Source organism: Camellia sinensis, chromosome 10, assembly GCF_055761805.1.
Source record: "Camellia sinensis isolate YWXY chromosome 10, ASM5576180v1, whole genome shotgun sequence".
Classification (NCBI taxonomy): Eukaryota; Viridiplantae; Streptophyta; class Magnoliopsida; order Ericales; family Theaceae; genus Camellia; species Camellia sinensis.
The window spans coordinates 59,621,635-59,693,723 of NC_138970.1; the positions used below are offsets into that span (position 1 = coordinate 59,621,635).

At 35.7% G+C, this 72,089-nt stretch overlaps 1 protein-coding gene across 1 annotated transcript; it reads left to right on the forward strand.

Moving 5' to 3' along the window:
• Positions 1 to 30,185: 30,185 nt before the first annotated feature.
• Positions 30,186 to 32,854, forward strand: LOC114292388 (ABC transporter G family member 20). The gene has a single exon (XM_028236338.2). It carries the CDS (start codon positions 30,445 to 30,447, stop codon positions 32,635 to 32,637), a length of 2,193 nt encoding a protein of 730 aa, XP_028092139.2. The 5' UTR covers positions 30,186 to 30,444; the 3' UTR covers positions 32,638 to 32,854.
• Positions 32,855 to 72,089: the final 39,235 nt, after the last annotated feature.

Below are 72,089 nucleotides of genomic sequence, written 5' to 3' on the forward strand. Positions count from 1 at the left end.
GGACTGAGTGATAGTCGGAGGTGTTGGGGATTGGATCTATCGACGGAGCAGAGGAGGAGATTGGAAAGATTAGCGGCGGAGGTAGGAGGAGAAGAGAGGGAACTGGAGGAGGAGGTGGTTAGGGTTCAGGCGAGGATGGCGGCGCTGGTGGTGGTGGAGGCGGCGAGGACGGCGGTGAACAGAGATGCGAATCACGTGGAATTAGTGATCGGAAGGCTGAGATCGGCCATGGAGGAGCTTGTGGAGTGTGATGATAATCTGAGAGTGAAGACAACGATGATGGTAATGGGGATTTTGAATGACAGATCCGAATTGCCAAACGTGGATGAGGAAATGTATCCCACAAAATCCGTCCACACACACATCCCATATATACAGTTGTAGAGAAAAAACAAAATAGGGTTAAATCCGTCCACACACACATCACATAAATTTAAAACGGGACTTGATTGTTCACAAAACATATCAAACAGGACTTGTTAATCCAAAAGAATGAACGTAGGACCAGATGGAGTAATAGACTGGTAAATAGGACTTTCTGATAATTTCCCCTTAAAAAAAATAGTAGACTTTTTTGGCTTAGTTTGGCCTTTTCAATTTCCTTTTAGAATTTTTCAATTTTTATTTTTTATTGTTTTGGATTTGTCTACACAAGATAGACTAAAAATAAGAAAATTTTAACATAATTTTGTAAAAAAGTCACGAAAGATAAAAAAAAAAATTAAATTTTAAAAAAATATGTAACTTTTTAGGGTGCTACCCAATATCCTATTTTTTTGACTGGAACTATTTATACAATATAAATATAAATTGGCCAGGCATTGATATTTTTATAATTGATTTATATCTTGTATGACAAATTAGAGGGTCTGTTTTTTTTTTTTTTTGGTCAACGGAGATTAGTTGAGTTCGTAAGTGTTAGGTTTTTATTCTTGATAATTCCGTTTGACAAAACTCCTTTTCAGTTGTAATTGTATTCGATTTTTTATTTCACTGAAACTATGTGTTTTAGATACGAATCCAACTTGAATTGTGCCTTACAGAGATGTTTCAGGAGTTAATTCTTTCATGTTTGCCACTTCGCTGACTATGATGCGAATCCAAGGCAGCGCCCATGCGGGGTCGAGAGGCAGCGCCCCCAAAGCAAAAAGCAAAATTGCAGTCGAAGTTATTTGTCCGCTCGAGTAGCTATTTCTGCACTCAAGCAGAGATCGCGACCTTTCAGATGTTTCACTCACCTGCAAAGTACTAGGAATTGTTTTTTTTTCCGTTCGAGCGGTCATTCCTGCGCTCGAGCGTAGATCGCGGATCTATTTTCTATAAATATATGTTTCAGTCCGATTTTAGGGTATGACTTCCCGATCATCTTCTTGGGTATTACGGTTTTTATCTAGAGCTTCTTTGCTTGTTTATTCTTGCGCTCGAGCGGAGATCGCGAATTTGTTTTCTATAAATATATGTTTCAGTCCGATTTCATGGTATGGCTTCTAGATCTTCTTCTTGGATATTAGGGTTTTTATCTATAGCTTCTTTGCTTGTTTTCCTTTGATATTTGTTGTAGCTCGACTTTTTCGCGCCCCTTTTTCGGAAAACGAATAAGCCGTACAATATCGGACTCTCGCGGTTCTGAATCTGATCTCACAAATGCAATGCGAAATAGATAAACACCAAAGAGTCCCAATCCGACAAATCTTTTGAAAAATAGATTTTGAATCAAATTGCCAAAAATAGACTGTTTTGTCAGATACAGAGTCGCCATCTAAATATTTTTGGGAAATTTAGAAAACCCATGACTTGTGCCAAATGACACGTATCCGTTATCACCAAGATTGTCTCGGCTAGGAAACTTAGGTACTAATCATGATATGACTTTTATCTACATTATATGTCCTTGTTCCGGTTTATTAGGCTAGCATTATGTGATGCGCACACACAAGTATAAACTAACTTGCAAGAATTGGAACATTTCAATTTATGTTTGTTTTGAAAATTGTTTCGAAATATGTACCACTTGAAAAAGTGATCGCATATGAATATTACTCAAATTATTCCAATTCAAGCAATTAGCTTTCATCTATAGGCATTCAAGCAATTTATCACTCAAGCATTTAGCCTCACGGCAAGCATGCTACACATGGCAACATCAACATGTGATATGCTAAAGCGAGTAAAAGCTCACCTAGTACTCCAAGCCAAAAGAGAAACTAATTAGAAAAATGCATGATTCCTAACTATACGATATGACTAATGCAACACACGCGATATGTAATTTACTAGGCTCGGTTACTAATGTGGCATATGAATCAATTAAATAGCATGCGGTCTAAGCACGTATTCAAAAAAGTATTTAAATAACAATGCGAGTTAGAATGATGAACCGAACCTCAGTGCATGCGATACAAATAGATGCAAACATGGAGAATGCAAAATAAAACATGATGTCCCTAAACTAACCATCATAAGCTAGTAGATAAAAAGGAGAAAGACGTGAGGTTGGAAGACATACACATTATTACAACATTTGCGCTCTCACAAAGGAGAGTCCAAATGAACTAACTAGCTAACTAGCTAATTTAAGCTAAACTAATTATTATAAAACAAATTAAATTAGCTAAACTACTTAACTAATTATTACAGACTGAATGAACTAATTAATTAACTAATCTAGCTAACTAATCTAACTAATTAAAATAATTGCAACACAAAGCGAATTAGCTATTCTAACTAATTAAGTACAAAGCCACTAGTTTAATCACAACACTAATATATTACAACACAGATCCCAAGGAACAATTGAGGGCTTATGCATGAATGCGGTTTTCACTCCAAAAAAGCCACTGTTTCTGCTGCTGAATGCCTCTGTTACACAGTAGGACACTGGCACTGATTTCCATCTCCAGATCAACTCTGCTCTACTAGGGGAGCACACTGTTGGATTTTGCATTGGTGGCTGGCAGAGGGCTTGCCGCCCACTGATGACGGCGTACCGGCCACTGGTAGAACTTCCTTGCTGCAACAGAGAGCGAATAGAGCGGAGACAGGGTATTCTCAAGGGTTTATTTGCACAATTTACCCCTCCTTCTCATTTGAACAGCTTAAAGGAGTTGTAAACTTGGTTCACAAACCATCAATCTATGTAATTTCATTGCATGATGGCCTATGAACCAAAGTGTGCAAGTTCAATAAATACAATAAAACGAGATTCTCAAAACCACCTCTCTATCATGAAAGATCAAGGGAACTAGTTAACAATGAATCTTTAACCGTTTTCATCACTAATGAGTATGAAACGACTCAAGACTCAAAGGTTCAATTAACGTCCGATTGAACTCAAACAAGCTATTATCTTGCACCTTTTTTAGCCTCAATTTTATTACTTCATTTTAGTTTACCAACCATTCTTTAATCAATTGAGTCCAAAGGGTGAATTTAAGTCCTCTAATGGAAAGAGGGCTCAAACCAAGAGTTGTTTTAGGCATGAAAGAGACATCATACCGTTGGTAATGAATCCCCAAAAGGGATTAACCATTAAGTATGACATCTCAATCTCACGCTTAAACAAACAAGTAGTTTCAAACCACTTTCAAAGCAAAACAAAAGCCAAGAAATGAGAGAGGTTGCAGAGGTGATTAAGAGTGATCACAAGTATAGAAAGCCAAAAATAAATGCAATCAACTCAAATAAGATAGTGTCTAATGCCTAAAACACCAAACTCATGAGGACAATTACACTACAAGCATGCAAAACAAAGCTCAATTGCAACAAACACGTAGAAACAATATAAAAATAGTCCTAAAATATGCTGAAATTAAGCCAAAAATAGCTAAATTAATAAGCTAAAACATGGATCATGCTAGGCTAGTAAACAAGACACAAGGAGGGGAGGCTAACCCCTCCAATTTTGGACTTCAAAACATGATTTTAGCCACTGAATTAGCTCTGAAAATCAGTTTTTAAAAGCTCAAAAAATGATAGTGTAAAGGCGGGAAACACAAGGGTAAATGCCTTAAGAGTAAGGTGTAAAGAAGGGTGAGCCACCCCTCAACCTTTATTGGCCTTAAAACCCAAGTTTCAACCAAAAAAATACAGAGTTTTTACATCCCAAAATAGTTAGAAAGTAGCAAGAAAAAGAGTAGATATAACAAGTAAAGAGGCAAAGCTTTATACCTCTTGAAGAGAAAAATCAATTCTAGGCAACAAAACAAGACCAACACACCCTCAAGAGCTCAAACAAGGCTCAAAATTACCTCAACTCAAAGATGGAAAGGTTTGGTTAAGAGTGTATAGGCAAAGGTGAAGAGTATATAGGCAAAGGCTAAGAAATTTGCAAGAGAGAAAGAGAATTGTAGAGAGAGGAAAAATTTTGCTCCAAAATTTTTCTAACCCCAAAGCAAAAAAGGAGGCTCTCTATATATAGACAAACATGCAATTCCCATAAAAACATCTAGCCATACACGTGGGAGCAGATGCATGTATTTGTGCAAACAGCTGGCACAGCTGTCACAAAATATCTGCAAAACACATTGGTAGCCGGCCGGCCATCACTGTGGCCAGCAGGCCACATGAGTGGCCGACAACCAAAAGTGATGGCCGGCAACCCATGGAGGTGGTTGGCAAGCCACCAGAGGTTGCAGGCTTGAAAACCTAAGGTTTTGGTTCAAAACAAAGCAACATGGATGTAGAGTTTAAAAGGCTCAAAGCTGTGACATTCCGCTGAGGACTTCGAGCACTTGACAAGTATATGCACTTATCATTTGGTGTATAACCGATGACGCCCAAGTCATAAGGGCCGTTAAAAATGGGGTGTCTACATCTGTGAGAGATTAATCATGAATTGAGTGGATCATATCAAAGGGTTTGTTTATTTTATTTATTCAATACAAAAGAGAGAGTTTTTCTTCGGTGGATTCTGGAGAATTTGGACCTAAAGCTTTGGCGGATTCTGGAGTGGCTTATCGTTATGGATTCGACATCGACGTTGTGGATTCAACGTTGGGCAAGACAATTCTGAGATGAAGAATGCAGTGGAAGAGGCATATAGGGGTCGGTTCAATTCGAGCATGGATTCACTAGATAATTGAGAGTACACTTGTGTAATTCCTTTTGTCTTCTTAGTGGATTGTTTTATAGCCCGTGATTTTTTATCACAATTGGAGGTGTTGCAATTGTGGTTTTTCCACATTAAAATCGTTGTATCGATTTGTCTTAATTGTTTGATTGAGATTGTTAGTTACTATTTAAAATTGATACATAATCACAAATCAATATTTAGGGGATTTTTAGATTTTTCAGTAAAGATCGGACTTTTCACCTTCAAAGCTTAGATTTGATTCCCGTTGGCAACAGTTCTCCTTGGTAGCCAATTTATAAGTCCAATGTAAGTCATCGTTGAGACCTGTGGCTTGCCCTGGCCCTAGACTGGGATAGCCTTCCCTCACTTAAACTTTTTCTTACCAAAAAAAAAAAAAAAAGAGGGTCTATTTTTTAAATTGTATTTGTCATTCATTTTTTCAAAAGAAATTTGAACTAATCAATTAGTTGTCAATATCTGATCAATTTAATTTTTTGCTTCAATGCTCAGCTTGACAACCTTACAAATTGAATAGTTTGGATCATCTTAATGGGCCCAAGAGTGGACCCACATCCATGGAATTGGACCTTCTGGTCCAAAAATTAGACTTGAGGTAAGCTAGATTTTTTCTTTATCATATGAGGTATCATCACTATTTTGGCTTAATGAATTCCATTGCTTATATCTGTTATACATATAATGATGACACACCATATGATAAGATAATGTGATTATAGAATTATTGTTGAAAATTTTTAAATTCCTGAGATATTTATTTGTGGTTATGTTTTAATTTTAAACAATGAATAATAATTACAATCAAACAATCAAAGACAAATCGACACAACGATTTAACATGAAAAACCAATTCTAAGCAACAAAACAAGACCAACACACCCTCAAGAGCTCAAATAAGGCTCAAAGTTACTCAGCTCAAAGATTGAGAGGCTTGGTTAAGAGTGTATAGGCAAAGGTAAAGAGTATATAGGAAAAAGCTAAGAAATTTGCGAGCGAGCGAGCGAGAGAGAGAGAGAGAGAGGAAAAATTTTGCATCAAAATTTTTCTAACCCCAAAGCAAAAAGGGAGGCTCTCTATATATAGACAAACATGCAATTCCCTAAAAAACATTCAGCCATACACGTGGGAGCAGATGCATGCATCTGTGCAAACAGCTAGCACAACTGTCACAAAATATCTACAAAACACATTGGTGGCTGGCCGGCAGCCCATAGAGGTGGCTGGCAGGCCACCAGAGGTTGCCGTCTTGAAAACCTAAGGTTTTGGTTCAAAACAAAGCAATAGGGATGTAGGGTTTGAAATGCTCAAAGCTGTGGCATTTCGCTGAGGACTTCGAACACTTGACAAGCATATACACTCACCATTGGGTGTGCAAGCGATGAGGTCCAAGTTGGAAAGGCTGTCAAAAATGGGGTGTTTACAGTTGTCTCTCTTTGACAGAACTCGAAGTCATGAAATGACGTGAGTGAATGTCAAATCCCGACGACGACCCATTTTGACGAGGCTGTAAGACTTAAACAAACAATCAAGACAGAAATACATGGTTGCGCCTGCAGGCTGCCTACGTCTCCCTTTGCAAGGAATCAAGCCAGCGTATTTCTGAGGCAAGATGCAAAACGATATGCACAATGCAACAAAATAATGCAAATGATATACAATGTAATGAAATAATCAAACCACAAGCAGTGAAAAACCACACAAATACCATAAAGAGATGGAGATGCAAAATCAAACTACGTTTTATATAGAAAAGAAGTGGGCACAGTCGAACGACGCCTAACATAGACTAGGTGCATACATCCTCAATACTAGCTTCAGTGCAACATGGATGCTTACACATAACAGAACCATATTTCAACGTGAATGGGGTGCGAGCACATGCAAAACTATGTTTTTCATAGAAAGAGAACAAGTAATTGGGTTGGATGATATAAGTGAGGAATGATCTACTGAAGAAAGATGATGATCCTAAATGCTGAATGCAACAAGACAAAGTACGATGCAGTGGATGCAATGGATGGAATGAATAAAAGGCATAGACCGAACTACGTCTTGCCTAGAAAAGGCATGGACACAAAACAAAGCGTCCTGAGATAAATTCCAAATACACTGAAATCGTGTAAGGAAAGGAACACTCCAACCACGCTGAAATCGTGAGAAGAGGTCCTAAGAAAAGCCCTCAGGGTACAACAACCCTAAACGTTGCTCAGCGTAAAAGGATAAATGATACAAGATAACACAAGATGCAAATAAATGCAATAAGTGCAATGATATGATACATGTTACAAGCAATGTAGTGCATGATGTTTAGGGAATACAATAAACAAGCAAAGCGGTGCTTCAGAAAGCACCTCATGGTGTGAGTGGCGATAAACCACTCTACTCTGACAGGGATCTCCCTCTTGTGTTCTTCGAACTCTTATTTTCAACTCACAGTTCAAAGGCCCTTAAATGCTGACAAGGGGTAACCTCTACATGTAGAAGCCACAGATACTGCTTTTCTTCCTGATCATATTCACAACTTTTCCTATTCTCCAACAGGGTAACAGACTAGGTTGGTTCAGTATCCAAAATTGAGGCACACATATGCTATCTTAATCTATAGAGCTGCCATACAGATTTCAAGCCGGGGATACACCCCTGGGTATTTAAAACAGACTTTGGTCTCAGAAATTCCAAACCTTTGTATTCTAGGCATTGCCATTCGAACTCTAATTTCCACCATCGCAATTGGTCTCCTAGGAACTCATTGCAAACACAACCAAGACGCCTTTGATGGCGAATGGTGTTCAGAGAGAGCACTTTAATTGCCATTTTGACTTGAAGCAGGCTTGAGCTTGAACTTGAAGGTATACTCATACTCCGAAGAAACAACAAAGGCCTAAAAAAGTGCCTTTAGATCATCTTAATGGGCCCAAGAGTGGACCCACAACTGTGAAACTGGACTTTCTAGTCCAAAAATTAGACTTGATGTAAGCTAGATTTTTTCTTTATCATATGAGGTACCATCACTATTTTGGCTTAATGAATCTCATTGCTTATATCTGTTATACATATAATGATGACACACCATATGATAAGATAATGTGATATAGAATTATTGTTGAAAATTTTAAAATTCCTGAGATATTGATTTGTGATTATGTTTTAAGTTTAAACAATGAATAATAATTCTAATCAAACAATCAAAGACAAATCGACACAACGATTTAACGTGAAAAAACTACAACTGAAGTGCCTCTGATTGTCACGAGCCAAAGCCACAAAATAATCCAGTAAGAAGACAAAAAAGGAATTACACAAGTGTACCCTTAATTACCTAGCCAATCCACGGCCGAATTGAACCGATCCCAATGTGCCTCTTCCACCACCTTTTTCACCTCGAAATTGTCTTGCTCAATGTTGAATCCATAACGCCGATGTCGAATCCATGACGATAAGCGACTCTGGAATCCGCCAAAGTTTCATGCCTAAATTCCCCGGAATCCACCAAAGAATAACTCTCTCTTTTGTGAACGAAATAATAAGAACAACCCTTGATGTTTGATAATCTGTAGTTCATTGATCAATCGATCACCTTCTATACACCCCGAAAACTCATACAAAACAGCCTCCCATAGAAAACGCTTTGTCTTTTCTTTTTCTCTAAAATTTTGGACGGTTTAAACCTTAAAAACAACGAACAACTCACTTTATTGAAAACAGGATCGCGAAAACCGCTCGAACTCACACTTTACTGCTCAAGCAGTGTGAATAAAGGCGGTGCAAAACATATAGGCTAACCGCTTGAACTCAATTTTCACCGCTCGAGCGGTAAAACTTGTTTCTTAGAAGTTCAGATACTCTGCAAAAGTACTGGATGATGCCATTCACCGCTCGAGCACACAAATCACCACTTGAGTAGTCAAACAAATTTGGCTTTCGGGGCGTTGCCCCTCGACATAGCTAGCAAAGTGGCAAACATGGAAGCCTCAAGATCACAAACTCCTCTTCATAAGCACAATTTGAGTTAGATTCGCATCTAAACACTCACATCCTCACTGAAACATAAAAGCGAATAAAATTACAACTAAAAGGGATTTTGTCAAATGGGATTACCAATTACAAAAACTTAAAAATCTCTCTCTTTGGCAATTCCATGACAAAACACACCTAATAAAGAAAATCCTAAACACCCTAACCCATTACAGCCAACCAAGATGTTATTAATGCCACGATCTGCAAAACAACTATTAGTAACACAAGGGTATATGAAAGTAAACAAGATTATCTTGAAGCATGAATAGATGGAAATTTTAAGAACATGCAGCCACACTAAAAAAAACTCTCAAAATAGCTCCCCCTCAAAATTCTTCCCTTTTTGTTTTGAATGGTCAAAAGAAGAACAGTCAAGTCAAGCAGGAGGATAAACCACACAAGTAAGGACAGGATGATGTAATAATTAATAGCATGCGAGAAATAAACAATAAATAAACAGTGCATAGCAACAGAAAAACCATCTAATACTAATCTCCCTTACAAAACCAATCAATATAAGTCCATGCTAAAAGAACTCCCCTACAATGATTAACCAAACTCCCCCTCACTAAAAGCAATCACAAGCACCAAAAACAACGAACAAAAAGGAAAAAACAAAAAACAATATGGTGGAGCAAGTAAGGAATTTCAAATTTGTACCTTAAAACACACAAGAATATCCAAGAAACACAATTACTTGAAAACACAATGTGCACAACCTCCAGAAGATTCTTCATGAAAGAATGTGATGCAACATGTGAAAAACATAAATCCCATGATAAAAGTTTGTATGTGGCTCTTGGAATTCGACAAACATAAGATTCAAATCGTAGTAGTGATCTAATGGCTGATGTAGGCCGAAAAGTACCACATTGAGATCACTTAAGTTACATTTATTATCTTTGAATTTTGTTTATTTGGTGGAGATAATGTGTTTTGTGCACTTGTACAGATTTGGCAAGCAACATGCAAATTCAAGCAAAAAGTGGCCCAAAAGTAGGTTCTCCATGCGAGTAGTGAAAATTCCGAGCCTGCCACCTCACCGCACGTGCAGCCAAGCTCCACATTACGTGCAGCCTACCACCACTCGAGCGGCCCACCTAGGGTTCGAAAATATTTCAGAGAAAATGAAGAGAGAGGCTAGGGTTTGGAAAAAAAGAACTTAAAGGTTGAAGAATGTCTCCCATAGTGGCTTCTTTTCCATTTACCTTTTCTCACTCCAGTGGCTAAGCTCCTATTTCTAGGGTTTTGATGAAACCCTAACCAAGTAAATTGGGTTTTCTTTTTGCTTTTTGATTATGTAAAGGTTTGAACAAATTGTATGGTGTATAAGAAGTTTCAAATATATTTTTCAGTATTCTTTTCAAGTATTCTTCTTTCTGTGATTGTTGAATGCTTTCCATACAATGGTTTTCTGTGCTTTCATGTTCAAGGTATGAGACGAGCCATACTACAAGGGACGAGTCGTGTTACTACCCTAGTTTAGAGTGAACGACTAGCACTACTTGAGATAGTTCGTGCCTATACATTGAACGTGTTAATTTTCTTGATAAATGCTTCGAGCTTGTAGTTGCGATGTATTATATAGTTCGAACCGTAACATAATTGAGTCTCAAATTGAAGCCTTATTTATGTAACTAGTGGTGGATTCATTACCCTATAGGTTTTTCCCAAAAATCAATAATTCCAATTTTACTTATAATTGCTAGTTTAATTTCTTAGTTTATTTTAGTTATTACTAGTTTATGAATCATTATCTTTTTAATCAAAATTGAATTAGGAATTTAACAATTAAATTAGTTTAATTTTCCTTTTGTCCCTGTGGATCGATATCTGGACTTACCGTTATTCTAAGGAATTTGATATAGTTTAGTGTTTATTTTTGGTATATGAAACAACCCATCAACGGCTGGACCTTCGGCAAGAGAATATGCAAATGACTGAGAAAGGTCAAACTTTTAGTGATCAAGGGGTATTTGTTCAGTAAATGCGAATGCTCCCTCTCAAATAATGTATACAATTTTCTTGCGTACTCACCGGTGGCTTTCACGTTCAAGAGTATGGAAACCAAACTAGAGAAGAATGGAAAGATAGTGAAGCCTAGTTGGTGACTCTAAGGTAGCCTTTTCTTGATGCCATGAAAGACAAATACAAAGGGGTAAGCAATGGAGATGCAAATAGATGGTAGGGGGTTAAGAGACTCGACATCATCTAATATATGCTAGAATTGGTTAATTTCTCAAGAAAAACACATGAAACACTACTAGTAGTCCATAGAGAACTTTGATCACTTATGTGAAAGAGTCTAGTATTTGCTAATCCAAGAGTGTGTACAGAATGAGACATACTAATCAAAGTACACATAATCCAAAACGAGCAATGACCATAGATGGCACACATACATTAACAAGTAATAGATATTCTCATTAATTCCAGTATGCACCAAGAACTTCTCAAGAATTTCAAGCTTGCAAAACCATACCAAGAAAATCTTTTTAGATTTTTTTTTTAAATAAAACAAAGCAAGAAAGAAAACGAACAAGCACACACAAACGACCCAAAAATAAGAAAGACAAACAAAAATAAACTCAAAACAAAATAAAACCAAAAAAATGAATAAACAAATTAACACAAGTCAAGCTTTCTGAGCCAAACCGCTTTAGTATGAACAAAGTTGTAAGAATTGTGGCTCTTAGGTGATGTATTGACATTGTGGTTCCCTTCGCTTTCAATGGGAACCCATCTTGACTTGGTTTCCAACATCCTACTCCAAGATCTAGGCAAATGCAAATTCGTTTCATGTTTGGTCTCTAGCAAATCAAAACAATGAGGTCTAATTTGACCCTTAACATCATTACGGCTAGTAAAATGTCTCCTATCCCACACGGTAATAGAATTTCTTCTACTTCTATGAGACATTCTTCCATACAACTCATAACAATAAGGACGAATATGATCATACATACCACAATGATGACAAATAAAAACAGGGTGTACCTTCTTTTCTTTGACCTTACCAACTCTCACTACAAGAATTTTCACTTTTGGCGACTAAATTTTTAGTTGCCAAAAGTCAATTTTTAGTCGCACAAGGGCTTTAGCCACTAAATTTTTTGGTCGCAAAATTAGTAGCCAAAGAGTAGTCGGGAAAGCTAATTGGCGACTAAAATTGTTTTAGTCGCCAAATGTATTCATTTGCCGACTAAATATTTAGTCGCCAAAAAGTTGGACAATAAATTAAATTAGACCCTTTTCGGCGACCAAACTTTTAGTCGCCTAAAGTCCCACCTTTTTAGCTACTAAAATTTTAGTCGGCAAAGAGTTCCTTTTTAGCTACTAAAAATTTAGTCGCCGAAAGTTTCCATCTTTGGCTACTAAATGTTTAGTCGGCAAAGAGTTCCTCTTTTGGCTACTAAATATTTGGTCGCCTAAAGTTCTACATATTTTGCTACTAAAATTTTAGTCGGCAAAAGTGTGTTTATAATTTAGTTTTTTGTTTTTAGCTACGAAATATTTTAGTTGCCAAATGTTTGATTTTCTTTTGGCTACTAAAGGTTTAGTCACCAAATGTCTTTTTTTTTTTGGCTACGAAACTTTTAGTTGCTAAATGTCTTCTTTTTTTTTTGGCTACAAAACTTTTAGTTGCCTAATATCTTTTTTTTTTTTTGCTACAAAACTTTTAGTCGCCAAATGTCTTTTTTTTTTGCTACAAAAATTTTAGTCGCCAAATGTTTTTTTTTTTTGCTACAAAACTTTTAGTTGCCAAATGTCTTTTCCTAATTTCTTTTTAGCTACTAATTGTTTAGTCGCCAAAAATATGATATTATGTTTTATCGCGAAATTATAATTTTTCCACAACCTGTCTATATACAATGCAACTTGTAATACGTATAAAAATAAAATGATACATGCTATCAATCATTCCATAATCTGCATCCATATACCAAAAATAAATAACATTAAATATCAAAGTCCATAAAAATCAACTATTGTCCAAACTAAAATAATAATTCCATACAAAATATATCATACAAAAATCAAAGCCCTCTGTATACAAAAAAATACATTTACTACCAAGCGAAATTACCATTTGGCATGGTTCAAATTACCATCGTAATCTGTACCACAATAAAAGGTGATATATGTACCACGACAAAAGTTTTCTATGGACCATGACAAAACGTCTTATATGTACGCCGACAAATGGTATATATGTACCACGACAGTCATTATCTATTGATTGACAAAAGTTTTCTTTATCAGTAATAATGAACTGCACAAAAGCTAAGGACGACAAAAGTATTATATTAGTTCTACACAAAAGTGAAAATTCTTCTCCATACACCAATATGGATTATCCACAAGTCCACGCAACAAAGCCATCTACAAAGAAAAATAAAAAAACGAAACATTAGAATTGGTTACAAAATATCAATTCAGTCAACCATATGGAACATGTTCTAACATGCATTTAAGGTAGAACAATCGAGAAATATCTTCTTGGAAATAAAAGAAAGTATATATATATATATATGTATCATGCAATATTTATTCCAACCAACTACACAAACAATGTAATATGTAATTTCTTCGTCCTATAAATATATAAAGGCAATTATTAGAATATGTAGATGTTATTTTAATAAAGTTGTTGCTTTTTAACTAAGTGTTGCAAGTTTTTCGACTAAGTGTAAGGCGTATTCGGGGGGTGTTATGAATTTTCGCCCCCCGGAAAGCCCTTTTTCGAGTAAGTTTAGGGCGTATTCGGTTCTAACTCCCAACCTACGAGTCTGAATTATGTTCTGTTAGATCTCACAAGTTCTATATGTCATGGCGAAGCTATCCGTGTGACCACACAGCCGTTCGGGGGATGTTTTGAATTTTCGCTCCCGAAACGCCCTTTTTCAACTAAGTTTAGGGCGTTTTCGACTCTAACTCCCAACCTACGGGTCCGAATTATGTTCCGTCAGTTCTCAGAAGTCCTATTTGTCATGGCAAAGCTATCCATGTGAGCCACACGGTCGTTCGGGGGCTGTTTTGAATTTTCTCCCCCGAAACACCCTTTTTCGACTAAGTTTAGAGTGTATTCGGCTCTAACTCACAATCTATGGGTCCGAATTACATTCCGTCAGTTCTCAAGTCCTATTTGTCATGGGGAAACTGTCTGTGTGAGCCACATGGTGGTTCGGGGACTGTTATGAATTTTCGCCCCCAGAAAGTCCTTTTTCGACTAAGTTTAGGGCGTATTCAGCTCTAACTCCCAACCTACAGGTCCGAATTACGTTCTATCAATTGTCACAAACCCTATTTGTCATGGGGGAACTGTCCATGTGAGCCACACAGTGGTTCGGGGGCTGTTTTGAATTTTCGCCCCCGAAACGCCTTTTTTCAACTAAGTTTAGGGCGTACTCGGCTCTAACTCCCAGCCTACGGGTCCGAATTATGTTCTGTCAGTTCTCACAAGTCCTATTTGTCATGGCGAAGCTATCCGTGTGAGCCACACGGTCGTTCGGGGGCTATTTTGAATTTTTGCCCCCGAAACGCCCTTTTTCAACTAAGTTTAGAGCGTATTCGGCTCTAACTCCTAACCTACGGGTCTAAATTACATTCCGTCAGTTCTCACAAGTCCTATTTGTCATGGGGGAACTGTCCATGTGAGCCACATGGTGGTTCGGGGGCTGTTATGAATTTTTGCCCCTGGAAAGTCCTTTTTCGACTAAGTTTGGGGCATATTCGGCTCTAACTTCCAACCTACGGGTCTGAATTACATTCCGTCAGTTCTCACAAGTCCTATTTGTCATGGTGAAGCTATCCGTGTGAGCCACATGGTCGTTCGGGGGCTGTTTTGAATTTTCGCCCCCCGAAACGCCATTTTTCGACTAAGTTTAGGGCGTATTCGGCTCTAACTTCCAACCTACGGGTCTAAATTACATTCCGTCAGTTCTCACATGTCCTATTTGTCATGGCGAAGCTATCCATGCAAGCCACATGGTTGTTCGGGGCTGTTTTAAATTTTTGCCCCTGAAACGCCTTTTTTCGACTAAGTTTAGAGTGTATTCGGCTCTAACTCCCAACCTACGGGTCTGAATTACGTTCCGTCAGTTCTCACAAGTCCTATTTATCATGGCAGAACTGTCTGTGTAAGCCACACGGTCATTCGGGGCCTGTTTTGAATTTTTGCCCCCGAAACGCCCTTTTTCGACTAAGTTTAAGGCGTTTTCGGCTGTAACTCCCAACCTACGGGTTCGAATTACGTTCCGTTAGTTCTCACAAGTCCTATTTATCATGATGAAGCTATCCGTGTGAGCCACATGGTAGTTTGGGGGCTATTTTGAATTTTCGCCTCCGAAAATCTCTTTTTTGACTTAGTTTAGGGCTTATTCAACTCTAACTCCCAGCCTACAGGTTCGAATTACATTCCGTCAGTTGTTACAAGTCCTATTTGTCATGGGGAAACTATCCGTGAGAGCCACACGGTGGTTCGGCGGCTGTTTTAAATTTTCTCTCCCGAAAGCCCTATTTCGACCAAGTTTAGGCCATATTTGGCTATAACTATGGTAAAGCCATACACATTCCTAGTGGGCTGATTGAGTGCCAAATGAGAAGTTAATGCATGTGAAATCTGATTTAGAATTTCTAAAAGAAAATTTTCTTTCTCCAAGTTAAGGGAGCTCCTAGTTGGTAGTGAAAGTTATAGAGGAAGAGCACCACATAAACAGACAGCTAAATGATTTCTTATAAAAAAAAGTTGACTAACATAAAGTAAAAAGTGATTTTAGTTCTAATAAGAATCTTAAAGGAATTATAAAAATAACCAAAACTGACCCAAAAATGCTAATGAAAGTTGTCAAAGTAAATAGATAAGTTTGAGTAAAAATTAACACATGCACGCACGCACAGATTAACTACATGGACCAAACACGTGACAAAGTACATAAACTATCTTAAAAGGCTTCAAAATTGCATATGGTTTATGAAAGATTAATCACAAGGACCAAACATGTGACGAAGTATCACATAAACTAACTAGCCAATAACAACTATCTTCATTTTCATTTCTCCTTTAGAATGTTTACGATGATGCAGTTGAAACTTACATTAAGTGACCAAAGTATAAGGTTCTTTCTATGCCAGTAATGTTGATTTCCAGTTCCACAACAAAAACTCATCTCTAAACCATAAGGATGCTCGACCTCCTAATACTTACATTGCTATGATTAATAACAAAAATTACCAAAAAGATGTATAATTATCTGCACAAAAATAAGGAAAAGATTTTCCCACCTTTATATTTGAACAAGGCAACTTTACGACAATTGTTTCCCTTCATCCTTTCCATATATACGCTGAAGTTCACGAGTAGCAGCTAGGAACGATTCTGAAGAAGAGAAAAAAGAGTGCATGTGAGCAAGAAGGCATTGTATCAAAACATATTGAACTGTCACTCACTGGTAACTAACCCAAATAACTTGAATTACCTTTCCAAAGACGGAAAGATTTGTGTATGTTGTTTAACAGTGGGCACATTTTCCTTATATCCACTTTGGGCTAAAGCTAGATGGCAACCAGTAAGCAAAGTTGGAGCATTCAAATGCAATAGAGGGGACTCAAAAACCTAGTGGATTCTATTAAAAAAACAATGGTACGTTCCGAATAAAATCAGGTTTCTCTGTGTATAACACGCGTAAATCTGAGATTATTTAAGTCTCCTAATCAACCTTATGTATTCCTCTACTTCACTCGTATTCTGTGAAATGACAAAATGATTGAATCATTTCTTACCAGAGGACTTGTGTATGTTGCTCATTAATTTAGGGCCACATACATTATATATTAAACATTTGCATATACACACAGCATTATATAAATACACAACATTATTATACATATCCACATAGCATTATATATATACACACACATTCACCTGCATATATTACACATCATGTTTGAAATTTATCATAAATCCTTGAGCTCTTCAACTTTGGGGATTCAGTCAAACCATCCTTAAGTAAAAAAAATAAAATCCAAAATGAAACTATAGAAAGTTATAAACAATTAAAGTTAGAGAAAAAAAAGACAAGATAATCACTGAAAATTTCACATCATGAATTTATGATGAAAGCAAATTTGAGTTTCTCACTCAAATCACCATCTCTAATACATATAAATATATACCAACATCAAGAGTTGGCAAAATGATCATTATTCCAATTAGTTAGTTACATGAATTATGTAGACGATTGTTTTTATGATGAGTAAATAGCAATTCTGGCTTTCCACAGCCATCGACTACTCTCGACACTCTTAGGAATTTTGTTTGAAGGGGTCATTCAATTCCCCCCCCTCCCCAAGTTAGAATTATATCAAACTAACCTCAAATAGATGAAATTATTCATAAAATAAAAATTCTTTCAGCTCAATGGGGTCGCAGTACACCAAGCACAGGCCCTGAAATTATTTCAGCTCAATGGGATCACAATAAAGTAGTTAGTCATCTATCATGCATCAAATTTAATTTTGAACTTTCACATGAATGATTGACAAATCAAGGCGATTATCTTTGCTTATTCACAGTGAAAATGTAGATATTCCACTATCCATTGTCTTCAAAAACAAAAATCCAATTGACAAAACCTTATTTAATTATCTTTTCTATTCTGCAGTTTAGATGGTAAGAGCAACAAATTCTTTTCCAAAAAGATTTAATTTCCAACCAAAGAGGAACAAATCCTACAAGTAAAAACCTCAATCAAATCCTTTCATACAACTTCGAACTTTAAGGTTTCAAATTCCCATGGGAATTGCTAAGAAAGCAGAGGAATATGAACCAATCAAATTTTACTCAAACGAATCTTCATCAATCTTCAACGAGTGAAAAAACTAATTTCTCCCACGTAATACTAAAGTTTTCAATCACTTTTTTCATCAATCTTGAATCACTTTACCCCTTGAAGAAAACAGCTCAAAAAAATAAAAAACTGGAAAACAGAATTGTTGAATTGAAGATCGATATTACTAAACTAAGTAAAGAACAAGACAAACAATATGTTTGGGTAATCTAACAAATAACATACAGATCAGACAAACCTCTAATGACATCTTGAGAGATTCGAACTCAAGTTCAAGTATTTACAGTTCACCCAACCTCTTGACTAATTTTGTTTGGTAGACTTAAAAAACAGCTATGAGGGGGAAAATGGGAAGACAAGGATACTATTAATGATTGTTTGAGTAGTTGAATGACGAGCTAAATGGCTCTAAACTATGAAGTTATTTGTAAAGTAATTATCACATTGGTCCAACTTACCCATAAGCCATTGTATTTTGAAACTCCAAAACAAATATTCATTAATGTTGCTCTTGTCCTTTCCAAAATGGTAATTGTTCTCCCTCTCTCTCTCTCACACATTGTTTTTCCTTCTTTTTTTACTGTTAAATTTTTAACTCTCTTTCTTCCCTTTATTTACCATTATTTCTAATAAACTGGTAATCCTGTAATACATGTTTTGCACAGGAGATTAGAATCAATTTCTCATAAATAAATGGTTATTTTTTTAAGTCAATTTGGATGTGAATGGGAGTGAAGGTCCATTGATTAGTTCTAGATAAGAATTCCTATATTAACTTGACATTTTCTCTATTCCTTTGATCTTATACAAAAATTTCACAGCTAGCTTAATATAAGACTTAGAAACTTCTCACATTATTACTAATGACATTTCACTATTCTTGTTTTGGCTTAAAAGGCTTTAGTATATATATTTTAAGTTTACATGTGTCATGAGAATTTAATATCTTTATATTTTAAGAAGCATGGTTGTGGTGGTTATTTATGACTCTACAATCATCTTGTTAATGTAGCTAAATTCTTTAAGCAATGTTCAACTTTTATAAATAGAACATTAGGATAAAAAGGAGTGAGTGGAAGTTACAATAGACTATATAGTCCTAGCTAACATATTGAATATTTTTCATTAAAATAAAGTTTTATTTCCATTATTTTTTATACAATCATAAATTTTTATTCTCATCTCATGATTTCAAATTCATTTGAAAAATTATATTTATAATCTTTGCATTTTGCTCATTGTGTAATTTTAGCATCTGTAATTTCAATTAGATCGATTTTGACCATTAATTTTAAATTTTGTGTCAATTTTTATCAAATTGATAACACTGATTACATTTTAATCAATCGAAAAACACTAACAACTTAATCAATGAGACAAAATCATGAATCCTGAGTCAATTGAGCCAATTGAAATTATAAAGACTGAAATTATAAATATCAAAATGACATAAGGACCGTAATATAAAAAATATCAACGTAATTTAAACAATTAAGTATTATTACAACTTTAGAGAAATACTCAAATATTTCATCAATATACTTGAGATGAATATAAAACTACTATTTTCATGTGCTTTTTCCTATCCTAATCGTAATTTAGTATGCATTAACATATTAATGCGTATATTTAAAGTGTTTTTGAATAAAAGACTTGTATGAAGAGTTAGATTAAAGATTTGAAGAAGAATTTGGAAGGCAAGGAAAACCCAAAAACAAATTTGACAGAAATATCCCACTAATCTAACTCTTAATATTTGGGAGGCAAGGAAAACCAAAAAACATATTTTCTCATGCCTACGCTAAATGGTTTTTATTTTTTATTAATCAAGAATGGGATGGTAGAATTTGTAAAAATCTACTAGTGGATCAACAAATTAGCAAAGCAAATGCAATTAAGATGCATGGTGTCAAATATTCCCAATGCCAAAACAAGTATTATGAAAATGTTTGCTCTGGGTTCTGAACTGCCACCACCAGCAGTACCTTAAGGGAGGAGGCAGGGGGGAATTGGTAATTCAATATTAATATGTATGGTATGGTGGTGCAGCAGAATCCTGTGCTTTAAGGTACAATGACACCACTTATAAAGGAATTGACAAATACCACATGTATAATGTCAAACAAACCTCTCAGCCCTCACAATTCCTTCCATTCCATTCTTTTCCATAGCCTACAAAGCAGCTAGACTATCAGATGCCACTATATTGACTCCATTTCCATGAAACATACATATATATATATATAGAGAGAGAGAGAGAGAGAGAAAGCATACGCGAGACGGAGCATCAATGGAGTCTCTTCTCAGCGATGAAACCTCTGGCTATCACGGCGGTGGCGGTGGCGGTGGATCTGCAAAGATCGATGGAGGAGGGGGAGATGGCAGCGTGAAAAGAGGACAGCAACAGAGGTGGTAGCGACGACAGTGGTGATCACAGAAGTCACGAAGGCGATGGTGGAGGAGGAGGAGGTGCTCCGATTGCCAGCGAACGTGAGAAGGAGCGGCGGCGGGATGGCGACACAGCGGGACTCCTTCGTCCCCTTCATCTTCTATTCTTCTCTTCACCTACCCTAATATTTTATTGGTGAGGTATTGATCTCCATCCGTTGGTCCTTCAAGTGATCGATCTTAGCCATTCATTTTACATCCTTGTTTAACTTATTTTTCCCGACTAAAATATAGCTTCATCGTTAATTAAGTAAGGAGCCCGCAAAAAATTCAAAATCTTTCTTTGAAAATTTTAATTACAATTGGCGACTAAACATTTTAGTCAGAAAAAGTCAGCTAAAGGCCACTAAAATAATTCTGTCGCTGAAAGTAAGTTTTTGGCGACTAAAACTTTAGTCGCCAAAGAGAAAAAATAATTTTTTTATTTTCCATTTGGCGACTAAATATTTTAGTAGCCAAAAATCAATATACGGCGACTAAATTTTTTTTTGTCGCTGAAAGTAAGTTTTTAGAGACTAAAACTTTAGTCGCCAAAGAGAAAAAATAATTTTTTATTTTCCATTTGGCAACTAAATATTTTAGTAGCCAAAAATCAATATACGGTGACTAAATTTTTTTTTGTCGCTGAAAGTAAGTTCGCCAAAGAGAAAAAATAATTTTTTTATTTTCCATTCGGCAACTAAATATTTTAGTAGCCAAAAATCAATATACGGTGACTAAATTTTTTTTTGTCGCTGAAAGTAAGTTCGCCAAAGAGAAAAAATAATTTTTTTATTTTCCATTCGACGACTAAATATTTTAGTAGCCAAAAGTCAATATACAGCGACTAAGTTTTTTTTTTTGTCGCCAATTCAGGCATTTTGAGCAACTAAATTTTTTTTTAGTCACCAATAATGAATATACCCAGACTAAAAAAAATTAGTAGCTAAATATTTTACTTTTGGCGACTAAAAAAAATGTTGGTCACCAATTCCATAACTTTTGGCGACTAAATTTTTTTAGTCGCCAATTTTGGTCGCCAAATGCGCATTTTGTTGTAGTGTCTAGGAAGATTGAGAAGTCCATTCTCATGTTGAATTTTTTGCTCCCCCTTTCCTTAAATTCTTGTATAATAAGATGTAGATATACTTTATTTTTGCTCTTTGTCACCACAAAAGCCAATGCCACTATTGTCATAGCACATTTATTGAGACCCAATGTGTCACGACCCGAACCCATCTCTAGAGGTCTAGGTCATGACCGACTAGTAATCTTAGATTACCTTCGGCCTCAAAGACAAATACTAATCATTTAATAAATTATGGGGCTTAGCGGATGCATTAACAATGAATAAACAAGTCCATTAAGTGGTGCTTATATGACAAACTTCATAAGAAACTTGAATTTCATTCATATAATCCATAGCAATATTTACAATAAACTTAAACTCCAATTTCATATATACAACAACTCTTCAAACAACAAAAACAAAATATTTTAAAAAAAAGGGGTCAACAAAAGCTTGATTCTACTAGAGACCAAACAATGCCCCATTACAGAGGCACTCCACAAAGGCTTGACAAAAAGGTGGATTCCTAGAAGCAGCTCTGATCTTGGCCATCCAAATGCTCACCTACATATATATAAGGGAAGGGGAAGAACTAAAGCCCAATGAGTAACATCAATATAAAGGGTTAATGAATGAAGTCCAACATCTCATAAAACATATTTTTCATTTCCAAACGAATCATTTATCGAATACATATCAAAACATTTGCTATAACAAAGTCTATTATCAAAGTATCATACGTGGTAACATCCAATAAAGTAACAATATATCAATATACCGAAGCCAATGAGACCATAAAGGTCAATTCAATGGGACCACAACGGGTTAAACAATAGAACCACAACTAGTAATTCAATGTGGACCACTAGATTCTAACATCAGAGATGTCTATGTTTCAATTATTCCAATGGGCCATGGTATTATGTCCCCTATGCAAGGGCCTTACTAAAGGATACCACGAATACATTCTCCAAAAAAAGGCATTCATTCATAAGTAAATAAAATAAGATTTCAAAATATCGTTTTTGAGCAAGTCAACTACATTTTGAACATATCTTTATAGAGACATTACTTACAGTGGACTTGAACAACCATTGGACTTCAGGTGTCCAACCTACACAAAACACATAATAAATATACCTTGTAACATGTAATGACCCTCACACTGTCCTAACCATACTTGCATGCATTTATCTGATTCTGTCCTATTAAACTTGCATTTCAAATCTTGTCATTGTTTTGCTTAAGTATTATGGCATGCTTTGTACCTTGCTTGGTGTGAATTTAGCCGAAGTCATCCTGAGCCTAGGTCACCTTTGAACCTCTTATATCTTGGAAATTTCTTTGGTTGACCTTCACCATCACTTGGCATGTCGGCCGAGATGTCACTACCTAGGCCGAGGTATTCATCGCCAAGGCCGAGATGTGTATTATCTAGGCCAAGATGCTACCCTTGAACCCAAGTGATCTTGTTCCTAGATTGGTACGACCTAGACCGAGGTGTGGCACATCTAGGCCGAGGTGTGGCACAGCTAGGCCAAGTGTTGTCCTTTCCAGCCGAGGTTATTGTCCCTTGCTTGCCGAAGTCTTGTTGTTAGCCGATGTCATTACTTGTCGGAGTGCCCTGGCCGCACAGCTTGTTGAATACACTTTGTCATAGTTTTGTCTTTTCACTCAGTCACTTTTTGAGGAGAACCAACCAACCGTTGCCACGTGCCCCTGCAGAGGGTTAAGTCAGCCGGCAGAGCTAGAAACATGTCATTTTTGTATCATATCTTGTCTTTTTAGAGAGAGAAGCTCTAGGGAGAAGAGGAAGAAGTTCTTGAGGGAGAAATAGATTTCCAAGCTTGATCCTTAGAATTCAAACCGTTTGATTTGTGCTTTGAGGTTAGAATCTTGATCTACTCTTGTTGTTCTCATCGTTCATCTAGCTACATTGCATGATCGAATCTGTTCTGCATGCCATGCATGGATTTAAAGTTTGGTTTTAGAAAGAGAAAGTGTTATCCATGTGTTCTTGGAGGAAAGTCTTGTTTTGATCCGAAAGCTTGTATTGAGAACCATGTTTTTTTGTGTTTGTTTTCGAAGGATCTTCAAGTCTGGGTACCCAGGTCTATGTTTTCGAACTCATAGCATGAAATCTCAGATTTTGTAATAACACGTTGTGATTGAGCATTCATATTTTTCATGTTCTTCATGTTCTTCAGCAGAGGGAAACCCAGACTTTCCCGACTTCATTTCCTTGAATGTGGCCCTCGGAACCGCACCTCGGCAAGGAGGTGTGGAACCTCGGCCAAGACCTGGTCGGTGCCCAGCATGTTTTCCCGAGATGAGAAACTGTGTTTTGTTTTGATTTGACTTAGTTTTTGAAGAATGACGAGATCATCTGTATGCATGTGAAGCTTGTTTGAAAGTGCATTCAATAGACTTTGCCATGTGTTTGTAGGACTTGGACTTGCCTTGACCCCGACGTTTGAAGAACTATGTGAGTGGTATTTTTAATAAAGTTATGTTATTAAGTTTTGATAAAGTTTTGCCTTGCTTGTTTGGAAAAGTATTTGTTAAGCATGAATGACTATCCCTATTTTGTGTATCAAGTATTAGCTTTGGTTTTGACAATCTTTGGAAGTCCGTACATGCTAGGGGACTATAAGTATTTGTAGCACAATCTTTGGAAGTCCGTACGTGCTAGGGGACTATAAGCATTTGTAGCATAATCTTTGGAAGTCCGTACGTGCTAGGGGACTATAAGCATTTGTAGCACAATCTTTGAAAGTTCGTACGTGCTAGGGGACTATAAGCATTTGTAGCACAATCTTTGAAAGTCCGTACGTGCTAGGGGACTATAAGCATTTGTAGCACAATCTTGAAAAGTCCGTACGTGCTAGAGGACTATAAGCATTTGTAGCACAATCTTGAAAAGTCCATACGTGCTAGGGGACTATAAGCATTTGTAGCACAATCTTTGAAAGTCCGTATGTGCTAGGGGACTATAAGCATTTGTAGCACAACCTTTGTTAATGTCATCCCTTGGAACTTGAAAGCCTTGAAAGACTTTAATTGTTGAGACTTGAAAGATTTGTTAGATAAACTTGATTTGCCCTTGGATTTTGTACAAGATGCGATGTGCCTTGATTTGATAAAGATTTCGGTTATCATTCATGTAAACCCCTTTATTATTTATACCATTCACTGAGTATCCAAGCTCATCCCTCTCTATATATATGTAGGTGACGAACAAGACGGCGGTGACGCCTAGACGTGCTTGCAATTTGTTTTGGATTTAGCATTTTTGTAGCATCTTGAAGATCATGTTTCTTGGTTGTATTCCCTTGTATTTTGTATTTGACGGCTTGAGAAGCCTTTTGGTCAAAATGTATTTTTATACTTCTTTTTGTTTGTATTCAAGATTGTAAAGCTATGTAATGATGTATGCCATTCCATTTGACTTATGCACAGCTCTTATGGACTACTTAGCTTTAAATTTATTGCTTTCGCACTTGTAAGCCCCATATGTATACTCTGTTGTGTGTGAAACCTTGCAAGTTGGCCTTGGGTAATTGTGAATTACTGGCCATCATGGCACCATTCTACTAGGGGCGGAATGGGGTCGTGACATAACATCCTCTTAGCAAACATCTTTGATCCAATACAATTCTGATTCAATTCAATTCAATTCTTTAGGTAAGTTTCTAACTTATTACTTCCCTTATGAAGTCTAAACACTGCTTAATAATGCCTAGAGAAACATGGAAGTGAAAAGATGCACATGAAAGTATTTCTAAAAAATTGCTGAAAACAGAGTGTTCGCTCGAGTGGTCTGGTCAGTCTGCAAAAGTACTGGATGCTCGAAATCTAGGCTCGATGGTCGCTCAAGCCATGTGTTATGAGAACTCAGGTCTCTCGAGCAAACTATTGGTCGGTCGAGCGATGTGCAATACCTTTGCAAAAATACTGGATGATTATGAAGTACACTCGAGTTGTAACTTCACTGCTCGAGTGATGAGATCGAAAACTAAGTTTTCAAAACAAAATTTTGAGCTATCAAAACACAAGTTTAAGTCCTAAAGCTTGCATGGCTAGTTCAAACATGCGAAGACACTTAATAAATATTGAATAGTTGATCATTGACAAACCATAGACCCAAAATCTCTTTCAATTCACAAAAGCAAACTCAAAACTTCACAATTTAGCCATGCATGTAAAGAATTCAACTATTTTCTTTCAAAATGCCTACATATGAAGTAATGAGTGTAAAATCATGAAGAATTCTTAAAAACAACAAGTATGAACTCCATGCATGTAAGAATTTTTGAAAAACCAAACTAAAAAATGATGAATTATGCATGCATGTCCACATTAAGCCAATTCTCACCATCATTAAGTTAATTCTATAATTTCCTTAACAATTACATGAAATTCACCCTAATTACCTGATGAATTCAACTCTTAGATGAATTGTTTACAAGAATTAAGGTTGTAGTTCTTACCTAAAGCTTGAATTGATGATCTCCTACACAAATTCCTGTAATTTTCCTCATTTTCTTCACAAATCTTCTTCTTTTTCTTCTTCTTCTTCTTCTTCTTCTTCTCTCTCTCTCTCTCTCTCTCTCTCTCTCTAACATCTTAGCTCAAATGTATAAAATTGAGTTCTAATCCTCATTAAGCACATCTCTATACCATTGATTAGATTAGGCCAATTAAGTTGACTTAAGGTTAATTAATCAAGTTTAATTCTAATTATTTTTATCTAATTAATTTTAATCTGAATCAAAGTTTAATTAAGCTTCTCAATAGGTTCTAAATATTCTGATTAGTCCATTAAACTTGTCAATTTCGATTTCTAAATTTATCTAGGCCTTCAATTTCTAATTCAAAACAAGCATTCTTACAAATATTTCATAATCAAACATATATAAACAAAATTAAGCACATAAAAATGCAAATTCACATAATAATATAATATGGAATAATGATATGCATGTTGGGGTCATCACACAATGATATTGTCCAAAGTCTTTGATCATTTGTTCCAAAGACCAATGGTAGCCATAGTACACTTGAGTCCTTCTTCTTTCTTGATGACTAGCTCTTCCAAGGCAGCTTGAGATATCTCAAGAGTTTCAATCTTTTCTTCATATGTTGCATAGATTTGTTGTAGCTCATTTTTCTTTGTCTCACTCAAGAGTTTTGCACAAAGAGTTTGTCGATCATTAGAGATCTTGATGGCATCATTCCTAGTCTTGGAAATCTCCTCATTTAGTTTGTCATTCTCATTTTCACAAGCTTTGAGTTTGATAATGAGTTTGTCATTCAATTTAAATAAGTTAAGATATTCCTTATACAACTTTTTATAAGCTTGCTGAAACTCTTCATCATCACTCCTTGAGGATTTATCATCAGTGACATTCTCAACCGGCCTCTTAGATTACTCTATTTGTCCTTCAGCTCCGGAAACTGCCATGAAAGCAAGAAATTGTTCATGCTCCTCTTCCTCTTGAGCCTCGTTGTCACTTTCATTCTTATCAGACTCTGATTCATCATCCCAAGTGATAGCAAAAGCTTTCTTGGCTAAAACCTTGGCATTCATAGCATTGGACTCTTTCAGAGTTCCTTTGTATTTTTCCTTTCTTCTTCTTAGTTATAGAATCTTTGGATTTATGAATTGATTCCAAAATATTATGCATCTTTTTTAGAGAAAAAAAAAACTTTAAATTATTTTACAAAAGCATCCATACTCTTGGAATCAAACTCACAATTCTCATTGGAATTCTTTCCAACTCTATAAGTACTATTAAAAACAATATCATCTTTTTGTTTCTTTTTGAAATTTATGTGTGCCTCATAGGTTTAAAGATTTCCAACCAAATAATCTAGCTTGAGGTTGTCAACATCTTGAGCTTCCTCAATAGCCGTAACTTTTGGTTGGAACCGATCGGGTAAGGACCTTAAAATGATTCCCACAATCTTGGATTCCAGTATTTTTTCACCTAAATTGAAGCTGGAATTTACAGTGTCACTCAACTTTGCATAAAATTCATCAAATGTCTCATTATTTTTTATTGAAAGGTCTTTGAAACTAAAAGTGGGCCTCTGAAGTTTTGAGCGTTTAACCGAAAGAGTGTCCTCATGAATAGTTTGTAAGATTCCTCAAGCCTCTTTTACGACTTGACAATTACAAATATGACTAAACTTTTCTGGTGTGATGGCGCAAAAGAGATAATTGATAGCTTTACTATTCCAGCTACTATTTTGGTAATCAATTGTGTCCCATTTATCAATTGATTAGGGGAATGTTACTCCATCAATGGTAATCATCAGTTCGGTTCACCCACACATAATGGATTGCCAAACTTTTTCATCAATCAATTTTAAAAATGCTCTCATCTGAGTTTTCTAAAAAGAATAATTGGATCCGTTAAGTAGGGATGATCAAACTGTAGAATTCCCTTCACGAATTGAATCCATTATCACAAATTAAATAAGATCTCGCTCTAATAGTTTTGAAAAAAAAATAAAAATTGAGTGACCTTCATTGACACCAATTGAAAAATCTAAAATTCCTGAGATACTGATTTGTGATTATGTTTCAATTTTAAATAATGAATAACAATCATTATCAAACAATCAAAGACAAATCGACACAACGATTTAACATAGAAAAATCATAATTGGAACGCCTCCAGTTGTGATAAAAAAATCACAGGCCAAAGCTACAAAACAATCTACTAAGAAGACAAAAAAGAAATTATCCAAGCGTACCCTCAATTACCTAGCAAATCCACACCCGAATTGAATCGATCACAATGCGCTTCTTCCACTACCATCTTCACCTCGGAATTGTCTTGCCCAACGCTGAATCTACAATGCCAATATCGAATCTACGATGATAAGCCACTCCGGAATCCATCAAAGTTTCAGGACCAAATTCCTCAGAATCCACCAAAGAATAACTCTCTCGCTCTCTTTTGTGAACAAAATAATAAAAACAACCCTTGATGTTTGACAATCTATAGTTCGTTGATCAATGGATCACCTTTTATACACCAAGGAAACTCATATAAAATAGCCTTCATTAGAAAACACTTTGTCTTTTCTTGTTCTCTAAAATTTTGGACGACTTAAACCCTAAAAACAGCGAACAACGCACTTTATAGAAAACAAGAGTGCGAAGACTGCTCGAGCGATGTGAGTAAAAGTGGTGCAAAATATATAAGTCGACCGCTCGAGCTCAACTTTCGCTGCTCGAGCAATAAAACTTGTTTCCCAGAAGTTCAAGCGCTCTGTAAAAGGACTAGAAGATGCCATTCACTACTCAAACGCACAAATGACCACTCGAGTAGTCAAACAACTTTGGTTTCGTGGTCGTTGCCCCTCGACATAGTCAGCGAAGTGGCAAATATAAAAGCCTCAAGATCACAAACTTCTCTACATAGGCACAATTTGAGTTGGATTTGTACCCAAACACTCACATCCTCACTGAAACATAAGAACGAATAAAATTACAACTGAAAGATGTTTTGTTGCCAATTACAAAAACTTAACAATTGTAAATTTTTTGTTCAAATTGAACTTAACCAATTTCAAAATGCATTCAAATCAAAGTTAAATTGAGGATAGAGGATTCATACCTCTTAAACTTTTGAATTGGAAACTTAAACAAATTTCAAAATATATTCAAATTTAACTCATTCACTTTTTGAATTGATCTCCAACGAATTTTAATCATGTTAAATTTTAGTAGCTTAATTTCTATAATACATATAAATCAAGCTGAGTTAAACGAAATTGTAGGTTGCTTGCCTAAAAAGTAAACAAGATTTGCATTGTGTTTAGACTTAGGCCTCGTTTGGGAACAGGCTAATTTAGTAACTTTTTGGCTTTTTGGCTAAAAAGGTAGGTAAAAAAAACTTGTATGTTTGGGATTATTTTTTGGCTAATTACGAAAAGATGTGCAAAAAGTAGAGAGAAAAGAAAATCTTTGACTTTTTGGTATGGGTTGTTGGCTTTTTGGCTAATTTAGTAACTTTTTAACTAATTGACTAAAATAGCCTCTTGCCAAACGAGGCCTTAATTTGTTTAAAAATAGTTAAACAAATATTTAATGAATCCGAGTCAAACTCAATAAATTTGATTCGTTTTACAACTTTATAGATTGCACATCTTATGATGACCAAAATTCACTCGACAAAATCAAAAATACGAATGTCAACATTTTCTCATTTACCATCAAATTCGATGAGTGAAAATTCTTATTGTCATGTATTTTCTAGCGGATGTAGATATTTTCCGTTACATGTTTGTAATAAAGGATTTTCATTACATATCTTATGATTATGACATACAAATAAAAATATATAATTATTTTAAATTAAAAAAAAAATCATTATACTTACTGTTAGATAATATAATGAAACCTCTCAATTACAAATATGTAATGGATTGCAGTCCTTTTCTACCAATCTAATTTGTAATTTTTTTTTTTTTTAATGGGATCTAATTTGTATAACCATTATTACTTTCTTGTTTTGTCTTTTTTCTTTCTTTGTTTTTTTGGTGATGGATTATGTAGTAGTTGGTTAATTCTATAGAATTAATCCAATTGCATGGCCAAGCCAACTTGATGAACCCTTTCACAAGAAACCCAAAGGTAGACTTTACTAAGACTGACCCCCATGACGTTTGGCCTCTCTCCCTCCATCCCCATGTCATGCCCTTGGGACTTATTCATTAGAAGAAGATACAGAACCAGTAGAAAATCAGTACAACTTCTCACCTACTCACACTCACACACCACTACACGAAACCACCAAACCAACTCTACACTACACACAATCATCAAAATTCGAATCCAATAAATTAACCAAAATGTAATGGCATTGATTAATTTGATCCACCCTTGAAAACGCAATTCTTCCCTCTCCTCTTCTTCCTATATATCACACTTTTTTCACTTCTCAATCACCAACCAAACAACACAAACACTCCCTCGAATGTCTCATGTTGGTGCTGCCGATACCATGTCGTCTTCCTCGCTTAGCAGCGACACACCATTTTTGGGTGCGAGACAAATCATGGAGCTCCAAGAATTCACCCGAAAACCCAAACACACCGTCTCTCACACTCTCGGCGAGCTTTTACAGCTCGTCGGCGACGCCCACACCTCGCCGGACCACCGCGTCCTCGTTATGCCCTTACCGGAACCGGCCTCATTTCCGTTCATTCTCTCTTTTAACAATCTTACTTATAGCGTGAACGCTAGCCGGAAAATGGCAATTCCGGCGTGTTTTACGACCCGTGATTTGCCGGAGGAGAGGAAGATTTTGCTGAATGATATCTCCGGCGAGGCAAGGGAAGGCGAGATCATGGCCGTTCTTGGGGCTAGTGGGTCCGGGAAATCGACGCTGATCGACGCGCTCGCTGATCGGATTTCGAAAGAGAGCTTGAAAGGGACTGTGACTTTGAACGGTGAAGTATTGGAATCGAAGCTTTCGAAAGTGATTTCGGCTTATGTCATGCAAGACGACTTACTGTTTCCGATGTTAACAGTCGAAGAAACTCTAATGTTCTCGGCCGAGTTTCGGCTTCCGAGGACTCTCTCGCCGTCGAAAAAGAAAGCCAGAGTCGAAGCTCTGATCGATCAATTGGGTCTCCGAAACGCCGCCAAGACGGTGATCGGAGACGAAGGCCATAGGGGAGTTTCGGGCGGCGAACGACGTCGTGTTTCGATCGGAACCGACATAATTCACGACCCGATCGTGCTTTTTCTCGACGAACCCACCTCGGGGCTTGACTCGACGAGCGCGTTCATGGTGGTGAAGGTACTGCAGAGAATCGCTCAAAGCGGAAGCATAGTTATTTTGTCGATTCATCAGCCTAGTTACAGAATCCTCAACTTGCTCGATAGTTTGATCTTTTTATCGCGCGGACAGACCGTTTTCAGCGGGTCTCCCACGAGTCTTCCGGCGTTCTTTTCCGAATTCGGACATCCGATTCCGGAAAACGAAAACCGGAGTGAATTCGCTCTCGATTTTATTCGAGAACTCGAAGAGTCTCCCACCGGAACCAAAAACCTAGTCGATTTCAACAAATCATGGCGAATCAAAAACAGTCTCTGCAGCCACACAAACAATCGGCCAACCCAGTCTCTCAAAGATGCTATAAATGCAAGTATTTCGAAAGGAAAGCTAGTTTCAGGCTCGACAAGCGTGAATTCTTCAGATCTGACTACTTCTGTTCAGAAATTCGCAAACCCATTCTGGATTGAATCGATCGTGATCGCCAGACGATCGATAACAAACTCCCGTCGAATGCCCGAACTTTTCGGGATTCGACTAGGGGCCGTGATCGTCACAGGAGTCATCTTAGCCACAATGTTCTGGAAACTCGACAATTCCCCAAAAGGAGTACAAGAGAGAATCGGTTTTTTCGCATTCGCAATGTCGACAACATTCTACACATGTGCAGAAGCCATACCAGTGTTCCTAATGGAACGCTACATCTTCATGAGAGAAACAGCTTACAACGCGTACCGCCGATCCTCCTACGTCTTCTCTCATGCCATCACCACAATCCCCTCAATCTTCTTCCTGTCCCTGGCCTTCTCCCTCATCACTTTCTTCGCCGTAGGCCTCGCAGGCGGCCTCCCCGGCTTCGCCATGTTCTTCCTCTTCGTCATCGCCGCATTCTGGGCCGGCAGCTCATTCGTAACCTTCCTCTCCGGCGTCGTCTCCCACGTAATGTTAGGCTACACCGTAGTGGTCGCAATCTTAGCCTATTTTCTCCTCTTCAGCGGTTTTTTCATAACCCCAGATCGAATCCCCAAGTACTGGTTGTGGTTTCACTACATGTCTTTAACCAAGTACCCGTATGAAGGCGTTTTACAGAACGAGTTTAGCGACCCGAACAAGTGCTTTGTGAGGGGGGTGCAGATCTTCGATAACTCGCCGTTGGGGGCGGTGCCGGGGGCGCTGAAGCTGGAGTTGTTGAAGACAATGAGCAAGACTCTGGGCATGAATATTACTAGCTCTACTTGCTTGACTACTGGTTCTGATATATTGAGGACTCAAGCTGTTACTGATATAAGTAAGTGGAATTGCTTGTTGATCACTGTTGGGTTGGGGTTTTTCTTTAGGATTCTGTTTTATTTTGCTTTGTGTTTTGGGAGCAAGAATAAGAGAAGCTAGAAGATTTGGGATTGTTATTGTTGTTGTTGTGGGATTTGGGAACAATTGGAACTGCAGACAATGAGATTTGGCGGGAATGTGACTTTGTAATTTTAATTTTTTTTAAATATTTATTAAGGACTTTAATTATAGATTTTAATTTAGTTTCAATAATGTTATGTATCATGAAAGAAATATCATAAAAAGTCTTTATAAAGATTTTTTGCCTTCTGATTAATTTGTAATATTTTATTATATGTTATGTAATCATTCTTAAATTAATTTTATAAAAATTTTCATAATATTTATTTGATAATAGGTAACATTACTCATTTGGTTTTATTATTATTGATCTTTTGTTCAGATTGTTGTTTGGTAATTTGGCAGTTTGGTTGTTTGGCTTTTGGCTTGATGCTGTTTCAGGCAAGTCCCACCTAACCTAGCTAAATGCGTGGGCTAACGGCATCTCAAATGGTATAGTCAAAGAGTAATTTAGGTATCAGAAAAGAAATAGATGAAATGTTTTGTGAAATTTTTTTATCATTTAATTAATGTGATATTTTATTGTATATATAATTTAAAAATTTAGAATTTTTATTAAATTTTTAGGATACTTTAGTATTACTCGTAACTAAAAGTATATGTTAAAGTGTTTTATATAATAACAGAGCCACAATAGAACTGGAGGGTCACATGCCCCCCTCGATTTTTGATAATTCTATTAATATCCTAACATATATAAATTATATCTTATATATCCTTTATAAAATTGTAATAGTTTCCCCCTTAAAATTGTAATAATGTTCCTTTATTAAGGATTTTCATTCTAATTACAAAGATTCTACTAAAATGAATCTTTTACCATACGCTTCCATATATAAGTTATGATATTTTGTAATATTAATATCTTAAATTATTAGAACTAAATTATTTCCGGTTATAAGTAAAGGGCCATAATAAATAATAACCAAACACCGGTCATAACCTAAAAATAATCTCAATAGATCATAATTAAGTCATAACTAATATCACAATGAATTATAATAAATGATCATAACCAAAATAACAGCCACAAGAAATTATAAATAAGTTATAATCAACACTACAACGAGTCATAATTAATATCATAATGCGTCATAACCATACAACGATCATAGCTGCGATGTACAATACACATTTTTTTGCGATGTGTTTTATAAAATTTTTCTATTAAAATACATCATTTCTATCTCGATTTATTTTATTTTATAATTTTCCAATATACTTATAATAGTTAATCTCCATTATTTTTATAAAATTCAACTTCAAATCCCTCAATTTGAAATTCATATTTATCCAAATGGACTTATAATATATAAGTTTTGTAATATTTCATTATTGTTTATTATGAAAAAAAATCAATATTGTCATTAATTTGTACCTCTATGTTAAATTTCTAACTCCGTCAATGATTTTATATAGGGGTGAGCTTGGTCCGGATTGGATCGGATTGGGGGAAAACCAGGACCAATCCGTTATTTACGGTTCCTGAAAAATTGGAACCAATCCAATTCGTTTAAATCATGGAACCAATCCGAACCAATCCATTTAAACACGGATTGGATCGGTTTAGAACCACGGATTCACATAATTAAATAACAAAAAAATATATATGTAACACTTTAATTTCATAAAAACATAAACAAAGCGCTATATTAGTTTCACAATACTGTTCTAGAATTTAAACAACCATAAGAAAATTGATTTCACCATAAGTATTTAAGCTATTACAAATTAAAACTAAAAACTAACAAACAAAAGTAATAAAAGAAGATATTATGCGGGTTTAGGTTTGAGTTTAGGTTTTATATGGAATAAGAGAAGATACTATGGGGAGGATGTATAATAAAAATATAGACTATTTGTATACGGTCCGGATCGGTTCCATTCCGGAACCGTGGGGTTCAATCCGGAACCAATCCGTGGACTACGGATTTTTAATTGTTCAATCCGGAACCGAACCACGGATTCAAAAAATCAATCCAAACTTATCGGATTAGACTGGACTGGATCGGATTACGGATTTCACGGATTCCTTACTCAGCCCTAATTTTATATAATAAAAAATGATAAAAGTAAGACTCATTTGTGTTTGTTAAGTTTTTTTTTTTTTTAATTTAGATGGAATAATTATGTGTGTTAAATTATGTAGGTGTTTGGCAAGTTGGATTTGGAGGATTTTTAGCTAGAAATCACAAAAATATAAAATAGACTAAAATAGTCAATAAGGCAAAATGTTACATCAAATCTATAATTTTTTCACTTTTTCTCTCACAAACATTATATACACTTACAAAAAATCTAACTATCTTTTCGAATATATAAATTTTAACCTACTAAAATAACTAAAAATTAAAATAATTTACTAAAATAGCCAACTCTCGGAACCTATGTATTATGTTTGAAAAGTGGATTTTTTGTAAGTTTTTTTAGTTGTAGGATATTATTGGAAAAAAAAAAATTTTTGGAAGATAGTTGGGTTTTTTTATGGTTGAATGTGATGTTTGTGAGGGAAAAAGTAAAATGATTATGAGGTTTGATGTGATATTTTATTTAGATTTGTTTTTTTTAGTTTTATAACTAATTTGTCTTTTAGTGTAAAAAAATTAAAAAAAAAAAACAAAAAACTAACTTCCCAAATGTAAGAGTGGGAAGGGACCTACTAAAATATATAAATATATATTGTATTAAAAAAATAAATTGAAAAATATGGAAAATATTTTTTTTTGATCGGCAAAGAGAAATCTTTATTGATGAAAGTATACAAGAAGGATACAAGACATCAATAAAGAGGAGCTATAAGCTTACTGAAGCTCGAAGCTCCAAAATGAAAGAGCAGAACAACAACACAAAAGGGAACAAAAAGACTCAACAGCCTGCAAAACAAATGCAGGACACAGATGAAGCCAACCCATTAGCCTAGTTCATCTGGACAGCAAGGAAGTAAGGTGTGGACACCCAGAACTGAGCCATAGCAGATTCTATGCCGGGAAAGAATTAGATGAAACCCTGTTTTGCTTCCATTAGAACAACCATACTGCATGGCATATAAACTTCAATGTTGCACAGAGGCAAACCAGAACTACTCCTCTGGCCTTATATCAGAATTTCCATTAGAACTACTCCTCTGGCCTTATTCCAGAATTTCCACCCAACAGAGCATCATGCATACCCAAGCCTGCTGAAGTTCATTCAACATACCAGACAGCCTAACAACAGGTCACAGACGCATACCTGGCAGACAGCCTATCCACAAACCAGGAGCCTAAACCCACACTGACATACCCTTCACATACCACCCACAGACCCACCCAAGCACCTTCTAATTTGACTTAAATTGTAGATGAAGTCCTGCACTGTAAAGTAGAAATCTGGAAAGTAAGGTTTTACCCAAAAGGCAATCTGAAGCTTGATTACCTCACAAAGATCTTCCAGATTCGGGGTGATTGCACTGAACACACACTCATTTCTGCACTTCCAAGTGGACCACATTACAACCATCGGAATTACTCCCCAAATCTTCCTTTCTAACTTCCTCAACTTCCCTCCTGCCCACCACCAGAGAAGGGTCTCCACCGAGCCAGGAATAACAGCTTGGGTATCCCACCATCTCAGCATTTCTGCCCAGATTTTCCACACAAAGGGGCACCAAATTAGTACATGGTTCACTGATTCACTTTCACTGCCACAGAACACGCACGTTGTAGAGGCTCCCTGATCAAGCACACCCAAACGCTGTAAATACTCCTTGGTCTTTACTCTCCCCTTCCATGCAAACCAACAGAAAACCTGCACCTTGGGAGGGATAAGCTTTAGCCATATCAGTTTTGTTATGCTCAAGGTATCACCTGCAGAAGCCAGAAAGGACTTGTACAGATCTGCCACAGTTAGGATTCCAGAAGAAGAAGCTAGCCAGACAGACTGGTCAGGACAACCAGGACGCAGGTCAGGAGCTTCAAGCAGTATATTTAGGAGCCTAGCCAGATCCAGCTTCTCCCAATCATACAACTCCCTCCTAAAAGCCAGAGCCCAATCCCCTGCTCTGATTTTCTTATCAACCAAAATGCTCAAGGTCTCCTTCTTTTCCAAAGACAGCCTGAAGAGAGTAGGAAATTCATCCTTCAAACACCCAGAACGACGCCAATTATCAGCCCAAAAGCTTATCCTCTGCCCATCCCCTACCTTCAACTGAAAATTGTTCAAGTAATGCTCCTTAAGGCTAGTGCACTGATCAGCAGCAGAGATGATCCCCCTCCAAATTGGTGAGAATTTATTTGACGGAGTGAGTGATGGAATCCAACCACCCACCCCCATCTTATATTTACTGCATATAACTCGTTTCCACAACGCATCCTTCTCACAAGCAAACCTCCACCACCATTTGATTAACAGACACTTATTCACATTTCTCAAATTCCTGATACCCAACCCTCCTTGGTCCATACCTTTAGACAAATCCTCCCATTTAATCATGTGGATTTTCCTATCCTGTTCGGATCCACCCCATAAAAAGGTAGCTTGGAGCCTGTCCAACTCTGAAGCAACTCCTTCAGGCAACTTAAACAACGATAAATAAAACACTGGCAAGGCTGAGGTTACTGTTTTAACAAGTATGAGCCTCCCCGCAAAAGACAACATCTTCCTCTTCCAACCAGCCAGCTTACTTTTAACCTTATCCACAACTGGTTTCCAAGTGGCCTTCTTTCTTGGATTAGCTCCGAGAGGTAGCCCTAAGTAAGTGAGTGGTAATTTTTTAACCTTGCAATTCAACACTGCAGCCATTTCATTCATCCTAGCCGTAGAGACACCCACACCACATACCACACTCTTATGAAAATTTATTTTAAGACCAGACAAAATTTCGAAACATCTTAGCACCCTTTTCAACTTTCTCACCTCTTCCACCTCAGCTTCACAAAATAGGAGTGAATCATTTGCGAACTGTAAGTGAGACAATAAGACTCCCTTAGATCCTACCTTCACCCCTTTAATAAGATTTAGCTCACAAGCTCTACTCAACAACAAGTGGAGACCCTCTGTAACTAGGTTAAACAAGAAAGGAGACAGTGGATCACCTTGCCTTAGACCCCTTTGAGGGCTAAACTCTTCAGTTGGGGAACCGTTGACTAGAACTGAGACTCTTGTACTTGTAATACACTCCTTCATCCAGTTGACCCACTTAGCTCCAAACCCAAGCTTCTTCAACATAGAGAAAAGGAAGCCCCAATTTATGGAATCATATGCTTTTTCAAAATCCAACTGGATAAGTACTCCCTTCTTCTTTGCTTTCTTCCAACCCTCAACAACCTCATTCGCAATAAGCACACCATCTAGAATATTCGGCCCACTTAAGAACGCAGACTGGGGTTCACTAATGATAAATGGCATGACAGATTTCAATCTCTTAGCCAGCAGTTTTGGTGCTACGGAAAGCTGAAAAAAGTCGGAGCAGGCGTGCCCACGACAACAAACAACACAAAAAAATAAAATTAAGTAAATAAATAAATAAATAAATTATTAAAAGTCAATTTTTAATTTATTCTAAGACACACCATCTCTTACATAAAATAATAATAAAAAAATAAAAAAATCAATTTTTAATCATCTTTTCAAAACATCCCCCCTCTCTCGCCCTCCTATTCCGTATTCATTAACTGCCTAGCTAATAGCATCCACATTAAGCTGACTACTATAATTTTAGGACAAAAATTACTTAGTAAGATATAAAATCATTTCTTTATCAGTTTTGTTACATTAAAATTAAATTTGACATTATTATAGTAAATCGTTACATATAAGATATACTGTTCACAAGTTATATAATATTTTATCATTTATTTTTAAGAGTAACCAAATATCTTGCCAGTCATCTGTCTAGACATCCTATTAGACAACCAGCTACTATATCATTTTTTTTAATATGAAATATAACATTTCATCATTTATTATCGGACATCTGATCAGTCGTTTAACCGGACCGAATGACCAACTGTTCATCATTATTATTATTGTTATTATTATTTGAGAAATATGGCAAGAACCTTCTAGAAGCTACTGTGGATAGTTATTTGCATAATTCAATAGATCATAAAAATAAATATTTTATAAAATAAAATTTTAGAATAAAAAGCCCGACAAAGGTGTATATACAAAAAAAATACTAAATAAAATAGAAAAATAATAATTTTTAAATTATAATTTAGTTCAAATTTGTAGAACATGATGTGAATACTCTAACTGCAGTGAGCACGTTCACAAAAGGATTTAGCTTCTCTTTAATCTCATATCAGACTAGAGGGTACTGTTGAACCATTAAGGGTTCACTACGAGTCCCGTTTCGATAATCCAAATCGTTGGATGTGTAAAACTCGTCGAGTACTATATAACTATAAAAAATCACATTTATCGGATATCGATAGCTATGTGATCAAATCAGTTTTGTATTAAAAAAATGAACAGTGAAAAAATAAACAGTTGACAGAAATCTGATCCGATGAAATAGCTATCGATATCCAATTAATGTGATTTTTTATAGGCATATAGTACTCGACAAGTTTTTTACATTAAAACGATTCGAATTATGAAAACATAACCCGTAGTGAACCTTTACAGATCCAACAATATCCTCAAGTCGATCTGAGACTGAACCTTAACAAAATTACTAACACCACATTTATATCCATTGGAACGAAAAATGAAAGAGTGAAGTTTGCTATTTGGAGCCACCTAACAAAGATGCTCTAAGGTATCTATACGGGGAGCAGATATTCCGGCAAGCCCGTACTCCTTTCTTCCGAGCTCCGTTTATGTCCGATCACCTGCGAACAAATAACGGTGAGCTACCCGGCGGTGTGTGACCGGAAAAACCCTCCGACGATCAAGTTAGCACACACCTTAGGATAGAGAGAGAGAGAGAGAGAAGTGTTTGAGTGTAAAAATTTCCTTACCAAGTGTTCATCTCCCCGTATGGGGGGCACAGACATGCTTATATACCCTCTGCGCCCCATATCCACTCCCAGTCATCTCCTGACACGTGGCTCCGCTATCCCATCTGTCAGCATAAACCTTGCCGATCATCACTTAATCTCAACTGCCTGCCTACTCAGCAGGAGCTCGGCAGCCGAGCTGCTCTATCCACGGCCGTGCTATGCTTCATACCCAAGCACCTCACTGGATAAACCCCAGAGAGGACCGGGCTAGGTGGCATCTCGGCAGAGCCTAGCCCGGGCACCTCCTGTGGTCGGCCTTCCTGCAGATCAAACGATTTCCTCGGTTGACCACGCCTTTCCGGGCGCCGGTCACTCAGCTTGTCTGGCTTCAGCCATCCTCTGATCAAGCAGCTCGGTCATAATTAAGTCATAACTAATATCACAATAAATTATAATCAAAGATCATAACCAAAATAACAGTCACAATAAATTATTACTAAGTTATAATCAACACTACAACGAGTCATAATTAACATCATAATGTGTCATAACCATACAAAGATCATAGCTGCGACGTACAATACACAATTTTTTGCGATGTGTTTTATAAAAAATTTCTATTAAAATGTATCATTTCTATCTCGATTTATTTTATCTTATAATTTTCCAATATACTTATAATAGTTAATCTCCATTATTTTTTTAAAATTCAACCTCCAATCCCTCAATTTGAAATTCATATTTATCCAAATGGACTTATAATATATAAGTTTTGTAATATTTCATTATTGTTTATTATGAAAAAAAATCAATATTGTCATTCATTTGTATCTCTATGTTAAATTTCTAACTCCGTCATTGATTTTATAAAATAAAAAATGATAAAAGTAAGACTCATTTGTGTTTGTTAAGTTTTTTTAATTTAGATAGTATAATTATATGTGTGTTAAATTATGTGCGTGTTTGACAAGTTGGGTTTGAAAGATTTTTAGCTAGAAATCACAAAAATAAAAAATAGATTAAAATAGTCAATAAGATAAAATATTATATCAAATTCATAATTATTTTACTTTTTTTCTCACAACTATTATATATAATTACAAAAAATCTAATTATCTTTTCAAATATATAAATTTTAACCTATTAAAATAACTAAAAACTAAAATAATTTATTAAAATAGTCAACTCTCAGAACCAATGTATTATATAAATATATATTGTATTAAAAAAATAAATTGAAAAATATGGAAAATGAACCTTTTGGTGTTGCGGAAAAGCTGGAAAAAGTCGGAGCAGGCGTCCCCCCCCCCCCCCCAAAAAAAAAATAAAAAAAATAAAAAAAATAAAAAATAAATAAAATTGATTAAAAGTCAGTTTTTAATTTTAAGACACACCATCCCTTACCTGAAATAATAAAAAAATATTAAAAAGTTTTTTAATTACCTTTTCAAAACACCCCTCTCACACACACACACACACTCACCCTCTCTTTCTCTCTCTCTTATTCCGTATTCATTAAACTGCCTAGCTAATAGCATCCACATTAAGCTGACTATTATAAGTTTAATGACAAAATTTACTTAGGTTTTGTTTGTCATCTCTTAAAAAAGATAAAAAGTCAAAAAATTACTATCTTATTTAAGTCACATCATCTTATTTAAATTATATCACTTCAAACCTAACCCATACTCAACCCATATTTTATTAAAAGTCAAAAAGTGCACTTATTTAGAACATTCCAAACAACCCCTTAATAAGATATAAAATCATTTCTTTATCAGTTTTGTTACATTAAAATTAAATTTGACATTGTTATAGTAAATTGTTACATATAAGATACATTGTTCATAAGTTATATAATATTTTATCATTTATTTTTAAGAGTAACCAAATATCTTGCCAGTTATCCGGCTGGACGTTCTGTTGGACGACCAGTTGCTATATCATTTCTTTTAATACAAAATATAACAATTTATCATTTATTATCGGACATCTGACCAGTCATCCGACCGGACCGAATGACCAACTGTGCATCATCACTATTATTATTATTATTTGAGAAATATGGCAAGAACCTTCTAGAAGCTGCTTTGGACAGTTATTTGCATAATTCAATAGATCATAAAAATAAATATTTTATAAAATTAAATTTTAAAATAAAAAGTCTGACAAAGGTGTATATACAAAAAAAATACTAAGTAAAATAGAAAAAAAATAATTTTTAAATTATAATTTAGTTCAAATTTGTTGAACATAATGTGAATACTCTAACTGCAGTGAGCATGTTCGCAAAAGGGTCTACCTTCTCTTTAATCTCAGATCAGATTAAAGGGTACTGTTGGATTCTTGAGGGTTCACTACGAGTCCCGGTTTCGATAATCCAAATCGTAAATATATAGAACTCGTCGAGTACTATATGGTTATAAAAAATCACGTTGATCGGATATCGATAGTTATGTGATCAAATTAGTTTTGTATTAAAAAAATAAACGGTTGACAGAAATCTGATCCAATGAAATAGCTATCGCTATCCGATCAATGTGATTTTTTACAGACATATAATACTCAATGAGTTTTACACATTGAACGATTCGAGTTATAAAAACATAATCCGTAATGAACCTTTACGAATCCAATAATATCCTCCAGTCGATCTGAGACCCAGCACCTTAACAAAATTACTAACACCACATTTATATCCATTGGAGCGAAAAATGAAAGAGTAAAGTTTGCTATTTGGAGCCACCTAACAAAGATGCTCTAAGGTATCTAAAATATTATTTTGCCAGGGTAGTGATATTTTAATTTAAAGTTACTTGTTTTTTAAATTTAATAATGTGATAAATTATTAAAATATTTAAGATAATTTCCTTTTTTTTGTTTTACTTAAGAATAAATTACATTTACACTCCTGAGATTCGAGTTTAATACATATCACTCTCTGACATTTGAAAAATTACATTAACTCTCTTGTCATTGTAATTATTTATACGGAATGAAAATATTGAACTCATCCACTCTTTCTTTTCGTGTTTTGCTTTACTTCCTCTGTTTCCCCCCTCCTCCTTTTCTTTACTTTTTTTTTTTTTTAATGTAATTTCCTCTATTTTTCTACTAGGAGGTGTTGCCTTTTATATAAATAGTGGATTTATGAAATGAGACCACATGGGTAGAAATATAATTTCCAGAAGTCAGACGATAAGATGTAATTGAACTAAACCTCAAGAGGTGTCAATGTAATTTACCTTTTATTTAATCATTAACTAATCATCTCTTCTCACAAGTGAGTCTAGAAAATAGACTTCTATATTATTTTTCTTTGGACAAATTATGATGTAAATTCTTGTACTTTGTCATTTTAGTCCCTATAAATTTAATTGGCTCGATTTTGTCTTAATTTGGTCTAATTGATTACAACTCTTAACATTTTTTTATAAAAAATACATACATAAATGTCATGTGTCATATTTTTAAAGGCAAAATTATAAAATTATTCAATTCAATGGGTTCATCTCAACCAATTTAGTGATAATTTTCTTTACAAAAGATTAATGATATTATCAATTAGACTAAATTCAGGTTTTTAATGTTTTCGAGAACAATGTTGAATTATGTTCAGAATTCAATTTTGTCTATAACAGGCTTTCTAGTCTTTGATTGAACAGTACTATTATTTTTCTTTTATTGGAAATCCATTACTTTGTGATATATCAATATCTATTGATGGTATGAAATGATGATATTATATATTTCAATCCTTGAGTGAACTCAGATTAGTGTTTGTTATTTGAAACAATTAGTAGCTTGTGATTATTGAATGGTATGAATATTGTGTTTAATTTTTATCATTCTTTAAAGAGTGCAAAGTGTTTAATTGTTTGAGTAATGTTATAGATTCTAAAAGTTCTATTAAAATTTTTATTAAATATCTTATATGGGTGTGGGACCCCCGCCATGTGGGTCCCATATAGATCTTACATCCATGCAAAATATTTGGTATAAATTTTGATAAAATTTTTAAAATATCCAACATTTTTATAATTGTTTTATCATATAATGGCACGTGATGCTATCTATCATAATGATAATGGTGATTTAGTATATGAAAAAAGAAAATGTTATGAATCTTAAATAATCTATTAAATATTTTATCAAATTTCTTATATGAGTGTAAGATCATAAAAATCCACATATGTATAGATCTCAAATCTATATTAGAGATTTAGGGGTGGTTTGGGATGTTCTAAATAAATACATTTTTTAACTTTTTATGAAATATGGGCGGGTTATGGGTTGGGTTTAAAGTGATGTGGTAGAGAGGTGATGCGACTTAAATAAGATGATGTGATTTAAGTAGGATAATAACTTTTTGACTTTTTAACTTTTTTAGGCCTCTTTTGGAAACAGGCTAATTTAGTAACTTTTTTGCTATTTGGCTAAAATATGAATTAAAAAAAATAGTATGTTTGAGATAACTTTTTGATTTTTTTATGAAAAGATGTGCAAAAAGTAGAAAAAAAAAATCTTTGACTTTTTGATATGGATTGTTAACTTTTGATTTTTTTAGTGATTTTTTGACTTGTTAACTAAAAAAATCACTTGCCAAACGAGCCCTTGTAAAATATTTGATAGATTATACGAAGTCGTAGCATCACCCGAATAGTTTGCCTTCATTTTTTCAAGGTTGTTTGTCATATGAGGAGTGATGGAAACCCCTTCCAATCACCACCCCTATCACCCCCCACACACATGTGGCAGGCGGTGATTGGAGGATAAGGGAAACAAAAAAAAAGAAAAAAAAAATACAATCAATGAGAGAGAGAGAGAGGGGGTCAAAGGGGATGGGAAAAAAATGGAGTCATAGACATTTTTGTTGTCGTATATACACGTGGACCTTGGTGGTATCGTTGTACTTTTTTATTAACAAAAATATTAAAAATTTTAATAATATTATTAAATTTTTTATCAAACATATAGATGGGTACTTATATGGACCCCACATTCATATAACTAATTGGTAAAAAATATAGTAATTTTCTTAAGGCTCTTTTGAGAAAAACTAAAAAAAATCAAAAATTAACTTTTAACTTATTTTTATTTTTTTACATTTTTTACAAAAAAAAAATTAAAAAAACAACTTTTAATCAACTTTCAAAACAATCCCTAAAATTCCTAACATTACTTTTTTATTAATTGCTCCATTTATGTTGGCTTTTTATATCGATTAATGGTTGTCAACCGATTATAATATTATTCTACATGTTTTGATGAATATATGGTGATCCAAATTGAGCGTTTCTAAACTATTGTTTGGAAGAGTATACGCCATGTAAATGACAATTTTTTTTTTGGGCATGGCTTTTGTCCAGTCCTTAATCGGACTGGATCATATTGTTGAGGCCCACCACGGGCCCCGTTTTGATAATCTAAATCGCTCAATGTGTACAAGTCGTCGAGTACTATATATTTAAAAAAAATCACGTTAATTGGATATCGATAGCTATGTGATCAAATCAGTTTTGTATAAAAAAAAAAATAGACGGTGAATAAATTAACGGTTGACAAAAATCTATTTTGATCATATAGCTATCGATATCCGATCAACATGATCTTTACAGACATATACTACTCGACGAGTTCTACACATTGAACGGTTCAGATTATCAAAACGAGACCCGTGGTGGGCCTCCACGGACCCAACAGCACGGTCCAGTCTGATTAAGGACTGGACAGAAGCCATTTCCTTTTTTTTTTTTGGTATCATCATGACAGTTGTTGATATCATAGAAGTTTAAATACGATTATTTAAATAATAGTCTCGTTCTATTCAATTAAATATGAATTGTGCAATCTTTTGATAATCATACAAATGAATAGATTATTGTTTTATTAATAATCATAGTTTTGAGGTTGTTACATAGTTTGTCATAAATAATTATGAAATTTGTGAAGTAGAGTTAGTTCTATGTGTTGTGTGTACTCAATTATGTCAAGTAATGTTTTGAAAATCGGATAGGTGAGCGAATTGAAAAAAGGACCGAGTGGACAGGTCATGGTTCAATCGTCGGGTCGAAGTGATCGAACCGTGACGTCATAATTATATCATAAATATATTTAAAATATATATATTAGAAGTATAAGTATAAAAATGAAAAGAAAAAAAATTAAATTCAACAAAATAATAGAATTTTCAAAATATTTACAAGTTGAGTATACAAACATTAATTTTTGCAAGATGAGTATCAGAATATATAATCAAAAAATTAATTCACCAAACCATCAACTAATAGCTACGAAATCAAAAATTTATTATAAAAATTATTTATGATTTTTTAAAAATATTTAGTGGTTATTACTATTCCATCATTGACTTTTCTTTGCCGCAATGCTTTGTTTGGACATGATAATGACGATAAAAATAAGCATTAAGCAGCTTAAGAAACAGAGCATCAAAAAAGGGAAGCAAGAGACAAAAATATAGCAGCAGACAAAACAAATCGGTTCTTAAAACCCAGTCCCGGTCGCCGGGTTTGACGGTTGAGTCGGCGGTTCTTCCAATTTTTTCATTTTACACCGGTTTTGAGTTATGTCAGGTTTAAAGGGTTTGCTGGACTAGAACAAGATTCGGTCACCAGCCCAACCACTACAGAAAATTACACTTTTGGCAGCCAAATTTGGTGACTAAAAAAAATTTAGTTGCCAAAAGTTGTTGAATTGGTGACCAAACATTATATTAGTCGGCAAAAGTACAAGATTTAGCTACCCATTTTTTTTAGTTAGGGTATATATTGATTATTGGCAACTAAAAAAATGTAGTCACTAAAAATGTCACAATTGGCGACAAAAACAATTTTTAGTCATTAAATATGCCACAATTGGCGACCAACTGGAAATTTTAGTCACTATATAGTTACTTTTGGCTACTAAAATTATTTAGTCGCCGAATGAAAAACCAAAATTTACTTTTCATCTTTGGCAACCAAAAGTTTGGTGGCCAAAAATTTAGTTTTAGTGACTAACTAATATTTCAGTTGCTATATAGTTGGGGTTTCTCTTTAGGATTCTGTTTTATTTTGCTTTGTGTTTTGGGAGCAAGAATAAGAGAAGCTAGAAGATTTGGGATTGTTATTATTGTTGTTGTTGTTGTGGGATTTGGGAACAATTGGACCTGCAGACAATGAGATTTGGCGGGAATGTGACTTTGTAATTTTATTTTATTTTTTTTAAATATTTATTAAGGATTTTAATTATAGATTTTAATTTAATTTCAATAATATTATGTATCATGAAAGAAATATCATAAAAAGTCTTCATGAAATTTTTTTACCTTTTGATTAATTTGTAATGTTTTATAACATGTTATGTAATCATCTTTAAATTAATTTTATAAAACTTTTCATAATATTAATTTGATAATAGGCAACATTACTCATTTGGTTTTGTTATTATTGATCTTTTGTTCAGATTGTTGTTTGGAAATTTGGCAGTTTGGTTGTTTGGCTTTTGGCTTGATGCTGTTTCATGCAAGTCCCACCTAACCTAGCTAAATGCGTGGGCTAACGGCATCACTAATGGTATAGTCAAAGAGTAATTTAGGTATCAGAAAAGAAATAGATGAAATGTTTTATGAAATTTTTTTATCATTTGATTAATGTGGTATTTTATTGTATATATAATTTAAAAGTTTGGAGTTTTTATTAAATTTTTATGATACTTAACATTACTCATAACTAAAAATATATGTTAGAGTGTGGTATATAAGAACGGAGCCACAATAGAACTGGAGGGTCACATGCCCCCCTCAATTTTTGATAATTCTTCTAATATCCTAACATATATAAATTATATCTTATATATCCTTTATAAAATTGTAATAATGTCCCTTTATTAAGGATTTTCATTCTAATTATAAAGATTCTACTAAAATGAATCTTTTTACCATACGCTTCCATATACAGGTTATGATATTTTGTAATATTAATATCTTAAATTATTAGAACTAAATTATTTTCGGTTATAACCAAAGGGCCATAATAAATAATAACCAAACACCAGTCATAACCTAAAAATAATCTCAATAGATCATAATTAAGTCATAACTAATATTGCAATGAGTTATAATCAAAGATCATAATCAAAATAACAGCCACAAGAAATTATAACTAAGTTATAATCAACACTACAATGAGTCATAATTAACATCATAATATGTCATAACTATACAAAGATCATAACTGCGAAGTACAATACACATTTTTTTGCGATGTGTTTTATAAAATTTTTCTATTAAAATATATCATTTCTATCTCGATTTATTTTATTTTATAATTTTCCAATATACTTATAATAGTTAATCTCCATTATTTTTTATAAAATTCAACCTCAAATCCTTCAATTTGAAATTCATATTTATCTAAACGGACTAATAATATATAAGTTTTGTAACATTTCATTATTGTTTGTTATGAAAAAAATCAATGCTGTCATTCATTTGTACCTCTGTGTTAAATTTCTAACTCCGTCACTGATTTTATATAATAAAAAATGACTCATTTGTGTTTGTTAAGTTTTTTTTTTTTTAATTTAGATGGTATAATTATATGTGTGTTAAGTTAAATGGGTGTTTGGCAAGTTGGGTTTTGAGGATTTTTAGTTAGAAATCACAAAAATACAAAATAGACTAAAATAGTCAATAAAGCAAAATGTCACATCAAATTCATAATCATTTCACTTTTTTTCTCACAAACATTATATACAATTACAAAAAATCCAACTATCTTTTCGAATATATAAATTTTAACTTATTAAAATAACTAAAAACTAAAATAATTTACTAAAACAGCCAACTCTTAGAACCTATGTATTATGTAAGAGTGGGAAGGGACCTACTAAAATAAATAAATGTATATTGTATTAAAAAAAATTGAAAATATAGAAAATGGCCATCGGGAGTGGTGGCCTGATGGAGAAAGCACCTCGTCTCCACAAACTTGACCCAGGGTCGAATCTTGGGGACAGGTGGAAGTGCTCTCTTTGAGACCTCCTTTGTACTCTGGTTCGAACCCTCGGCGGTCCGTGGCGTATAGTTGAACTCCATTGGTGCCTCGGTGGTAGATCTCTTCGTATGGGTTGGGTCAAGTCAGGCTGCCAATTAGTTATCCCCGAGCTTGGGCCTACGGAGGCAGTGATGACACCTTAGAGCCCCTTTTTTTGTGATAAAAAATATATATATATATGGAAAATGTACCATTTGGTGCTGCGAAAAAAGCTGAAAAAAGTTAAGAGCAGGAGTGCCGAAAAAAAAAAAAGGAGGAGGTTAAAAGTCAGTTTTTAATTTATTTTAAGACATACAATCCCTTACATGAAATAATAAAAAAAAAATTAAAAAGTTCAAAAGTCAATTTTTAACCATCTTTTCAAAACACCTCTCTCTCTCTCTGTCTCCTATTTCGTATTCATTAACTGCCTCCCTCCTATTCCGTATTCATTAATTGCCTAGCTAATAGCATCCACATTAAGCTAACTATTATAATTTTAGGACAAAATTTACTTAGTAAGATATAAAATCATTTCTTTATCAGGTTTGTTACATTAAAACTAAATTTGACATTGTTATAGTAAATCGTTACATATAAGATACACTTTTCACAAGTTATATAATATTTTATTATTTATTTTTAAGAATAATCAAATATCTTGCCAATCGTCCGGCTGGACATCCTATCGAACGACCACTTGCTATATCATTTTTTTTAATATGAAATATAACATTTTATCATTTATTATCGGACATCCGACCAATCATCTAAACGGACCGAATCACCAACGGTGCATCATCATTATTATTATTATTATTATTATTATTTGAGAAATATGGCAAGAACCTTCTAGAAGCTACTTTGGACAGTTATTTGCATAATTCAATAGATCAAGAAAATAAATATTTTCTAAAATTAAATTTTAGAATAAAAAGTCTGACAAAGGTGTATATACAAAAAAAAATACTAAATAAAATAGAAAAAAAAAATTAAAATTATAATTTAGTTCAAATTTGTTGAACATGATGTGAATACTCTAACTGCAGTGAGCATGTTCACAAAAGCGTCTAGCTTCTCTTTAATCTCAGATCTGATTAGAGGATATTGTTGAATCCTTGAGGGTTCACTACAAGTCCCGTTTCGATAATCCAAATCGTTGAATATATAGAACTTGTCGAGTACTATATAGCTATAAAAAATCACGTTAATCGGATATCGATAGTTATGTGATCAAATCAGTTTTGTATTAAAAAAATGGACAGTAAAAAAATAAACGGTTGACAAAAATCTGATCTGATGAAATAGCTATCGATATCCGATCAATGTAATTTTTTATAAGCATATAGTACTCAACGAGTTTCACACATTAAACAGTTCGAATTATGAAAACATAACCCGTAGTGAACGTTTACAGATCCAACGATATCCTCCCGTCGATCTGAGACGCAGTACCTTAACAAAATTACTAACACCACATTTATATCCATTGGAGCGAAAAATGAAAGAGTAAAGTTTGCTATTTGGAGCCACCAAACAAAGATGCTCTAAGGTATCTAAAATATTATTTTGCGAGGGTAGTGATATTTTAATTTAAAGTTACTTGTTTTTTAAATTTAATAATGTGATAAATTATTAAAATATTTAAGATAATTTCCTTTTTTTTATTTTACTTAAGAATAAATTACACTTACACTCTTGAGATTCGAGTTTAATACATATCACTCTCTAACATTTGGAAAATTACATTAACTCTCTTGTCATTGTAATTATTTAGACGAAATGAAAATATTGAACTCATGCACTCTCTCTTTTCGTGTTTTGCTTTACTTCCTTTGTTTTTTCCCCCTTCTTTGTTTTACTTTTTTTTTTTAATGTAATTTTTTCTATTTTTCTACTAAGAGGTGTTGTTTTTTATATAAACAGTGGATTTGTGAAATGAGACCACAAGGGTAGGAATATAATTTCCAGAACATCAGAGGATAAGATGTAATTGAACCAAATCTCAAGAGGTGTCAATGTAATTTACCCTTTATTTAATTCATTAACTAATCATCTCTTCTCACAAGTGAGTCTAGAAAATAGACTTCTATATCATTTTTCTTTGGACAAATTATGATGTAAATTCTTGTACTTTGTCATTTTAGTCCCTATAAATTTAATTGGCTCGATTTTGTCTTAATTTGGTCTAATTGATTACAATTCTTAACATTTTTTTTATAAAAAATACATACATAAATGTCATGTGTCATATTTTTAAAGGCAAAATTATAAACTTATTCAATTCAATGGGTTCATCTCAACCAATTTAGTATAATTTTCTTTACAAAATATTAATAATATTATCAATTAGACTAAATTCAGGTTTTTAATGTTTTCGAGAACAATGTTGAATTGTGTTCAGAATTCAATTTTGTTTATAACAGGCTTTCTAGTCTTTGATTAAACAGTACTATTATTTTTCTTTTATTGGAAATCCATTACTTTGTGATATATCAATATCTATTGATGGTATGAAATGATGATATTATATATTTCAATCCTTGAGTGAACTCAGATTAGTGTTTGTTATTTGAAACAATTAGTTGCTTGTGATTATTGAATGGTATGAATATTATGTTTAATTTTTATCATTCTTTTAAGAGTGTAAAGTGTTTAATTGTTTGAGTAATGTTATAGATTTTAAAAGTTATATTAAAATTTTTATTAAATATCTTATATGAGTGTGAGACTCCCACCATGTGGGTCCCATGTAGATCTTACATTCATGCAAAATATTTGGTATAAATTTTGATAAAATTTTTAAAATCTCTAATACTTTTATAATTGTTTTATCACATAATGGCACGTGATAGTGTCTATTATAATGATGATAATGATGATGGTGATTTAGTATATAAAAAAGGAAAATGTTATAAATCTTAAATAATCTATTAAATATTTTATCAGATTTTTTATATGATATATGTGTAGATCCCACATCTATATTAAAGATTTGATAAAATATTTAATAAATTATATAAGTTCCTAGCATCACCCGAATAGTTTACCTTCATTTTTTAAAGGTTGTTTGTCATATACGCACTTGGAATAGTTTACCTTCATTTTTTAAAGGTTGTTTGTCATATAGGCACTTGGACTTTGGCGGTACCGTTGTACTTTTTTATTAACAGAAATATTAAAAAATTTAATAAAATTATTAAAAAAATTTATCAAACACTTATATGTGTACTTTTATGTACCCAACATTCATATGTCTAGTTGGTAAAAAATATAGTAATTTTCTCAAGGCTCTTTTGAGAAGAACCAAAAAAGTCAAAAATTAATTTTTAATTTATTTCTATTTTTTTACACTTTTTAAAAAAAAATTTAAAAATCAACTTTTAATCAACTTTCAAAACAATCCTTAAAATTCCTAACATTACTCTTTTATTAATTGCTCCATTTATGTTGACTTTTTATATCGATTAATGGTTGTCAACCGATTATAGTATTATTTTACATGTTTTGATGAATATATGGTGGTCCAAATTGAGCGTTTCTAAACTATTGTTTGGAAGAGTATACGCCATGTAAATGATAATTTTTTTTTTTTGGTAGTAGCACATTTGCATCATCATGGCTAGGGGTGTGCATAATACCGCCGAAACCGCCGAAACCTCCAAAACCGCACCGAACCGCACCGCCAAGGCAAATTCGTTATTATTTGTCAATCGAACCGCCGATTTTTGATAAGAAAATTGGCAAATTCTAGTGACACTTTTATCAATCCGCCGGTTTCTATTTTTCTTCCAAACCGCACCGACCCGCACCGCTATTAAATCATGTTTTATAGGATTCTAAAAATTCTTTTTTACTTAAGTTTGCTTGTTGTTCTATACCTTAGAATATAGTATTACATTACTACTCGAGGGGAATTTTATGTATTGTATTTGATCATTGTAGCTTCCACAGATGCTTGTAATGAACTGATGGTATAGTCGTTGATATTATCATGTTGTTGCTACACTTGCTACATCAGAAGAAAGCTTCGCAAGATGCTTAACATTACGATATTTCTCGTCTTTTTTTTACTCTTTGATTTAAGTTTTGTAATTTGAATTATATTTTTTATAAACCGCCAATCCGCCCGAACCACCAAGGCAAATCCGCCATTATTTGCCAACCGAACCGCCGGTTTTTTATAAGAAAAATGGCAAATTCTAGTGACACTTTTATCAATTCGCCACCCGCCATACGGTTTCTATTTTTCTCTCAAACCGCACCGACCCGCACCGCGCACACCCCTAATCATGGCAGTTGTTGATATCAGTTTAAATACAATTATTTAAATAATAGTGTCGTTCTATTCAATTAACTATGAATTGTGCAATCTTTTGATAATTACACAAATGAATAGATTATTATTTTATTAATAATCATAGTTTTGAGTGTTGTGACATAGTTTGTCACAAATAATTATGAAATTTGTGAAGTAGAGAGTTCTATTTGTTGTGTGTACTCAATTATGTCAAGTAATGTTTTGAAAATCAGATAGGTGAGCGAATTGAAAAAGGGACCGAGTGGACGGGTCACGGTTCAATCGTCGGGTCGAAGTGATCGAACCGTGATGTCATAATTATATCATAAATATATTTAAAATATATATATTAGAAATATAAGTATAAAAATGAGAAGAAAAAAAAATTAAATTCAACAAAATAATAGAATTTTCAAAATATTTGCAAGATGAGTATACAAATATTTATTTTTGCAAGATGAATGTCAGAATATATAATCAAAAAATTAATTCACCAAACCATCAACTAATAGCTATGAAATCAAAAATTTATTATAAAAATTATCTATGATTTTTAAAAAATATTTAGTGGTTATTGCTATTCTATCATTGACTTTTCTTTGCCTCAATGCTTTGTTTGGACATGATAATGACAATAAAAATAAGCATTAAGCGGCTTAAGAAATAGAGCATCAAAAAAGGAAAGAAAGAGATAGAAATATAGCAGCAGACAAAACAAACCGGTTCTTAAAACCTGGTCCGGGTCGCTGGGTTTGCCGGTTGAATCGACGGTTCTTCCGGTTCTTTCATTTTACACCGGTTTTGAGTTATGTCGGGTTTAAAGGGTTTTCTAGACCGGAACAAGGGTCGGTCACCAGTCCAACCATTACAGGAAATTATACTTTTGGCGGCCAAATTTGGCGATTAAAAAAAATTTAGTTGCCAAAAGTTGTGGAATTAGCGACCAAACATTATATTAGTCGGCAAAAGTACAAGATTTAGCTACTAATTTTTTTTAGTCGGGGTATATATTGATTATTGGCAACTAAAAAAAATGTAGTCGCTAAAAATGTCACAATTGGTGACGAAAACAATTTTTTGTCACTAAATATGCCACAATTGGCGACCAACTGTAAATTTTAGTCGTTGTATAGTTACTTTTGGCTACTAAAATTATTTAGTCGCCGAATGAAAAACTAAAATTTACTTTTTATCTTTGGCAACCAAAGGTTTGGTAGCCAAAAATTTATTTTCAGTGACCAACTAATATTTCAGTTGATATATAGTTAGTTTTGACTACTAAAATTATTTAGTCGTTGAATAAAAAAAAAATCAATTGCTATCATTGGCGACCAACAGTTTGGTCGCCAAAAATGTATTTTCAGTGACTAAAAATTATTTTAGTCGCTATATAGTTAGTTTTGGCTAATAAATTTATTTAGTCGCCGAATGAAAACAAAAAATTTATTTTTATCTTTGGTGACCAAAAGTTTGGTGGCCAAAAATGTATTTTCAACGACTAAAAATTTTTTTAGTTACTGTATAATTAGTTTTGGCTACTAAAATTATTTAGTCGCCAAATGAAAAATAAAAAATTAATTTTTATCTTTGGTGAACAACAAAGTTGGTCGCCAAACATTTACAGCTCAGCGAATAAAAATATTTTCAGTCGCCAAATAACTAAAATATTTGGGGGACACATTTCAAATTTCAAATGGATTTATAAAATTAATTAGCGACTACAATGTTTAGTCGCAAATTGGACGGATTTATATATTTTGTTTCCAATCCAAACCAAACCCAAACAAACCAGCGCCTCTCTCTCTCTCATCAGCGTCTCTCTCCCTCTCTCTCTCCGTATCCGTCTCCGCTACTTCCCTCCCCTCTCTCTCTCACCGCCGCTCCACCAACCACGGAATAGCTCTCCTCTACCGAATAACTACCATAATTTCCTAATTAAAAAAAAAAAAAAACCTTAGCACTAATTGACTTCTTCCAAGCTTTTTTGACTTCTCCTATACACACCCTTTTCAACTTCTCTCATACCTATTTAATTATTTTAGAAATAATAATTATCCCCCTTTTTCAACTTCTCCCATACCTATTTAATTAATTATTCCACCTTTTCAACTTCTTCCATTACTATTTAATTATTTTAGGAATAATAATTATCCCTTAATTTATGGATTTCAAATGGAAAGATAAATATTTCATAATCTCTCCATTCTAATTTCTCTCATCAATTTCCAAAAGAAAATATTAAAAACTTGCCTTCCTTTTCTCTTCATCAAAAAATCAGATAATATTTTTCATAAGAATTGTAGGTAATTATATATTATATTATAACATAACCAAAAATAAATAAATAAATAAATTCAGATATACAAATAGATAAAATCATTAAATATGATTTTTATTTATTCAGTTAAAATCTTTCTTTTGCCTCTCAATATCTAATTTTAAATTTTAAAAATCTTTAAAGTCTATCTAAGCAAATCTAATTTGAAAATATCTCACACCATCATATTTTAAATCAATAAAACTCACATGTCTATCACATATCTAACTCATATCATAACTTACCTAAATAATAATAATTAAAAACAAATAGAAACCATAGATAAACTAAATTTTTTTAAAAAAATAGAAACCCACAACTCCATCTTAAATAAATTGAAAAAAAAATAGAAACCACACAAAAATAAAGAAGATAAGAATTTAGATGTAGATCTCAAAAAGATGTGATAATATCTAAATTTGAATTATGATTTAATAATATAATTATCTATTTTTTTTATATATATATCTATCAAAATTTTCAATCACTGAATAGGACAAATTAATCAATTTTCAAGTCTTACTTACAGAATATCTAATTAATCATCCTAATTCCTAAACTTCACAGGTACTGGCGAAGGAGTTGACGAATTAGGCGGGGCAAGGTCTAAGTTGTTGGGGAGTAATATCCTACCACTCCATAAATTTATTTATTTTTTAATTTTACTTTTTTCCCTGTGTGATTCTCTTTCTCCGTTGTTGTCTTGGTTTTGGTTTTGGTTTCGGTTTTAGTGAGATTTATGTGTTTGTTTACAGGTTTACATGGGGGAGAAGAATTATCAGTGATGATGGTTGCAATTAAAGTATCTATGTCCATTTTGTGACAAGGATTTTGATCGGATTTTATTTTTTGAATAAGAACCATAAAATTGAAGTTAAAATGAGTATCGAATTTTTTATTTTTTATTGTCATTTTATTTTATAGAAAATGTGAAAAATTATTGGGAATTCAAGATTGTACTATAACATTAGATTTTTTTATAACTAGGTAAATTTAAAACTTTTAAATATCATTGTGTTTTTTATTTTTATCTTCTTTCTATCCTATTTTACCATTACTGCTATTTGTTAGTTTGGTAATCATAATTCAAGTAATTGAAAATGAAAGCTTAGTATAACTTTTCATATATATTAATTAATATGTTACGCTATATTTATAAATAATAGCATAATATATAGGGATAATTTTCAAACATAATTTCTATTTTTTATGTAATTAAAATAGTCCATCTTAAAGTAGTATATAGAGGAGTTAGATAGACTACTTTTATCCCAAAAAACCCAACCTATTTTTATATATATTTTTTAATTTTTTAAATTGAAACATCAGTTGTTTATGTTCACAAAATAAAATTGATAAACACATATTCAAAAGCTACACATTATTTTTTAAGCTAATAATTTAAAATGTTATAAACACAAAAATTAACTTATAAATTTCATGTATACAACAAGACAAAATATTAAATAACTTTAACATATTTATAATAATTTTTTTTTAATTTATAGAGTCCCGTACATAACACGGGTTACCACTAGAATTATTAATCTATAGCTACTAAAAGTAATCTGTAGCTACTAAAAGTAATTTAGTTTGCATTTCTCTTACTTTTAGCGACTAAAATTTAGACGACAATTGTAATTTAATTTTTGAAGGTAAAATTTCAAAAATTGGAGGGATTCCTAAATGAGTTAGTGACTAAACTTTGAGGTGGTCAAGAATGGAAGCATAATCCATTCATTGAATAAACCCACGATTCTGTTTTATCTTCTTTCTCACGCCTCACTCTTCTGCGTCTTTTCTCTCTTACGCCTTACGCTTCACGCCTCTGCTCTCTTCTCTGTTACTGGAGCACCACCGCGGTTAGACGAGCACACTGCAAGGGTTACAGACGGGTAGGTATGTCCTCTATTTCGCCCTCTCTCTCTCTCTCTCTCTCTCTCTCTCTCTATGTGTCTCTCTCTCCCTATCCATGTCTTTTTCCATTCATATATACCTTCACATCCAACCCCAAAGGACCCAGCCACAAACCAACCCACCCCTAAATCGATTTGATGCCATAGGAAAATTATCCATTCTCATAAAGATTTATGTGTATGTATGATATATGAGAGGGTAATTTATATGAATAAATTGGGCCGAGATTGGGTAATGGGCCGCTTTGGGCCGTAGTAAGAAAGGCGGAGTAAAATGGCTTTTTTCGTTAGCTCGGTCCAAGAAGGCCTTGTTGTTATCTCGGTCGCCACAACCAAATTGGTTGGCCCGGTCGTAATCTTTAACCGAGGTATACGGAGCCTTCTTCGGGACTTTTGTTCTTGGTTAGCTCGGTCCAACTCTTCTACGGATAGCTCGGTCTTGGCATGCAAAGTCGAGGTAGAAGTGAGGAAGTAAAGAGCTGAGCTGATAGTTATCTCGGTTGTATAGTCATCCTGCCGAGGTAAAACCATCTCACTTGGTTTAAGCAGTGAGAGGGGTGTTGAAGGATAAGCATTATCTTTCAGGAGTGTCAATCCTAGGAGGACTCTACATGGAGGAGTAAGAGTCCTATTAGGATTGTGCCATACGGAACCTATAAAAGCTCATAACATCACCTATGGAGAGGTAACACAACTTTGATTCTCGAATACACAGGACTTTTGTCTATTTGTCTGTTTTGCTGACTTAGGCATCGGAGAGGTATCCGGCACACACCCGCCGGCTAGCTTACGTTTGTGTTTTTAGGGAATAAAGCGACGTTGTACAGAGGAGCGCGAACTTGATCAACAGGATTATACGAGAAGGTTTATTTCTTTCCCGTACGATTGGCGCCGTCTATGGGAATTTCAAACTACAACAAAACCTCTTGATCAAGCTTTTCCTCTTTAAAAACAAAGGCGCACAACGAAGATTTGTCGTAGTCTGCCATCGACGGACAAACACCAGAGGGGGGTGCAAGGCGCAAAGGCCTACCTTCTATCCCTCCCATGGCGGACTTGGAGCCACAACGACAAAATCCCAGGAGGGATGTAAGGGGGAGGAGGCGGACTAATAGTCCCCGTCATTCTCGTTCACAAAGTCCTGACAGACAAAGGCGGAGGATTGATCCTCAAGTTTTAGAAGACCATGTAAATGAGCAGGACGAATTAATACGACGGATGGCGGCGGACATGGAGATTATGAAACGCCAGATGAAGGGAAAATGAGTGACGACAGAAGAGGGGCGCAAAAGCAAGACGCTCCCTCGCCGCTCAGAAGACCGTGGAAGGCATTCCACACCATCACAAGCAGAGAGTAGAAGCCTCAGGGCAGGCGATACTCAATCCAAAACCTCCAAAACTCGTTACTCCAGGTCTGAGAGAACGAGATCATTGAGGTCTTACACTGAGGGAAGTACCTATCAACCCTCGCGCTCGCACCAGACATCATCCAGGCAGACGGAGTTGCCAAGATCATCCGATTTATGGATCATGCTGGAAGAAAAAGCACGATGGAAGGAGGATACTAGGGTGCGCAACCCTCGCAGGGTATCTGCCCTTCAGCGGTTGGCTCCTCGGACGCATGGAAGCGTCGAGGTCAGAATGCCGTTACCACGCCCTGCCTATGAACCAATGGACAAAGCATTAGCAAGGCTGCAGACCTCACCGTTCGTTCCGGCAATTGAAAACGTGCCCTTACCTTCAGGCTTCCTTCAGCCCAAATTCACCACGTACGAGGGGAAGACAGACCCCTACATACACCTAAGCCACTTCCGCCAAGTTATGGCGGTATATCGGCGAAACGAGGCTTTGATGTGCATCCCCTTCCCATCAAGTCTTGGTGACCTAGGCTTGACTTGGTTCAAAAAACTTCCAGAAGGCAGCATAGCCTCTTGGGCGCAATTGGCGGAGGCGTTCGTCACAAGGTTCAGAACGAACACCAAAACCCCGATGGAGATTGACCAATTACTCTCATTGACATGGGGGAAAAGGAGACACTAAGATCCTACAATAGTCGTTACTGGGAGACATTCAACCAGATTGGGGACTGCCCCACCAATCTCGCCATTGCACAGTACAAAAGAGGCCTTCCAGTCGGGAACAGACTAAGGGACTCAATCACTATGACACCACCCGTCACCATGGAGGCCTTGATGGAAAGAATGCATCAGCATATCAGGGTGAAAGAGGATAGCGCCCGTGCCAAAACAAAATCTGGCACGACCGCAATACCAGAGAAAAAGGCCTCAGCAAAGGTCAACGCGGTAGACCGTCTAAGTAGAAACAGACGCGGCAGGCGAGACAACGGAGAGGACCAGGATAAAAGATGGTTGAGAGTCTGCACTGCCATAACCACGGTATTCAAGAAACCGATCTATCGGATTCTGAGCGAAATACGCGATGAGCCTTTCGTCAGATGGCCAGCTAAGCTAGGAGAAGCACAGAAAGACTACGATGAAAGATCGCGATGCACCTTCCACAAAGAAAAGGGGCACCGCACTGAAAATTGCATGCCATTGAGACAGCATCTGGAAGAGTTGGTGGCAGCCGGTCACCTGGATAAATACATTGAAGGAGGGACGCAACTAGCCTCCCAGGACCACAATAACCCCAATGGAATGCCAATTGACGCCCCACCTCAAGGTGTGATCAATGTGATACATGGAGTATTCGAACCTGAGCGTGTATGCGAGCTCAGAGGGTTGATCAAGGAGGTTGAACACTTAAGGGATGTACTAAGAGCCCAACCTACCTTCAAAAAGGGGAGAACAGAGGCCACGAACGTCATGTCTTTTTCAGACAAGGACTTGGAAAGAATATATTGCCCTCACAACGATGCTCTGGCCGTCACCCTCCGCATCAAGGACTACGACGTTAAGCGAATTCTGATAGACCAAGGTAGCTCGTGTGAGGTAATGTACTACGACACCTTCAAACAACTGAAATTGGAGGACAAAGACCTGGCACCGGCTGTATCCCCCCTGATCGGATTCAACTCAATGCCAGAATGGCCAGTCGGCAAAATTATCCTGCCAGTCAGGGCAGGAAGCGTGACAAAACAAGTGAAATTTTGGGTGTTGAAGGTCCCTTCCACTTACAACATAATCTTGGGAAGAACATGGCTCCATGCCCTGAAATCAGTAGCATCATCCTACCATCAAGTAATGCGGTTCCCCAACGGAGCCGGAGTAATTGAAAAGGTCTTCGGAGACCAGATTATATCCAAGCAATGCTTTGTCACGGCTAATGGCAGCCGCGCTGCCAAGGGATATGTTCATTCGATGGAAGAACCTGAGAGCAATGAACTGTTCGCAGATGTCGGCAAAGCAGCTGATCAAAAAGCGGTGGAAGACTTGGTAAAGGTAAAAATAGATGAAAAGAACCCGAATAAGTTCTTTTTGCTCGGTTCGTCGTTGTCCAGTACTGAGAGATTAGAGGTCTTGGAATTCTTGACCTCTAACATCGAAGTGTTCGCCTGGACACCCTACGACATGCCAGGCATTGATCCAAACTTCATCTGTCACCAACTCAATGTCCACCCCTCCGCCAGACCAATCATTTAGCGCACTCGCAGATCGGCACTCCACCACGCCGAGATAGTGGCGGAAGAAGTGGGAAATCTGCTAGAGGCAGGAGCTATCAGAGAGGTGCACTACCCCAGATGGATTTCCAACACAGTCGTGGTACCAAAGAAGAATGGCAAATGGCGTGTCTGCGTCGACTATAAGACAGTCAACAAAGCATGCCCAAAAGACAGCTTCCCCTTACCATGAATAGATCAATTGGTAGACCTAACGGCGGGGCACAATCGGCTTAGCTTTCTGGATGCGTACAGAGGCTACCATCAGATCTCCATGTACGAACCAGACCAAGAGGTCATGTCCTTTACAACTCCAAGAGGACTGTATTGCTACAAGGTCATGTCCTTTGGCCTAAAGAATGCAGGGGCAACATTCCAACGGATGGTCACCAAGATATTTGAACCATTGTTAGGCAAAACAATGGAAGCTTACATCGACGACATGGTAGTCAAGAGCAAGTACAAGAATGACCATCTAAGGGACCTAGGTGAGATGTTCCAGATTCTGAAGAAACACAAGTTGCGCTTTAATGCATCTAAGTGCACGTTGGTGTAGGATCTGGCAAATTCCTGGGTTTCCTGGTGACCAACCGGGGTATAGAGGCAGACCCCTCCCAGATCAAAGCTATTCAGGATCTGAAGAGGCCTAACTCAGTAAAAGAAGTACAGCATCTCACCGGCATAGCTGCTGCACTCAACCGATTCATTAGCCGGTCGTCAGACAGACTACGACCATTTTTTCAAGCATTGAAAGCTAAGTTCGAGTAGGACGAAGAATGCGACCATGCTCTGGAAAGCTTAAAAGAATACATGTTTTCTCCACCACTACTGGTAACCCCAATACCTGGAGAAGAACTCTTCCTGTACCTGGCAGTCTCTCAGCACGCAATTAGCGCAGTGTTGGTCCGTGCGGAAGGAATCCAACATCTGCCTATCTATTATGTCAGCAAGACATTGCTGGGTGCTGAAACAAGGTACTTGCCACTGGAAAAATTGGCATTGGCCTTGATGATGGCCTCAAGAAAGTTATCGCACTACTTTCACGCCCACACCATAGTTGTAACGCTCTCAAAATAATAGATAAAACCCATCCCATGAGACATGCATTGATATAAAATAAACTAATCATTTCTATTTATCAGAGTAATTCTACAACTGTATTACATGTTAACAACAAAAGCAAATGCCCTAAGGGCTTACAGCTTTCCAAGTTAACACTTGGTTACAAAAAGGAAGAGTACTAACTCAAAACATATTAAGCCCTTGGCTTGAATTTACATGTAATACATCAAAATAAATAAAAGAAGAGTCTTCAACTCTCATCATCATCCAAGCTATGTCCTTGGAGGTGACATACTACCTGTACCTGAAAATAATGTCCCATAAAGGGTGAGCCAACGCCCAGTAGAGATATTCTAAACACAGTATGAGCAATGACTGAGACATTAGCAATTGATAAATGTTCAATTTTCATAAACCAATTCATAATCCATTTCCATTCCATGACCACTATGTTCATGTTTCATTTCAGTTTTCATTTCTTGCCAATTCCACAATTTACATCAATGGCTCAGAATCTGGCCAACCACTTATATGAGACAATGATTCATATTAAACATTTTCCATTTTTACAGTAGATAAACATATTAGTTGTATCAACATCTCAACAGATAAGCATACAAGCTGTATCCACATTTCAACAGATATGCATATTAGCTACATCAACACTTCCAATGACAAGCATATGAGCTGTATCAACACTTCCAATGATAAGCATATGAGCTGTATCAACACATTATCTGGCAAGCATATGAGCTGTATCAGTGGAGTCCATCCCCTATCTCCTCCCAAACAACATCCGGTTTAGAGGTCCATCCCCTATCTTTCCCTAAACCGTGGAGTACATCCCCTATCTCCTCCCACACACACAATGCATATATACACGAAGGTCATATACACAATCAATCAATACATAACGTTAATGTATTCTGTCAACCGTCATACTCTATGACATATCCAATTGATTAGTTTTAGTTTGCCTGATCATCATGCATTGTCTACAACAATCAAAACTACCCCCCACCGGTAGCCCAAGCAATTATTTCTAAACAGAAAATAAAAGCTCCAACAGATAAAATATCAATGTTTTCAAAAGTGAGCGATTAACAAATCTAACTCCACTATTCAACCATATAATGATGCAATTCCATTATTTCCAACTCGATTCTATATAACCACAATTTCCTTAAATTAATCATACCAATTAATTTATACAACCAATTAGGGTTTTCTACCCCATTCCTCAATATTGACCCAATGGTCTATATTTCAACAACCAACAACAATAACACCATTTTGAAACCCAAAATACATATTATGAGCCCAAAATCATAAAAAACTCTTTAACACATTTTGAAACCCTAAGTCCCAAAATCACCCAACTACAACACTTTATCAAAACTACCAAGAATCTATGTCAAAGACCATAAGAGTGAGTAGGAATCCCTACCTCAAATTCGGAGCCCAAGGAAAGAAGGTGAGGAAACTCAACGTGCTCCAAAACTCAATATTTTCGGATCAATGGATAGCCCTCGACGATCAACCCAACTCTTGTGAAGACCAAAGGTGGGGAAAACACTCTAGCTAGATCAATACTTAGAGAGAAGGCAAGGTTTTAGAGAGAGAGGCTCTCAAATGGCTTTTTCGGAAAAGTAAGAGAGAGAAAGGATGAGAAAAAGTGATTTAAAACTGCCTCACAGCCAACTGATATACGACATTCCTGCTCGAGCGGAAAACACAACGCTCGAGCGTCAAGAACAAAAACTAGAACCGCTCGAGCGCCTAGACACAAGAATAAAGTAAACCCGCTCGAGCGCGAAAACCAATCCGCTCGAGCGTAGATTTCCCCCTCCCAGAACTTACACCTAGAGGTACTACCCGCTCGAGCGCCACCGCTCGAGCGCAAAGAAACCCACTCGAGCATAAAAATCACACCTGCAGAAGTTTTGCAGGGACACAGAATACTGGGGGTGTGCAATCCCCGCTCAAGCGCAAGAAGACCCGCTCGAGCAGACCTCCTAAAAATTGGGTAACAAGGAATTAAAACCAAGGCCTAACCAACCTGTAACAACCCTGCCCAAAACATCCTAAAACTCAATCAAGCGGAATTAAAGGACGACAACAAGATAGATACAACTACCATCATCACGGAACCGACTCCGGAATACAACAGAACAGTAAAGGGACAACCGGGATCGTTATAACCTCCCCCCCTTAAAGAATTTCGTCCCCGAAATTAAAAACAAATTTTTCAAAAACAGGTTTTCTTCATTCTCAACAATATTACGACATAATATTAAACAACCCGACCCATTACCAGTCAATTCCATCTCTTTTCAAGAGGCAAAACACATTATTCATAACAACCTGCATTATCAACATGCATTCTTTTGAAATCTATCAATTTCAACCTGTTTCTCACCATTTCTTAACACGTGCAACATTAATATCATGCTTGCATTTCCACAATATACTTAACACACGTAATGTTAAAACAAACTTCCATTAACCAAAACATTCACAATGTTTTACAACTTAAGACATATACAATGCTCTTAAAGTTCGACAATATTGTAGAATTTCATTACAAAATTACACATCAATAAACATGTCCGGATACTTCTCACGGACTTCCAATTCACGTTCCCAAGTGGCTTCCTCCACTCCGTGATGTTTCCACAAAACCTTTACCAAGGGAATGGTCTTGCCTCGCAAGACTTGATCCCGCCTATCCAAGACTCGAACCGGTCTCTCCTCATACGAGGCATCCTCATCTACCTCCAAGTCGGTCCAATCTAACACATAGGATGGATCCGGCTCATACTTCCGAAGCATACTCACATGAAACACGTCATGTACTCCGGACAACTGCGGCGGTAAGGCTAAACGGTAAGCAACCTCGCCAATCCTCTCAAGGATCTCAAAGGGACCAATAAACCGAGGGGATAACTTCCCACTCTTCCCAAACCTCATCAAACCTCGCCTAGGTGATATTTTCAAGAAGACATGATCACCTACCTCGAACTCCAAAGGCCTCCTCCTACGGTCGGCATAACTCTTTTGGCGACTCTAGGCTGTAACAAGCCTCCTACGGATAAGCTCAACTTTCTCCGTCGTCTCCCTAACCAACTCCGGACCTAACAAAGGTGCATCACCCACCTTGGCCCAATACACTAGAGACCTACACGGTCGGCCATACAAGGCCTCAAACGGTGCCATACCGATGCTAGACTGAAAACTGTTATTGTAGGCAAACTCCACTAAGGGCAAGTGCCTCTCCCATGTCCCACTAAAGTCAAGGACACAACCTCGAAGCATATCCTCAAGGATCTGAATAGTACGCTCGGACTGCCCGTCAGTTTGAGGGTGATAAGCCGTACTAAAGGTCAACCTAGTGCCCAAGGCACTCTGCAAACTCTGCCACAACCTAGCAGTAAAACGAGGATCTCTATCTGAGACGATCGTCACTGGGACCCCGTGCAATCTCACTATGTCCCGAATATACAAGTCGGCAAGATGATCTACCGAATCTCTCACACGCATAGGAATGAAGTGCGCCGACTTAGTCAACCGGTCTACAACCACCCAAATAGCATCACTACCCCGCCGAGTCCTCGGAAGACCCACAACGAAGTCCATAGTGACATGCTCCCACTTCCACTCAGCAATAGGCAAGAGTTGCAACAGACCCGCTGGCCTCTGATGCTCGGCCTTCACTTGCTGGCAAGTAAGGCACTTAGACACGAAAACAGCCACATCTCTCTTCATACCCCGCCACCAAAACTGGCAACCCAAATCCCGATACATCTTAGTGCCTCCCGGACGCACCGCAAGACGTGAATGATGGAACTCTTGAAGTGCTTCCTCTCGGTAAGACTCCGGCACAAACAAACGGTCTCGGTATCTCACACTCAGGTCGGGATACACCGTCAAACCTTTCTCAACTTTCCCATTTGAGATCTTCTCTCGGAGGGATTCTACCTCAAGGTCACCTCTCTGTGCCTCTAACATTCGGGTCACAAGTGTAGGCTGTGCAACAACAGAAAACAAGGCCGCAGCCTCAACAGATTCGCCCAGAAGCAAATCAAACTCACCAAGCGCACCCAACATCTCTCATTCCCGGATGGCTATACAAGCTGGATTTCCTACTAAGAGCATCGGCCACAACATTGGCCTTTCCCGGGTGATAGTGCAACTCAAAATCATAGTCCTCAATGAACTCCATTGATGGGTCGTTGAACACACCAAAATTAAATACTAAACTATACCAAATTCAATCAGAATAATGGCAAGTCCAGGTATCGATCCACAGGGACTATTGTGAAATTAAACTAATTTAATTGTTAAATTCCTAAATTAATTTTGATAAAAAGATTGAATGATCATAACCTAATTTAATAACAAATAAATTAAACTAAGGAATTAAATTATCAATAATAAATGAAATTGGATTTACTAAATTGGGAAAAAATCCTAGGGTAGAGAATTCACCACTAACCACATAATTAGGGTTTCCAATTGAAATTAATTATGCTATGGTTTGAACGAATTAATGCTTCACAACTACAAGCTCAAAGCATTTAACAAGAAGATCATCACATTCAATGTACGAGCACGAACCATCTCAAGTAATACGAATCGTTCACTCTAAACTAGGGTAATGATACGACTCGTTCCTCGTAGCATGGTTCGTCCCATACCTTGAATGTGAAGGAATAGAAAACTCATGTATGGATAATATTCAACAATCACAGAAAGTCAAATATTTGAAAAGATAATGAAAATTATATATAAGGAATTTCTAAAACACCATACAATGGTTCAAACCTTTACATAATATAAAATCAAAAAAAGAAAAACCTATTACATGGCTAGGGTTTCTTCAAAACCCTAGAAAAGGAGACTAGCCACTCATGGAGGAGTGGGAGGAGGTAGATGGAGAAGGAACAACCATGGGAGACATCTTTGAAGCTTCTTGTTTCTTCCTCTTTTGCAAACCCTAGCCTCCCTCTTTAGGTCCAAACAATTTCAGAACCCTAATCCAGCCTTTTTCTTGTCTTTTTATGCTTCCAATCTCGTCCAAACAGGTTTAAAACGTCGGTTTGACTTTCCCAGAAAAAGTCAACGCACGTGCGGGAAAGTCAACGCACGTGCGGAAAAAGTCAACGCACGTGCGGGAAAGTCAACTCTGCCCAAATTCTGGCTTTTTGCTATTTTATGTTCCGATGATGTACAACCTGATTGACACTCAACACACATAAAATATACAGTTTGACCAACAAGTGAAGTTAAGAGATTCCAATTAACGGCCTCAATGATGTACATTTCGGCCTTAATCACATCCTCCAACTTACTACTTGCTAGTCCTCAAGCAAGTAAAATAAAATAAAATAAAACAAAATCTATCTATTTCCTCTTTCGTGGGAAAACGGTTGCATTTAGCATATGCAACAAGCCTTTAAACCACAAGGTGACCCCAGGTGGACGAGTAAAGTCTCGTGAGGGTTTCTAGAAATGATACCCACAAACATTAACATATTCATATAGACTCAACAACAAATGACCACACTACTCCATCTAACAATCAACTTATGTGCCACTACAGTGTGATATTTAGACATCATGAGTCATTAAAGGCACAGTGGACAAGCATGAAGGAACCTATTGAGTCAAAACCACAATTCAGTTCATACAAAAGTAAAGTTTCCTATACTTGTGCATGTTAGTAGACAAGCCATGAGTACCCTCGGTGTAAAGTGCAATCTCCATATTAGTTAACTATCCACTATAATAGCCTAGTATAACTCATAATAACACCCAACATATACAGAAAAAACTAACATGTTGCAGCCAAGATTCTCAAAGTTTTTTTTTTTTTTTTTTTTTTTTTTTTTTTTAAATGACTGTGCAATGCCTTGATCCATTAAGCTTTCTAATCAACCCATGTAACGAGCATTGGGCCAATGACTCCCAAACCAGACGGTTTTAAGGCATTAAGTGTAGAGACACCCCTACGGGCTTAATAACTCGAGTTGAAAAGGCTACGAATCTGAACAAGTCATTCTTCTTATTTTTCCTTAACTGTGCAATGTCCAAGTCCCTTAAGCTTTCTAATTAACCCATGTAGCAAGTTTTGGGCCAATGACTCCCAAACCAGACGGTTTTAGGGCATTAAGTGTAGAGACACCCCTACGGGCTTAATAACTCGAGTTAAAAAGGCTACGGACCCAAACCAGTTAAGTGTTTTTTTTTTTTTTTTTTTGGAATCTTGGCTCGTCATTTATTCTTTTCTGTAACTATAGCTATTATCAATGATGTACACTAGGGATTATAATAAAAAGATCACCGCTATGATAGTGTGTTCATGTGAATTAAGACATACTCATGACAAGTGTACTAAAATCACAAACACAGACAACTCTCCTCGTGCAAACATGGCATGCAAGTATCTACCCAATAAATCCTTTTCATACAAGTCTACTATGATCTCCAAATAACATATGCAAATATCATCACCCTACTAGCAAAAAGTCACATCAGGTGAAGTAATGCAGTCAAGTGAAACAGGTATAAACATGAATTATGAGCCAAATAGGAATGCACAAAATAAAATATAACCCTCATCCCCCAACTTGAATATGACATTGTCCTCAATGGAAAAATAAAGAGAAATGAGAGAAAATTACCAGAATTGTAGGTGCACATCCAGGCAGGCAGAGAGTAACATATACACACTTCACTCTCTTTTTGTTGTTTTTTTCTGTTTTTTTTTTTTTTTTTTTTTTTTTTTTTTTTTTTTTTTTTTAAGAAAAAGGAAAATAAAAATAAAAATAAAAGAGACAAAGCAATATACAGGCGGGTACTAGGGAGAAGCCGGTGGTGGTGGTGGTGGTGGGAAATGTTGGGCAAACAAGGCTTGCATCAAAGCGCGCGTCTCGAAGGCGTTATCCTGACCCTGTTGCTGGATGGCGAGGTTGTCGGCGTGGAGCTGATCGAAACGCGCCTGAGAATAGTCGCGATAAGCCTGAAAATCCGTGCGCAACTCCATGAGACTCTAGTGGTGATCACGAAGAGTATGATGGACCTGATCGACAGAGTGCTGAAGCTGTAAGTACTCCTCGCGAGTCATGTAGAGTGGGTCCCCGTGGGGAGGCACAGGGGGAACAGGATGAGCTGGGTGGTCATAGACGGGGTCCTGGCCTCATCAACCGGGGCACCTACCGGCTGCGGGATGCGAGATATGCTGTGCTGCCATTCCCGCTGGCCGAATGTCGGATACCCTCTATCAATCTCCTCATCCTCAACAATGGGGAGGTGGTTCAGCGCAAACACAAGGGTCAACAAATTGGCGAATGGTAGTGGCCAAGTCAGGTTCTGCATAGGAGTAGGCCGAACTGCCTCACGTAGAAATTTCTGCAAATGCAGCAAAATGAAATCCTCAAGTGGGACCTGATAGCCAAGCTGATACCCGTGTAAAATCCGCACAAACTCCAAACGGCGCTCAGCTCGATGCCCAAGTGGAAGGACATTCTTATGGACCACAAAATCAAGGAAAAGCAAGCGGCTAGGTAGCTTGCTCCGCCGCAGGCAAGTGAAACTGTTGTCACCGTGGGCTCCCGGGAAGTATTGCTGGATGAGGCGATGTATGGGTTGGCGATCCTCAACTTCCGGGAAAGGCTGATATTCCGGTTTGGCGAAAAACTCTAACACTTTGGCAATCATGGCCGAGGTGATGTGAACAACATGACCATCAATGTCAGAGAGCAGTCCAATCGCAGTGGGTGTCTCATGCAGGTTCTGGTAGAATAGGCGCACCAGACGAGGATAAGTGGGCGCTGTCACAGCACAAATGCCCAACTGTTGCCGGAGTCGGAGCTGCTCAACCGCCCAAGTAGTGTCCTCGTCATGCTGAAAGAATGGCAGGTTGAATTGTGTGAGCTTGTGAAGAGGCCGTGAAGCCCACTCCGGCCGGGGCAAGTCTCCTGGTGGTGGCGGCGAGGATGGAGGTGATGATGGTGGTGGTGGCGCCGAAGAGGAGGCACCCCTGGCCTTTTTGGAGGCCCGAGCAGAGACACGGCGACTCATATCCTGCACACACCAACAAGAAATACAGATACCCGTGAAACCAGCATGTGAATCAAATAAAATAGGAAAGCACAAATTTGCCCACCAATGTACCACATGCAATTCCCAAATTTTTATATATATATATATATATATTTATTATTATTATTATTATTATTATTATTATTTTTATTATTTTTATTTTTTATTATTATTTTATTTTTTTATTATATATAAAAACGAAATTAATTAAATAAATGAAGTAAAATGTCTTTAAATTAAATTAACTAAACTATAAAATAAACTAAATTAAACTATAAAATAACTAAACTACCAAATAGACTAAAGTATAGAGTAAAACAACCAAAATTAAACCCTTTTTTTTTTTTTTTTTTTTTTTTTGAAAGAGAAGAAAATTAAATAAAACTTCAGAAAATAAAATAAAAGAAAATGAACTAAACTATTTAGAAAATATATGAACAATGACATCATAGAATAAGATAAAAATAAAAGCACTAACTACACAAGTATATGACAAATAAAAATAAAATCAAATTTCACCAACTAATTAACTTAACCAGAATCACTACGAAGCAATTTAAACTAACTAAATATAACAAATAAAAAAAAACTAAATTAGGATTAGTGTTAGTACCAATATTTATGAGGTTTTTTTTTTTTTTTTTTTCTGCGCACGTGCGGGAGTCAAGCCGCACGTGCGGCCTCATCTTTCTCCTTAGCCGAGTTTGAGTCTGGTTTTCTTCCCTTTTTTTTTAAAAAAAAAAAAAAAAAGAAACTAACAAACATGCATTCTACAACTAAAAGAGCACTAATAAAATAAAAATAATAATAGGCATAAAAAAAAATGAATAAATAAATAAATAAATAAATAAAAGAAAAGAAAATAAAATCATAATGACCACCAAAAATACTAAAAAAAAGGTAGATCAGTCATGGCTAAACAATTTTTTTATTTTTTTGAACACTAGATCAAGATAAAATAAATAAATAAATCAATCAAAAACTTTACAAAATAATTTCTACTTTCACACATCTATGCAAAAGAAAGAAAAGAAGAAAAAGAAAAAATTACCTTGAAAAAGTGGAGAAAGAGAGAAAAAGAATGGAGGTTCGCCGGAAAAAATGGTGGTCGCCGGAGTTTCGTCGGACGGAGAGGGAAGTGGTGCCGGCGGTGAGATGATGGTGGTGAGGAAGAAGAAAGAAGAAGAAAAGGAAAGAAGAAGAAGAAGAAGAAAAAGAAGAAGAAGAAGAAGAAGATGGGTTTGTGGGGATAAAAGAGAGAGAGAGAGAGAGAGAGAGAGAGAGAGAGAGAGAGAGAGAGAAATCTGAGAGTGTGAGAGTGATTGGGAGAGAGAGAGTAGATAAGGTGGTTTGGTTTTTTTTTTTTTTTGTACGAAAATTAAAATAAAATAAAATAAATTAGTAAATGAAAATAAATAAAATAAAATAAAATTAATAATAAGAAAACAAAACAAAATTTTTTTTTTTTTTTGAAATTTCCCCGCCCCGCACGTGCGGGAGTCAAGGCCGCACGTGCGGCGATTCCATCCCCCAAGCTTCTCTCCTTTTTTTTTTTTTTTTTTTTTTCCGCAAATCGGCGTCCCGCACGTGCGGGAGTCAAGCTGCACATGCTGCTGGTCCACGCACGGGCCTCCGCACCTGCTTATTTAGCAGAGTGCAAGGATGGTTTTGAGGAATTTTCCCGCACGTGCGGGAGTCAAGGCCGCACGTGCGGCGATTTTTTTTTTATTTTTTTTACAACAAGTACAATACAAAATTATTATTATTATTATTATTATTATTTTTTTTTTGTTAACATGAACAAGTATAACTCTTTTTTTTTTTTTTTTTAAAAATCAAAACAAAGCATTTCTATCTTCAATTGACATCCGAAATAAATATATTACATAAGAAAATAACGGAATGCCCACTAAAGGTATAATCTTCACCCGAAAACCACGGGTACTACTTTTCTCCCTAACTGTATTTGTAACTTTCCCTATTCTCCAACAGGGTGACAGACTAGGTTGATTTGGTATCCAGAATCGAGGCGCATAAAGCTACCTCAATCTATGGGGCTGCCATACAGAGTTCAAGTCGAGGTAGTTTTGAAGCAATCTCCACACCCCTGGGTATTTAAACCAGACTTTAGTCTCGAAAATCCCAAACCTTTG

What these genes read in the sequence shown, in the direction of transcription:
- LOC114292388 (XM_028236338.2), top strand. Translation starts at nt 30,445, where the DNA reads ATGTCTCATGTTGGTGCTGCCGATACCATGTCGTCTTCCTCGCTTAGC.